Source organism: Oryx dammah, unplaced genomic scaffold, assembly GCF_014754425.2.
Source record: "Oryx dammah isolate SB20612 unplaced genomic scaffold, SCBI_Odam_1.1 HiC_scaffold_3, whole genome shotgun sequence".
Lineage (NCBI taxonomy): Eukaryota > Metazoa > Chordata > Mammalia > Artiodactyla > Bovidae > Oryx > Oryx dammah.
The window spans coordinates 98,136,139-98,208,227 of NW_024070187.1; the positions used below are offsets into that span (position 1 = coordinate 98,136,139).

The 72,089-nt window shown below is 44.3% G+C and overlaps 1 protein-coding gene and 1 non-coding gene across 2 annotated transcripts; both read right to left on the reverse strand.

Moving 5' to 3' along the window:
• Positions 1-14,196: 14,196 nt before the first annotated feature.
• On the reverse strand, positions 14,197-19,190 carry NKX6-1 (NK6 homeobox 1). The gene is made up of 3 exons (XM_040237258.1): positions 18,527-19,190; positions 16,609-16,781; positions 14,197-14,463 (listed from the first exon to the last, which is right to left on the reverse strand). Exons 1-3 carry the CDS (start codon positions 19,188-19,190, stop codon positions 14,197-14,199), a joined length of 1,104 nt encoding a protein of 367 aa, XP_040093192.1.
• Positions 19,191-49,222: 30,032 nt separating this feature from the next.
• On the reverse strand, positions 49,223-49,295 carry TRNAA-CGC. Its single transcript has one exon. It is a non-coding gene; the product is annotated as a tRNA-Ala (tRNA).
• Between the last annotated feature and the right edge of the window lie 22,794 nt (positions 49,296-72,089).

Sequence of the window (72,089 nt, forward strand, 5' to 3'; positions counted from 1 at the left end):
TGGGTTCTAGAACATACTTGGTGGAAGCTGCCAGGAAGAGGGGAGAGGCAGTCTGAAGGGGGAAGAAGGGCAGAGGAAGAATCGGGATTGTGTGTATGAAAGACAAGAGAGAGAAATTTGTGTACACACGTGCGCGCACACTTCTCTACGTTTATCATTTAAGAGCGGTTTTTGTATTGCGGTGACCTTTCCGGCATCTTTGTGATCACCAAGTAAGGAGAGAAGATGGGAAACTACTAAGCTAGTAGAGGGAAGATGCAAGCTAGCCTAGTAGTATGCCTGGATGGTCCGTGCGGAGGAGCCCGGGGAAGAGAGCCTGTCCTCGTCTAGGAACTGCGCAACGTGGTGTCCACAGCCCAGGCCTTGCAAACTCCGAGACCCCGAGAGGCCCGGGAGAGGCTTCTTTCTTTGAGCGGGTGGTGGCGGCGAAGGCGCGGTGCGCATGTTAGCCTTGGACCACCGGGATCTGGGTGACAAAGCTCCAGGCGCCACCCTCGGTATGGAGGGCGCGGGGGTTCTCACTCGGCCTGCAGGGGGCGCGCTCGGCCTCCACGGGGCCCAGCCTGGGGTCAGGATCCCCGGCGCCCGAGTCGCCCGCCCCTCCTGCAGGGGGCGCGCTGGGCCTCCGAGGTTCAGCCTTCCGGCTCCAGTTCAGTTCAGTTCAGTTCAGTTCAGTTGCTTAGTCATGTCCGACTCTTTGCGACCCCACGGCCTTCAGCACGCCAGGCCTCCCCGTCCCTCAAACTCACGTCCATTGAGTCAGTGATGCCATCCAACTATCTCATCCTCTGTCGTCCCCTTCTCCTCCCGCCTTCAGTCTTTCCCAGAATCTCGGCCTCCAAGCTCTGCTTTAAAAAAAAAAAAAAAAAACCCTCGTGGAGAAGCAGAAAGAGCAGAGCGTGTCTGACTCTGGACGGGGTATCCTGTCAGTTCTGGGCTCGGCGGTACCGAGGGGTACCAGGGGAAGATAGTACCGGCGGTGCCTCCCGCGGGGCTTCTGCGTCCTCTCCTTGCAGCGGGAAGCTGCCCTGCGAGAAGGAGCCCGACGGGCCGCGCACACGTAGCGACGGCATGTGTCGCTCCCGAAGGCTGCTCTCTAAGGCCTTTGCCTAGCCGTTAGGGACCGAGGCCGCGGGGTCCTCTGTGGGCCCAGGGTCCGGGAAGGGCATCCTGAATCCCAAACACACTTCTCTGGGCTGAGCCAAAAAAAAAACGCAAAGCCAAAACGAGAGCGGGAAACGCGGTCCCGGCCACTTCCGAACTCTTGTCGAATTTCCCGGGCCTCGTCAGCCCCTGAAAGTAGAGAACAGAGATGTGGTGGCGAGAGACTGATTGACGGGTGGAGGTGAGTTCCCTGCGGTCCGGTGACTGGATTGGAGCTCAGTCCTTACCATGGGAAGATCGCGGAGAAGGCAGCACGAAAAGAGGGGGTCTGAAAGGGGCAGCTGGACGACCCTTTCCGGCTCTAGGAGAATATGGAATGATCTAAGCACCTGTGCCTCTGAGGGTACCAGTGCGCCTCCTGGGAGGATGGGGTGTGTGGTGCAGGGTCCGTAGAGGCACCGCCCTCTGGGCTTAAAGTGGTCAGTAAGAGAAGTGAGCAAACCCATCCAGTGGACTCTCCTTGCCTCCATTCCCACATCATCCAGGCAGCCAGTGCCACCATGAAACCCTCCTAACAGACATGCTCTTGCCCCCTTGTTCCCCTTTGCAGACATAAATTCCAGGGCCCGGAGTGTGCAGGTTAGAGGAGCGGGAGAGGACAGATCTCGAGCCTGTAGGCAAGATTTCCCTGCGGGGAGCCTCTTCCAGATCAAATAAAATGCGGCTGGCAAATACCTTTTTAAAAACCCGTCTACACATTTTACCAGGGCGAATTCCGATTTGGCTCCTTCAAACCTTTGTGATTCAAAGGGAACCTCAGCACCCCCGCCCCAAACTCCGCATCTTTTTCTTCCAGGTCCTTTTTGAACCGGAAGGATTTTTCAGAGCTCCTCTGGCCTTCAAACTCTGTGCGGTGTTCCCTCTCTCCTGACCTGAACAGAAAGTTCTAGGAGGCCCAGGCCAGGCACAGCCTCTCAGGCTTTGGGGAGATTATTTCAGCGCCTGCCTGTTGTAGGTGGGACACAAAAATTATTCCAGACTTTTCCCTTAAGAACACTTGGCCAGTCTGGGAAATCTTCCTAAGCCAGCACTCTTCCCCTTTTTCCCTCGGGAAGCTGAGTTCCCTCACTCTGCTCTTATACACTCCCTGATCTTTAAAGAGAACCTCTTGGGTGCCAATTCAGGGAAGAGATTAAAAGAAAAGGGAGTTTTTCGGCCCAGCAAAATAGGATCCAGTAAAAGGGAGAGGCCAGACTTAAGTTGTGGACTGAGACCCTGAGACCAGACACTGTTCCCTGGGTAAGGGTCTCCCTGATTTCCAGGGAGTAAAGGTAGCACACAAAAGACTTTTCTAGGTGTCCCTGGCAGCCAGGGGACAGTGCGTGGATGTTGCAGCAGCAGTTTACTGCGTAAACCAGCAGTATGTTGGGTTGGCCATTCAATAAGTGCCTTCTGCTTTCGTGAGATGTAACAGAAAAATCCAAATGAATTTTTCAGCCAGCCTAATAGAAAAGGTACTGGAGAAAAGTTGTTGAATGATGAAGCCATCACAAGTGGAAGAATTCATATCCCTTTGGAAGGGTGAGGACAGGGAACTGTGTGGGAAGTGGGGGGGAAGATATTGCTAGTTTCATAATTTCATTTAAGAGACCTGAGGTCTGGACTTATTCTTCCTCCTCCTTGGATTCTAGATCCTCCAGAACAAAATTTTAAAAACTTGCCTTGGAAATAGAAGTGGCCATTGGCTGTTGCCTTTCAATACAGAGGGTAATGATGGAGGGGATGGACAGGGAGACCAGGAGCCCCTAAGTTCCCTGTTCTAGGGGAAAGAAAGGGAGTGGATGAAAGAAAGCAGCTTAATTGTAACATTGACCAACAGGTCAAGAAGAAGTTGACTCCAAACCCACCACCAGCAGCTACTTGTAACAAGATCTCCTGCAGGCTTCTCAGAGCTCTCACAGTCTCTAAGGATCAGTTCACCACACAGAGGTCTCTGAAGATGCAAAGGTGTCCACAGTGCATCCAGGCTTTTCAGGTACAGAGACCACCATGAGACAGACATGGAGGGTGGCCAAGGGAAACACTTTGTAGTCTTAGTGAGAAACAGAATCCTCTAATAGCAGGAAACCCCAGGTAAAATGTACAGGAGTTAGATGTATTCATTTATATCTTCTCAAGTTTTTGTCCCTAGGAAAATATTGCTGGAAATCTAAGTTTGATATTGCAGACTACTGGATGGCATCAGTGACTGAGACATGAATCTCAATTGCAGCATGCTAAGTGGCTTCAGTTATGTCCGACTCTGTGCGACCTTAGGGACTGTAGCCAGCCAGGCTCCTCTGTCCATGGAATTTTCCAGGCAAGGATACTGGAGTGGGTTGCCATTTCCTCCTCCAAGAGTATTTTAAATGGCCAGTAAAGTGAAAGCGTTAGTCACTCAGTTGTGTCCAACTCTTTGCAGCCCCATAGACTGTAGCCCACCAGGCTTCTCTGTCCGTGGAATTCTCCAGGCAAGAATATCAGAGTGGGTAACCATTCCCATCTCCAGGGGATCTTCCTGGGGATCGAACCTGAGTCTCCTGCATTCCAGGTGGATTCTTTATCATCTGAGCCAGCAGGGAGGCCCAATAAGTCCTCCTTTGTTTGTTTTATGCATAATTATAACCCATGTGCCTTGAAAAATGACATACATCACTACGAACGATGATTATGCTGAAGATTTTATTTTAAAGTTATTTACAAGTAACTATGTGAGCTGATAAATGAATTTATTATAATAACCTTATTTGATCTTCCATTTTGTAAAAAAAAAAAAAAAAACTTTACATTGAACTCACCCATTTGCTATTTAAGCTGTTCATGCCTAATTGTACAGCAATTTGTCAGATGTTTACATGTATACACAGAGGTAAGTAAGACTCCTCCTAGCTTGGAAATCAGTTCTTTGCCTCCAGGCTGGGAGATGAGATAGGGTTGCCATAAAGGTCTGTCATTTTCTTTAGGACCTTCAAGAAAATGCAAAGTTCCTTGTGACTTCAGCTTCATTGGTGTGTGTGTGTGTGCATTCAAAAATTACTCCTTGAATACCTCCTATGGACCAGGCACTGTGTAGTGTCCTAGGAATCCAACAGTAAACATGGGCCAAGTGTGCCCGTGCCCTGGAAGTTTGTTCTGCATCTTAGTTTTCCAAGAGGTGGTACAATTGCAGCTCTGTCCAAACTGTTACCCACTCTGGCCTATGAGGCAAAGTCTTATTAGTTCACATGCTTGGTGAAATAACACAGCCCTATTCTATACAGAGAGCTTCCCTGGTGGCTCAGTGCTAAAGATTCTGTCTGCCAATGCAGGAGCCTCAGGTTCGATCCCTGGGTCAGGAAGATCACCTGGAGGAGGAAGTGGCAACCTGCTCCAGTATTCTCACCTAGGAAATCCTATCGACAGAGGAGCCTCGTGGGCTATAGTCAATGGGGTTGCAAAAGAGTCAGACATGACTGAGCTGAGCGACTAAACAACAACATACTATAAAGATGGAGAAGAAGAGAAGAAAGAGGAGTGGAAGAAGAGGGAGAGGTGGAATGGGGAGGAGGGAGAGGAAGGAGAAGGGAGAAAGAGGGAGAGAGACACGCAGGCAGGCAGACTGTTCGCTAGAAACCATCATGACCCTTTTATGCAAACTGTGGGTCCCTGGCTGCCAGTCACCTTGAAAGTGAAAGTGAAGTAGCTCAGTTGTGTCTGTCTCTTTGAGACCCCACGGATTATAGCTTGCTAGGCTCCTCTGTCCATGGAGTTCTCCAGGCAAGAATACTGGAGTGGGTTGCCATTTCCTTCTCCAGGGGATCTTCCGACCCAGGGATTGAATCCAGGTCTCCCACATTGTAGGCAGATGCTTTAGCATCTGAGCCACCAGGGAAGCCAGTCACCTTACGTGTACAGAAAGCAAGGTCTCTTGAAGTCATCCATTTCTGCCTTACTCTCTGTGGCAGGAAGGTTAATGACAACACACGGATTTCATATATGCCTTCACAGTCCCTCGTCTCTCTGTAACAGTCTTTATCAGAATACCTCGGCTGGCACTGGGGTGGCTTCTTACACCAAAGGCCATGAAGGCCAACTCTTCAACTGTATTTGCAGTTTGCACAGTTACCCTGCATGGACTTTTCTGCTTCCGCGGTGATGCAAAGGATGTGCAAGTGTAGAGTAGAAAGGCAGAGAAGAGGAACCATCTGCCCATCAACACTGATTGGCAGTCATTGCCCAGGCTCACTCTGGAAGAAGCATCGTCTACAAGAGCGTTCCTCTCAATCAAGAGCCAGTTCTCCTGGCTTCGGGGACCTGCCTTTATTTTTCTAGGAGCTTGCTGTCTCCCTCTGTCCTTCATCCAAAGGAGCCAATGGCAGTTTCAGTGCCTGTCCCTTACTGCCTCTCTCTCTCCTGCTTTCTTGCCACCTTGACTCTCCTGGAAACAAGTTCTGTCCCCAATTCTCAAAGAAAAGACAAGGGGGACAGTCCTAAACCCTCAATCCTAACTCAAAACTCAGAGTCCCTTCTCTTCTTTGTACCTTTTTTTCATTTCCCTGAGCTTTTCTCCCCCTAGAGTTAAGCTTTTCCTGCCTTTAACCAGCCAGAGTAAAGATGGCAGTGTGTCTGTAGCCAAGTCCTATAGTTAAGCAAATAAAACTGCCTATGAAGCCAGATCCTAGTTCTTTCCAAGTCTTAGACTCCTTCATGAGAAACAACAGTATGACGGAATTAGCCAAACTATACACATCCACGTTATGAGATACAGTCATCACCTCTTACATTTATTTATGTGCACTTTATATTTTTAAGCTTCCCTGGTGGCTCAGATGGTAAAGAGTCTGCCTGCAGTGCGGGAGACCTGGGTTCGATCCCTGGGTCAGGAAGATCCCCTGGAGAAGGAAATGGCAACCCACTCCAGTATTCTTGCCTGGAAAATCGCATAGATGGAAGAGCCTGGCGGGCTACAGTACATGGGGTTGCAAAGAGTCAGACACGACTGAGCGACTTCACTTTATATTTTTAAAGCCCTTTTACTTTTGAGTTTCAGAGCAACTTTGTAAGGCAGTAATTTTTGTTGTGGTGGTTTAGTCACTAAGTCGTGTCTGACTCTTTTGCAACCCCAGGGGTTGTAGCCCGCCAGGTTTTTCTGTCTATGGAATTTTCCAGGCAAGAATACTGAGTGGGTTGTAATTTCCTTCTCTGGTAATTATTATTAAGAAAACTTTATAGATGAGGAAACAGAAGTGTACCAAAGGTAAATGACTTTTCTAGGATCAAGTTACCAGCAAGAAATGAAAACCAGAACTAGGGTTCAAGTCTTTTGATGCTAATGAAGTTACCCAGTGATTCTTCCACATCACAAGGGGTCATTTTCTAATGAGTTCAAGTAGTCATAAGAGATGCCTTCCTCCAGAGTCTTTACCTTCAAAACACCGTTCTTTATCTAGAGAACAGAAATAGTTCTGTTATGTACTACATTAGTTATCTGTGCTTGGACTTCCCAGGTGGCGCTAGTGGTAAAGAACTCTCTTGCCAACGCAGGAGAGCTAAGAGACTTGGGTTCGGTCCCTTGGTTGGAAAGATCCCCTGGAGGAGGGCATGGCAACACACTTCAGTATTCTTCCCTGGAGAATCTCCATGGACAGAGGAGCCTGATGGGCTACAGTCCATGGGTCACAAAAGAGTCGGACATAACTGAAGCAACTTAGCAGGCATGCACATGTAACAAATTACCCCCGGATGTAATGACTTCATAAACCTTGGTTACCTCATACCGTTGTTGTAGCTCAGAAATCATGGCACTTAGAAGGGTGACTCTGCCTCAATGCACTTCATGAGGTCGCAGTCACATGCTGGCCAGGGCTGCAGTCACATGAAGGCTTGAGTGGGGGTAGGGGACCTGATTCCAGAGTTCACTTAGCATTCCTTGAAAATTAGGACTCATGATTGACAGAGGCCTCAGCTACTCACCAGAAGGCCCACCCCATGGGGCTGCTTGAGTGTCCTCATTGCATGGCAGCTGAGTGATCAGGAGAAAAAACAAGGGGGATGCTGCAGAGCCTTTTATGACCCAACCGCGCAGCATCACTTCTGCCTCACTGTGTTCATCAGAGTCTCTCAGTATAGCCGCTCTCGGGGAGAGAAGCATTATGCTCCATGCTTTTTTTAAAAAAGTAATTGTATTTAGTTAGTTCATTTGGCTGTGCTGTGTCTTCATTGCCACACGGCTTTTCTCTAGTTGCAGTGAGCAGGGGCTACTCTCTAGTTATGGTGAGCAGGCTTCTCATTGAAGTGGCTTCTCGTGCTGCAGAGCGTGGGCCCTAGGACGCACAGGCTTCAGTGGTTGCGGTGCAAGGGCTCAGCAGCTGTGGCTCCCGGGCTCTAGAGCACAGGCTCAATAATTGTGGCACATGGACTTAGTTGCTCCTTGGCATGTGGGATCTTCCCAAACCAGGGATCAAACCTGTGTCTCCTGCATTGGCAGGCAGATTCTTATCCATTGGACCACCAGGGAAGTCCTAGGCTCCCTCTTTTAAAAGAAAGAATATCAAGGAATTTGGAGAAATATTTGAAAACCACTTTAGGTTCTTTCCAGTGTAAATATCCCTTGTTCCCACTTCTACTTTAACTTTTCATACCCTTTCCTCCATTGAAGAGTTATCCTGTGCAAGACAGTAGAGGCTTCCCAGGTGGCACCAGTGGTTCTACCCAGTGGCAACGCAGGAGACGAAAGAGACTGGGGTTTGATCCCTGGGTCGGGAAGAACCCCTGGAGAAGGAAATGGCAACCCACTCCAGTCTTCTGGCCTGGAGAATCCCAGGGATAGAGGAGCCTGGCGGGCTACGGTCCATGGGGTCACAAAGAATCGGAAAAGACTGAAGCAACTTAGTACAAGAGAGCAGGGCCTGAGCTAGAAGTGACTTGAGACTGGGCCTTTCAAGACCATCCAGAGCTTACTCGGCCAGGCACTGTTCTAAGAACTTCACATAGGTTAACTCACTTAATTTTCCCAGTAACATTACGAAATAGGCACAATTATCATCTCCATTTCAGAGATGAGAAGACTGAATTTTCAGCACCCTTACTTTTCTCTGGTCTGTATAAGCAAATTGGTCCCAAACAACATACTGACTGTTGATAGATTTTTCAGAAGGCATGCACCTTCAGAATTTTCTTTGGAAATAAAACTGTATTATAGAAGTATGCTGATTTTTTTTCTCAACTGAATATCTCTGCTCTCTTGTAATAACTGAGTATATAAGATAATTATATCTCAATATTTCCTTTGGCTTCACCAAGGTAGACATAGGCAGTAACATTAGGAAGGTCGTAGGGCCCCTCTACAAAAATAATACACATTCATTAAACTCTTTCTTTCTCTATAATGAGGAAGGAATTCACCTTTGAATAGATCTTCACCCAAACTAGCCCTTATTATTCAAAGCAGACTAAAATAGAAATCCTAGATGAGGCTTCTATTTCAGAATTCCTGCCAGGCAACAAAGAAACAGTATGCTCCACTTTTTTCCAAGTGTGATATTCAATGGAAATATCTGGTCTGGGCCAGAAAATAAATGATGCATATCTAGATATTCATCTTTGAGGTGAATAATCTGTTGGATCAAAGAATAAGGCTGGAGAGTGAACTGAAGCTTTCAGATAAACCTTCCAGTTTATGGAACTACCCCAAGCCAATCTCTGGAATGCTCTGCTGTGCTTAGTCGTGTCTCTTTGCAACCCCACGGACTGTAGCCAGCCAGGCTCCTCTGTCCATGGAATTGTCCAGGCAAGCATACTGGAGTGGGCTGCCATGTTAATGCTGAAGACTGAACTTTAGGAAAACAGCCCAGCCCTTTTATCATCCTACTCACACCATCACCCTACTCTCCAGTCAAGCTTTTCATTAGTAGATTTGAGGAATATATTATTGTGATTTCCACAGACCTTGAAAAAGGCTACATTAGAGAGACTGTTTCTCTGTGAAGCTGGAGTCTAAATGCTGCAGAACAAAATATACAGTTTCTTGTCAAAAAACGGAAGGGTAGAGAGGAACCGACTTTTCTTAAGTTACACTGGAGAAGGCAGAAGAATATTTTTTGCATTTGTGTGTGTGTGTGTGTGTGTGTGTGGTGGAAAGGAGAAAATTTAGAGAAATCTGCTCAGATTAACCTAAAATAGAGTTTACAGATGAAATCTGCTGCTTCCTCTGTTGTTATTATGTGAGTCTATTGTCAGGGATTGACAAAAAAGTCAGTCTCTTTTCAGCTATTCAGTGCTAGGAGTTCCCAAGCGGAATTTCACCTCTCCTGTGTGTGTGTGTTTGAGTGTGAGTGTGAGTGCTGATGACCAGCTTAATGGACAAGACAGTGGAGATCTACCCTAGCTGGGCTAATAACACACTCATGTTCAAGACATCAGGCTCTAAAAGTTTTCAAAGGCACTCTCAGGCCTGTTGCCTAATACCGTATTTCTAAGAAGAGCCAGCCTCCAGGCCAGATTGCTTGCACACTGAGTGGTGAGGGGCACACATCTTTCCAGGGAAGAATGAACCAGTTTTGGCTCCTCCCAAGTAGAGAAAGGGAAAGTGGATTACGGTACTCACGTGCTTGGGAAGCTGCTCAATAGACCACAACTTCTGGGAAAGAAGGTGTAGAGCTTTACAGAATCCTCTGAATGTGAGCCAAAGAAAGGTAAAATCAATTAGAACTGAGCCTGGAATTTGCGGACTGAGAAAGTAACCGAGTAGGAGCTTCAAATTATGAACGTAGCTGGGACATCTGAGAGGCAGGAACAAGGCCCTTCGCTTCCAGGCTGAGTGCCCTCACCCAACCTCACTGGGTTTCCCTTTATAGGAAAAGACATTCATGTATAAAACAAAAATGAGAAAGCAGTTTTACCTTCCTTTAACCACACACACACACAGAGCCTTCATTTTTCTCATTTTGTTTTCCATGTTGACACTTTGTTACCTATAAGCATTTTTAAAAGCAGAGGTGGAGTGAAGGATAGGGGAGATGGGTGAAGGTGATCAAAAGGTAGAAAGCATCTGGGCATGTAATGTACAGTCCATTGAGCATGGTTAACAATACTGTAGTGTATACGTGAAAGTCACTAACAGAGTAGATCTTAAAAGTTTTCATCATAAGGAAAAAAAAATGTGCGGTGATGGATATTAACTAGATGTATCATGGTGATCATTTTACAATATATACATATGTCAAAACTTTATGTTATACACCTTAGACTTACACAATGTTATTTGTCAATTTTATCTTAATAAACTTAAGGAAAATTTTTTTTAATAAAAGCAGAGGTGTATTGGGCCACTTGCTGTTACTTTTTGTTTTTAAATCATGACCCCTTTAGCTGTCATGACTGATTGGCAGGCTTAATCAGACACTTATTGCTGGTTAAGGTCCTAAAATTTTTGAGCCATGATGAAAAATAATTCTTACTCTCCCTTGCTTAAGCTGTGGAGTGTTTCCTCAGCTTTCGAACCATGCTAGCTCTTAGGAGAAACATTCCTGTTGTGCATACACGGAACTAAACCAAACCAACCATGATAAAGGAGGCCTAAGTAAGGTACCCCCCACCCTCTCCTCCCTCACTCCCAGTTTTATGATGCCAGTTGCAACTGGTGGCCAGCTGGAATCCTGGGTGGAAGTAAATTAACTGGAAACGCCAGTCACTGGTGCAGTCCCCTGGGATAAAGGAACGAATGCCAGTGCAACATGGCCCCAGAGCGTACCTCTGGCTGCTGCCTGCACAACTCAGGGCTCATCAGTGCTCAAACTGGCAAGAACAACACTCTGTCTGCCCTCTGTATATCTGCCTGTAGGATGGGGGCCAGGCCACTAGCTTTGACACTTCTCGGATGCTTTAAACACAAAGAGCTCAGAAAGAATGCTTCCTGAAGAAACTAGAAGAGGTGTCTCTCCACCTACCTAACTGGGAATAAATGCTATAGACCTAGAAGCTTCCCTGGTGGTTCAGACAGTAAAGAATCTGCCTGCAGTGCAGGAGACCTGGGTTCAATCCCTGGGTTGGGAAGGTCCCCTGAAGAAGGGCATGGCAACCCACTCCAGTATTCTTGCCTGGAGAATTCCATGGACAGAGGAGCCTGGCGGGCTACAGTCTGTGGGATAGCAAAGAGTCGGTCACGACTAATCATAGCACATTTACTTCTTGGGAAATGCTTCAGTCTTGGTTCCAAGTTTTCTATAAGTGATACTACTCTCTATTACTACTACTACTACTGGCATAATAGTTTTTATTATTTTATTTCCGAAAGAGCATTTCTAATTATCTGGTGGATTGTTCCTTTCTTAGGAAGCAGGAATAAATAAAAAGTTGCTTGGCTTTTCAAGACAGAAGAGGGATGGAAGAAGATAAAAGTAAGTAAATTAAGTAGATAAGAGACTTTCATTTGGTGCAAAATAAAAAATAATAATGTGGTGCTTTAGGATAACAGACTTGCTCCACCACTAGATTCTTTCAGAAAGAGAAAGATGAGAGACAGAGGGAAGGAAAGAAGGAAGTGAGGAAGGGAAAAGATTGATCTTATTGTTTACATCTAGGATTTAAATTCAAAACCTCTTTTGAAATAGCTACCTCTCTGTAGGACACACACCTTAGTCTTGCAAAAGTGAAAGTGAAAGTCGCTCAGTCCCCTCTCTCTGCCACCGCATAGACTATACAGTCCATTGAAATTCTCCAGGCCAGAATACTGGAATGGCTAGCTTTTCCCTTCTCCAGGGGATCTTCCCAACCCAGAGATCAAACCCGGGTCTCTCGCACTGCAGGCAGATTCTTTACCAGCTGAGCCACAAAAGAAGTCTCTCGAAGAGAACAGAAATTTAGAAGTTTAAAACTTATTGGAAACTTCATGGACCAACTAGAGAAAAGAAGTAGGGCAGATTTGTATCCTTCCTTTCTGTTAAACCATGCTTTGAGGAACGTAGCCTGCAATAAGTTACTTCGAGCAATTTTATTCCCAGTTTTTACGGTTTTTTTATTTTTATGTCATGTGGGTCTGAACAAAACAGACCCACATTTTTTTTACCTAACACGCGCCTGAAGAATCTACTGAATTCTATTGATTTTTCTCCCTTTGAACACAAGCTCATTAACCTGAAACACTAAGGGGATAACTATATTTCACTGAGCCTATAACTGAGTGTCTGAAAACAGAAAGATCCCAAGACAGTAATACAGCTCTCTCCTTGGGATTCCCAATTTTTATTTTTTCACAATTTCAGCTGCAGAAGCTGTGGTATTGCTTCCTTAATCCTAGAGAATCCTAGAGAAGAAGCTTTCTTGAAATATAGCCTTCTTTATTGTAATGTTTAGCAAAATCAGGGGTCCCAGTTTTCCACCAACTTCTGTATTCTTACAACCTACTGGGGAGAAAATGTTAGCATCAAACAGCAGCATTGCCCCAACAGCCAGCTCCACTGCCTCCTCTCAGCGAAGGACGCTAAGGCTGAACTGAGAAGCTATCTTGGATATATGGAAATGAGGTCTCCCCAAAACCTCCAGGGACTTTCTCGCAAAGGAAAAAGCAATCAGGAAAAAATCAGACAGCACAGACAAGACAGCAGAGGCAGCCTGTTGGACAAGTCTCTCCAAGAAGCCCGTTGAATGGGGCTGCATTTATCTTTCCAATCTAGGAGAATGAGAGATGTGACCTCCCCCCTTCCAAAATAATAATAATAATGTAACAATTATTTTACCCAAGAAACCAAGATAAAATGCTTGTGGTCTTGACTTTTATTTGAGATCTCAGATGAGATCAAATGGTCTATATAAACCCTTTGATTCAAGGCAACAGACTTCTTCAAACTGTTTTTTAATTTGATTTATCCTTTGAAACAGAAAGTGCATTACATTTAACTGGTCTTGCAAAGGGGGTTTTCTTCTCTTTACAAACCGAATTCCTTATATAAATTAATAAAAGTTAAAGATGCTAATATATCACCGTTATTAGCTTTAAAAAAGAAAACAATTTACATAGTCTATAGTATTCTTATGATACAAAACACTTCAAATTCAATTACAGCAACTAAATGGAGTTTTCTGTTTCTGACCCAGAGCGGTTGTAACAATTCCCACCATCTACTTTAACACGCATTTTTATCCGAAAGGAGTTAAATTAAATACAAGCTATCGTAGCCCCATCCCTCCCCAACACTTTCTTTAAATCACTAATAAATAGCAACAAACGACTGTGCAATTTCAGAGGGGGACAGAGAGGCTGGTTGGGGGCCTTCCCTGGTTCCACGTCTTCTATTTCAAGTCCTGGACGGGGGAAACCGGCTCGGGGCCAGGGGTCGTCGGGGAAGAGCCAGAGAAGATGTAGGGGGAAAAGAGACTGAACAAATCCAGACCCGAGAGGGGCGCGAGAGGGGAGGGAGAGTGAGAACATTCCTGTCTACGCTTCTCCAATTAATTTAAAAATAAAAGGGGAACCATGTGGTTTGAATTGCTCTTAAAAGCGGGAGGGGAGCCGGGAGAAGGAGATCCATCTTTTTATACCAAATTTCAAAAAGAAAGCATCTTACATTTTAAATATTCACAATAAAGTAACTTCTAGTCAGTGTGACTCACGATTTATTTACAAAGAGCCTTCAACAGGTTACTTTAGTCGGCACAGCAGTTTGCGGGGGAGACTTGTCCCTCTTCCCATCGGTGGCTCCGAGGTCCCCCGCGCGGTGAGTGTCGGAGGGTCCAGACCGGGTCTCCGCGCTCGCCGCCCCGGCCGGTCTCCAGGCAAAACTGGGGTGGGGTGGGCTGGGGAGGGGGGCGGGGGCGGCGTGAGGAGGGGGAGGGGGGAACACAGAGAGGGAGACGCGGCTGGGACACCAGGCGGGGGCCGGAGGGTGGCCCCGCTGCAGCATCAGTTCGGTGCAATTCGTGGTCTTGTCTGCCACGTCTCGTCATCCTCCGAAGTCTCTGTCCCCTGTCCCTGCTCCACTCGTAAGTTACAAAAATAGATATATACATCTTAGAAAAGAGCGCGGGGCCCCGGCGGGCGGGGGACGCCAGGCCGGCGGGCGCGCGGGCGGCGGGCGCTCAGGACGAGCCCTCGGTCTCGGACGCGTGCAGCAGGAGCCCGCCGCCGCCGCCGCCACTGCCGCTCGACTTGTGCTTCTTCAGCAGCTGCGTGATTTTCTCGTCGTCCGAGTTGGGGTCCAGGGGCTTGTTGTAGTCGTCGTCCTCCTCCTCGTTCTCCGAGGCCCCTTTCAGCCGCTCGGTCTCCGAGTCCTGCTTCTTCTTGGCCGTGGCCATCTCGGCTGCGTGCTTCTTCCTCCACTTGGTCCGGCGGTTCTGGAACCAGACCTGGGAGACCGAGAAAGCGGAGAAGAGGGGAGATTCGAGGGGAGGCGGGGTGGTGGAAGGAATTTCCGCGGAGCAGAGGAGCCAGGCCGTGGGCCCCTGCTCCTGCGGGCCGCCTCCCCTCCCCCCAACGGCGAGACGCGCTCCCCCGCGGCCCTCCCGCGTCCGGGCGGTCAAAGTCGGTCTCCATAGCCCGGGTCTCGTCCGCGGATCCGGCACCAACAAACTGCCTGCCGTTGCCATAGTGATAGCAACACAAGAGTATTGAGGTTGTCACTGAGCGATTTCTCAGAAGAGGAAAAAAAAAAAAAAAAAACCTTGGAAACTTAAACTGAGTTTCCCTAAAAGACTTCGCTTGCCTACTTTCTAGTTGGAAGTAGAAAACTTTTCCCCTCTGTAAAACTGCCTCCTAATGATTGCAATTCTATTCGTTTTTTTACTTTCTCAGATTCAGGTATTTCAAACAATCTGAAGCGTACTTGCTTTTTAGTGAGATTTGTGGGGAAAGACACAGCATTTACGCTAATAACCTCTGTTTTTTTCACTTTTGGATATTTGTTTGTTTCACTTATTTCCGGTCTGAAGACACACAAAAATGGTGGGTAAACACGCTCTACCCATGTATACTTGTATGATGTAATGTCAAATAAAAAAACTGATAAAACACAAACCTCAAGTCAGTGATAATAACCAACATAAGTGCCTGAAAATATTTAATAGCTTAGTTGAAATCATCATAGTAGTTTGTGTGTCTCTGTCTCTCTTGTTTAATGTTTTTCATAAAACCAAAGACCAAGGCAAAAATCTTCATGAGTTATTTTTTTAAAGTGAAATTTTGCCAATTACATTATTTCCCACTATCAGCATGCCTGGTCTTTCCAATATTATTTTAATATTGATTCTCCCTAAGACATTCATTTATACAACTATTTAAAGCCTATTCATGATTTTTGACATTGTGTTTGATACACATATTTTAAACCTAAAGCACCAGCCATAAGTAACCAATTTCCCAAATATATTGAAGCATCCTCTCTTTATGTTTCTCATCCATTTTCTCATCTGTTATGTATTTATCTAGAGAATCAGAATTGTTAAGAAAGTGATTTTTAGTTTCTTTATGCAGCTATAATAATTCATTTCTAGCCACGTAGACATATTTATGGTGACAAATGAAGACCTCCAGACTACTGTGGTAAACTTTGCACCAACCACTGCAAAAAATAATCTTAACAGTGATGGTACTCTAATGGTCACATACAGAATCACTCCTGAAATGCACTGATATAGGTATCTATCTATCTATATATACACATAGAGAGCACGATATAGCAAACTGAAGAACAAAAGGGACTACTGGAAATACAGGAAACCACTAGATTTACGGGACACAGCTGTTTCCATCCCTTTATTTTTCAGGAAAAGAGAGCTCCAATTTGATTCCCTGGAAATATACTGTACAACTCAATTATAAGCTAAGTGACATTTTAATTATAAATTGTCATAAACAGTAAAACCTTACATCTATTGATAAACTTCTGTTTCATAATACAGCCATAATCTTGTTAATTCACTTGGAAAATTACTACTCCAAAGTGACTGCCTTCAGACTCAGTTAAAAGCAGGTGCATCCACGTTAAGGGGTCAAATCTTGTGATTTATTGGGTTTTTTTAACCTGTAAGTTAATACAGTAGCACTATAATGCTGATCTACATTAGGAAATTCTGTAACTAGTGGAGCCTGAATTGACAAGCAAAAGCTTGAATATGCTTACAAATAGAACAAATAGAAGCTATCTAACTGGCCTCATGTATTCTCAGGGCTGATATTTCAGTAATGTTTTTATTCTCTAATAATGGAGAGTTCCCCCAGCACATGCTGCTATCTAGATTAACCTAATTTCAAAGGCGGGGGCTTGATTCCTTTTGTTCATCAGCAGTTTGCCCGCCTGTGAGACCCAGAGCCTTTGTAACTTACTCCCCCCACCCACCAACCTCCTTCGCTGATCTCAGCTCTCCCCAGGCTCTGCAGACAAGCAACCCTGGGCGGGTGGCTATTTGTTAGTTTGGTGTGTGTGTGTGTGTGTAGGTACACATGCATGGCGTACACAGGGGCGCTATTCCTCGAGGTTTGCAAGGTCCACTCACCTTGACCTGACTCTCCGTCATCCCCAAAGAATAGGCCAAGCGAGCCCTCTCGGGCCCCGCCAAGTATTTCGTTTGTTCGAAAGTCTTCTCCAGGGCAAAGATCTGCTGGCCCGAGAACGTGGGTCTCGTGTGTTTCCTCTTCCCGTCTTTGTCCAACAAGATGGATCCTTGATCTAGGAGAACGGATTTTTTAAAAGGGAAGGGAAGAAGCAGTCAGTTATGCGCGGCTCCATTGAGAAGAAACGAACTCCAGAAACCACGTTGCGGTGGGAACCGAGAGCGTGCTCCTCTGCAGCACTGAGAAATGCTGGGGGGCACTTACGGCCCCACGGCTCTTCCCCCCCCCTTTGCTTTTTTTACACCCACCTGTTTCTTGTTGTTTTTTGTCTTTTAAGCGGGTGTGTTTGGAACTGCATTAAGTAACCTTTGGCCCAACAACGACGACCAACTGAGAGCTCATCGCTCAAGTTTGCCGAGGCTGTATCGCTGGGGCCCTGGAAACGGAGTGCGGGGCTGGGGGCTGGTGGGCAAGTCCCCTTCGTCGCCCGCCTAGTCTAGTTGGAGGCGCTTGGTCTCTGGGCCTTTGCTTGGGGACGACTAATTTTGTTCCTCGAACGCTTTCCTAACCTGTGCCCGCGCCACAAAGGGCGCCTTGTTTTAGAAACACAAGCGAGCTAAGTCGCCCCCCAACCCTAACGCCGCTGCGGCCGAGGGGGAGGGGGCGTCGCCTTTGTTGGAGGTCCCTACGTGGCCGTCCGAACACGTACAAAAGCGTCTCCCCGACACCCTCACCCGCCCCCGCCCCTCCCAGCCACCCCAGTCCCGAGGCTCCCCAAGGGAGCCTCCACTTGGCTCCCCCAACTTCCCTCAGTTACTGCCGCTCAGCCACAGAGCTGAGAAGTGAGATCCGGAGACGTGAGAAACTTCGGGGACTCGGTCAAAAGCAAAGAACTGAGCGAGAAAAGGAGCGGGCACTGGGCCCTCAATGCCACCCGGGAGGATGGGAGCTGCGTCGGCGAGCTGGCCGACTACCCAGAAGATTAGAGTTATCCTGGGCTAACTCAGGTGGTTTCCAGCAAGATCTTTGACGGATGCTGCCTTTCCCCGCATCCTTGGCCCGCCACCTGGTTCATCCTCCGGTTCTTTCTCCTATTAGGATGTTGAGAGCCACGACGCCCCTCAATATGTCCAGGCCCAAGACGTCCCGGCCCTTGGGGCCGAGGCAGGTGGAAAAAACCAGGGCCCAGCGGTGAGGAGCGGCCCGAAGTGGCGCTCGCCCTCGTGCACCGACTGCGGACCCGTCTTCAGTGGGCTCCCTGGGCTGCGTGCACTCGCAGGAGGAAGGGGGGGGGGGCGGTGAAGACGATCAGGTGAGGTGGGGACACCCTAGACCAAGTCGCACATGCAATCACAGGCGCTCGGCTCAGGGATGAGAAGGGCTCGTCGATGCCGTTCCCCCACCAGGAGGCCAGTGAGGCTGCGAAGATCGAATGGGACTTTGGCCTGGGACACCGGAAAGCTGGAGTGCGGGCGGGGATGCAGTAGCCTCTCTTGCCCTCCGCACCTCTTTAACCCAGGAGGGGCCTACGGTTCCGGGCCGGGTTGTTCCGGGAGCAGCTGGGGCCTCGCGTGAAACACACGTCCCGCATACCGCGGGGTGTTTCACGGAGACGCATGCACACGCGCTCTGCTCCGCGTGCCCGGGACTTGGGAAGACGGGCCGCCTGGACACACCATGGAGCTCAGGAAAGCGAGAATCCCTCCCCGAACGCCCTGGCCCATCCTAAATCGTGTGATTCTGGCGCTGCCAAACTGCTCGGCGGGCAAGAGGGTGGACCCGGCCGCCTGCACACCAGAGGCCGTGACCTGAGAGCGGGCAGAACCAGCACAAGTGGGCGCAGCAGGCGACTGTACTCACGAGGGGTGCAGGCCAGGCGGGCGTCCCTCCAGGGTGGGCTCTGCATCACTCCCGGCCAGAAGATAGGCGTCCGTCCGGGCAGCTCGGCGAGCGGCTTCGGGTACCGACCCACGGCGGCCACCGCCGCGGCGCTGGGGCTGAAGTAGAGCCCGGGCGGCGGCGGCGGCGGGCTCAGGCTGCTGAAACGGGGCAGGCCGGCCAGGAGCCCCGCGGGCGACGAGGCGGCGGCGGCCGCCGCTGCGGCTGCGGCCGCAGCAGCCGAAGCGGAGGTGGACGAGGAAGAGGAGGATGAGGAGGACCCGGAGGGCGAGGCGGAGGGCAGGGCGGCCCCTGAGGCCACCGGCATGGAGGGCCGGCTCAGGATGTCGTTGATGCCGTGCGGGGTGGCGGCCGAGAGCTGCTGCGGGGGGCTGCCCAGGGCCGAGAGCCCCCCCGCGGCTGGGGGCTTCAGGCTGCCCGGGTTGTGAGCGCCCAAAGGCGGGGAGGGCGACGACGAGGAGGACGAGGAGGACGAGGAGGAGGGGGGGCCGGCGGGCAGCGGGGGGTAGGCGGCGGGGTACAGTGGGGTCTTCATTTCTGCCATGCTGTGCAGGGCGGCCAGGGGCGGGCTGCTGAGCAGGAACGCGCTCTGCCGGGGGCCCTCCATCGCCCCCACCGCTAACATCCCACGACCAGGCCGGAGCCCGCGGCCACGCAGCTAGGGCGCCGGCCCCTGCCCCTTGGCGGGGCTCGGGAGAGCGAGAAGCGCCGCGGGCGCGAGCAAGGAGGCGCTCGGCGGCGCACCCGGGGGCGACGTGCCAACGGGGCCAGGAATGCCGCCGCCGAGAATTGCTCTCGGAACTGCGCAGCAGAAATGTCCAAACACACCAGTGGAGAGGCGGTGGCTGGCCGAGACCAGCGAGCAGCGTCCGGGTGGTTTGGGCTGTCCTTTCCCTGCTAGAGTCCTGGATTCAATCTCAGGCTCCTCGTTTCTTCCTCACTTTTTCCTCGCCGCTCAAAGAGCGCAACTTCTCATCTTCTCCCTCTTGGAAATAAGCAAAACCAAAAACCCCGTCCGGACCCAGAGAGCTCGTAACAAAGTTAAGAATCACCGAATCTTTGATGTGGGGAGAGTTGGGGTGGGGGGCCGGCTCGTTTTCTTCGGGGAGGTTCAAAGAATGCCGGATTCCGCTCGACGAGCTCCAGTCTTACTTGGATGCCCTGCTCTTTCGGCCACGAGGTTGATTCGCACTCGGCGCGCGGCGCAGGGAGAGAGCGCATCCAACCCCCGGGAGGGTTTGCCTCTGGGCGGGCTTCCTCCGCCTGCTTTGCCCGAGGCTTCGGCGCCAGAAAGGGCAGTGCCACCGATCTCCGCGGCTCCCAGACTCGGCGCGCCGACCCGTCTTCCCCTGTACGCCACGGGGTACTAGAGTTGCAATATTGAAAAGAAAAAGAAAAAGTGGGGAGGAAAAACACAGAAAAGCAAAGACTAAGTGAAAAGTCTGACGCCTTCAGTTATGGCTCCACTCGTCTGTCCACTTCTGCAAAGGGGCCTGGCGACCCCGGCCCCACCCCGCCCCCAGCGCCCTTCTTCCTCTCACTCTCCGCCTTTGCCTCTTCTGTCTCGCATTTTCTTAGCGACTCCACAGGGTTCGCTTTTCTAAGTCCTGTCCTCCGGCCAAGCTGACCCCCTCTCCGAGGCTGTTCCACTACCTCTCTCTCCTCTCCTTGCTCCCTCCGGGCCTGACAGTTCAGATGAAGCTCTCAAAGGTAATAAAACATTTGCATCACTCCCTACCCCTCTTTAGCTGGGGGACGAGAGGGAGGGGGAGATGGGGGGTCCAAAATGAGAACTTTGAAGGACGTCACTCCGAGGCAGCCGGGAAGGGCGGGCCCGAGGAGCGGGGAGGCTGGGGTGCAAGCCGGGGGCGTAACCACCGTCTCCAATAGAGCTCTGCCTGGGGCCTCGCGTCGCCTCCGGGTCACGCCCACTCGGAAGCGCCAGGCCTTCCGATTGGCTGAAGGGGGCGAGCCGTAGGACCGCGCCCGCCTGGTTCCCGCCCCCTCCCACTTCTATCCCGCCGGTGGGCGGGGCCAGGGGCGGGGCCTGGCGAATGGTGCGGTTCGGCCTCTGGGCCAGTGGACGCCTCAATTAATTGTGTTAAATAAAATGGGAAAGGGGAGGGGGGGAGCAGAGACGAAGAGGGTATTACTTTTTAAAGAGAAGAATAATGAAAACCCAGCCCTTTTATGGAAGAGCAGTTCATATTCTTCCCTCGCCTCCCCCTCGCCTGCTCTCGTCACCCTACCCCCCCCTTCCCCCACGAGCTCACGACGCCTCACCTCGAACAGAGTCTGGTCTCTTGTAAAATGGAGCTAATGGAGCAGGCAGCCGGTGCAGCCCTGGCCTAGCTCCTTCTTTTGAAGGGATTAATTAAAGGCCATCTGGGCTCTCCCAGGATTGTGTAAATTAATTTGTTGCTCCTTAAGCCTTGGAGATGTCCTTAATCCCCTTGTAGGCCGAAGGATCGCCCTATTCCATCTTTGCCACCGCCTCGCTTTCCTTCTCTGTTTATTCTCTTTCACTTTTCTTTTTATTCCTGCGTCTCCCCCCACCTCCACAAACACAAGATGTTATCATTTATAGGTTTACTCCATTCTCAGGGAACGGAATCCACTTACTGGGAGCATTTGTTTCTCATGTGATGTTTCAACCTGAGAGCAGTGAACTTTTTAAACTTTTCTCCCCTGTGATCATTATTTGTTTTGAGTTTTACGGAGTCAGAATCATCAAAATTGAGGTGGAGTCTTTAGATACAAAATACCTGGTACACATACACACACACCTTCACAACCATCTTGAAAACTCTTACCCCTCTCTCAACCCCAGAATGTTTCTGGGAGATGGAGACTTCCCAGCTTCTGCGCTGGGTTTAGGTGTTGGACGGCGGTTTCTCTTATTCCCTCTCAATTTCTTCCATAGCTGGAGATCTTTAAATTTCCAGGAGCGTTGAGCTGTGTACACAGGGAAGGAAGACCTCTGCACAATTTTGAAATTTCAGGGTATTAAAGTAGCACACCATCGAGGGATAAGCACTACAGTAGTTTGGACGAGATCATTAAGTCCAAACTTAATCAGCAGAAAATTGAAATAAATAAGGAATACAATTCGAGCGGCACCACCCATGGACCGAGTTTGGCTGTGAGAGCCAAAAGCTCTTATTTGCATCCCAGCACGGAAAGCCAGAGGGCTTATTCCACTTAGATAACCTAGGGTTTCCGCTGCACTGATCTTTTAAAGGTAGCAACTTGAGCTTGAGTTTGAGAGGTTTTTGTTTATCTTTTGCCACTTTTGTTATTCACTTCTGATATAAAAATAACGTTCCCTCTCGATTATTTTTCATTAATTTCAAGACTGGGCTAAACCCATCACTACACAGACCATAGACTCTGACTAAGGGGAGGGTAAGGTCCTTCTTCAATGTGAATTATGCTGAGTAGAACAAGAAGCCAGATGATGAGGGGCCGTCTGTATTTCCCCGTGAGGATGTTTGCTGGGCTGTGGGTATAAACTCCAGCGCCCTGTCCTTGGGCCACTAGAGGAACTCCAGTAGGAGGAAGGCGCGTGTAGCCCGACCCTGGCCCGAGAGTTGGGGTCCTCTGCTTCTCGATTCGTTAAAAACGAAACTTTATCTCGCCTCGGGAGTCTCCAGGACAGCGGTGACACACAACCCCTTGCCTGAACCCCGCACCTGGGCCCGGAGCGACCTCCTCACCTCCCCCGCACACCTCACACCACATTCTCAAGGACTAGGTAGGAAAAGAGAGGGAAGGAAGCCAGTGATCCCCAAATACTCCAATTTCAAAAAGCGACTTCGCTTTATTTAATGTAAATAGCCTGACCTGGGAAAGCATTGAACATTTTCCTACTGTAAATCTAGTATCTGATTTGGGGTAGGTGCGGAAGAAATAGAACAAAATCAGAAAGACCGACCAACCCGGCGAACCACTGATTCAACTCCACCCAATTCTGGGTTAATTGCCATCGGTAAATAATTGCAAAGCTTGGGTGCAGATTGGAAGTCTCAGTCGTTTGTTTGTATTTATCATTCACATTGCGGAATTAAAACAGCAGTGTTGTTCTTAATTGTGACAATAAAAACATCGGGGGTCTATGTACCTAGATCCCGGGGGGTGAGCCCTGGGTGCCCTAATCCCGCGTGGGACAATGAAATTCAGAGGCTCACGGCGAGGCGCGGCCGAAGGAAGGCCGGTCGGTGTCTCCTGCCTGGTGCTGTTATCATGATCGATCTGCTCCGTCTTTCTCCAGCTGGGAGCCTGGAGAGCGAGGGGCGTCCTCGAAGGGGGTGGGCTGTTGGGAGAGATGACCCTGCCCCTGCAGAGCGAAAACCACCTTCCGGACGGCGTCCTGGAGGAGCAGATCCCGACTCAGATGCGGGAGGCGGGTTTTTGGTTAGGGCCATCTTACACGCCGCATACACACGCCCTAAAGAATCAGGACTTCTCTCCCTCAGGGAACCCCCGCCGCCAAGACCCGCGAGCTGTTCTGCCCACGACCTAAGAGAGCCCGGCATTTCTAAGCAACCCTTGGGAATGGAACGTGTCACACGTGCTCACGATCCCCTTTGCCCCCCGCGTCTCTGCACTCTCTCTCTCTATATATATATAATACATATATATATAATATATATATATATAATATATATGCATGTATGTATGTATGTATACTTAGGGGGAGGACTGTGTTGGAAAGCGATTGATTTACATTTTAATTGAAAAATAAATGAAAGTGGTTTGGCAAATTCGGAGGTTGCAAAGAGAGCTAAAGGGTAGAGGTGGAGAAGGCGACGCCCCCCTTCCCAGCCCTTGGACTTCCTTTAAGCCTGCAGACCAGGGCCTCCGTTTTCAAGTTACTGTTTTCAGTCGGTTCCTACTATTATGCAGCCTGCGCCACGCACTTGACCATCCCACCCTCTGTCTTAACCCTGGACTCCGACGCCTAGCGAGTTGTGCTACTTCTGTTTTAAATGGAAGGGGCAGAGCCTAAATTCAGAGTAATTCACAGAGGAATGCAAATGAAATCTCAGCTAAGTGTACTTAAATTCAGCAGTCTGTCGGGGATGAATGATAACTATTCTTCCCCAAATATATTAACGTCAAACAAAGGTCGGGATACTCAAGTGTAGCCACAGGAAGCCAATTTTAAATTCGGAGAAGGAGAGAGGAGGGGGAGGAAGGGAATTTTGTGTGTTTCAGGCCAAAACCCACTCCAAAGGGTGTTTGCCTGAATTGTCCCGATGACTTCTTTAGTAACTCCACTTGGGCCGACGAATGGGGCTCATTTGGGCTGAACCCAGAGGCCGGTTGGGTTTACAGTTCCTGTTAAAAAGAGGGGTGGAGTGGAGCCGGCGGCTAAGTAGAAACTCAAGGGAGAAAGAAGGAAGTCCACGGTCTTGGAATCACCCAGTCTCTGAGAAGGAGAGCTCGGCTGTGTGCATCTCTTTGCATGCCCTAAAGGCGGTTTTACGGAAACTGGATCCTTGGCCGCTTCTGCTGACCAGGAATTAAGGAGACTACTTGGAAAGGGTTGGGGTACAGACAGGCCTACAAATGCGGGGTGGGGAAGAGCCCTGGGGGAATCCTGCTGTCGGCCTTGCTCTCCCCGCTGAGACCAACACAAAATGAGAGAGGGAACCGATCCGCTGTAGACAGCATCGTGGAATCTACTACCAAAAAGGTTTGGAATTTCGTGCCGGCCTCCATCATGCCAGCCTCCACCTCCCTGCTCCCATGAGGGATCTTCAATGAGACAACACAGCACCCCTGCGCACACCTACAGAAGCTCTCCTGGGGGACATGTGCACTCGGAAGGGAGGGTTGTGAAAAGTCCCAGAAGATGGAGAATTCTAAGTCTAAACGTCTGCAATATCAAAACTGGATTCAGGAGTGAGAGGAAATGCAAGAAAACACCAATGACCTGCTAGAGGGAAAACTAGTCTTGAACTTCAGCGAAGCACACATAACTTTAGCAAACATATCTGCATGTATAACACCCAAGCCCGGCATGCCCCCGAGTATTTTCTACAAAGACCCATTCGTTTCCAGGGAAGGTACCTGCTTTGACGTACATTCTGGAAACCAAGATCCAATGTGGATTCCTCCATGTGCTTGAAGGAATGTCTGTGAATGTCTACAATTTCCTTAAAAAATAAAATGCTGGTTCAGTTTCACCACCAGGTTAAACAGTATCTAACGTGAACGGCCGGTGAAAAAATTTACACCTGTATAAATGACATCCATGGAGCATAATGTAAATAATTTTAAAGGCGCCCGTGAACTAGTTCCTCTTTCAGTCCCCCTAAAAGGTGTTGCTTCTGACTTGGGTGTGCTTGCGTGTGACAGCATTGGTCCTTTCAGCCGACTCACCGCGTGCAACTCCTTCTTCTTCCCTGAAAAAAAGTTGTCTTATTTGCGTCACTGTCTCGCTTACAGTGCCTGGGTCCTTTAGGCCGTTTTAAAGAAACCCTGAGCAGTTGCCGCCCTCTTGTGGAAGAAACGTAGCAGTTCATTCGGTCTGGAAAAGACAAGCCTGCCTGGTTGTGTTAAAAGTAGAAATTTAATTTCTCAAACTGGTTTGCCTTTGTATAGATCCTTGATTAATATGTGCTTAATTTTTATCTGAAATGCCAAATCCATAAAATGAAGTGTAAGCCTGGCAATTCTTGCTTTAATTCAGATAGCAAAAGCCTTCTAAAATGAACATTTCCATTTTAATCTTTCTTTCTCCCCTTCCCTTCTTTGCGTTCCGTCATTTGACTCAGTCTGGATAAAACAAATTTCAATTTTTATTGGAATTATCATTTTTACTTTTCTTCCCTAATTATCAAAATAATACTATGCTTAATTCAGAATATTTGGAAAGTAGAAAGAATTATAAAAACAAAGAGCCATCCATAATCCCATCTTCAGGGGACAAACACTTCCAATATTTTGACATATTTGCTTGCTGTCTTTTCTCCAACCTTAATCCTATGTTTTGCTGTAATTGTCGAGGTCTCATTGAATATATACTAGTGTATCCTGAAACTTATTTTATAACCTGCTTCATCCACTTATTGAATCAGGTACAGATCAGCACCGAAATCTCCCAGACTTTGTCTCCTATGAAGTGAGAAGAGCCCTGTACACTGTCAGGGACCTGGGTCCAGCTTACTCCCACAAACCATGATCCTGTGGGGAGGCTAAGTGCTCAATGCCAAGATCCCTGCCCTGATTCTTCCATGAATCCCTTCAGGTTCTCAGACACTTTACCACTAGTTCTCAGAATGTTCTGACATATAATATTAATAATAGCTAACACTGAATGTTTACTGTTCTGAGTACTTCACAGTAGTAATTCAACAACAATTCTGCATCTCTGAATTAATACGCTAGCTATCCCTATTATAAGAATGATGAAATTAAAGCACAGAGAAGTTAGGTAACTTACTTAAGATTAAACAGTAATTGGGGAAGCTGGAATTTAAACCCCACGTGGTCGGCTCCATAGTCCATACTTTAATTAAATAAAACTGCTCCTCTGAAAACTGGAGGAAGGTATGAGAAAGCAATCTGAATGTTATAAATTTTTATGATATCTTTATGCATTTGTTTATTTCTTTGGCTGCATTGGGTCTTAGTTTCAGTACGAGGGATCTTCAGTGTTTCGTGTGAGATCTTTCATTGCTCCACACGAATTCTCTGCAATTCTTCACTTGCAGCGCGTGAGCTTGGGAGCTGGTCACAAGGGCTCGCTAGTTGTACGTGGCTTAGTTGCTCCACAGCGTGAGGGATCTTAGTTCCCTGAACAGGGATCGAACCTGAGTTCCCTGCATTGCAAGGTGGATTTCGACCCACTGGACCACCAGGGAAGTCCCTGAATATTATAAATTGGTAAAAAGAATAGCAAGAAGAGATAAGAAAGCCTTCCTCAGTGATCAATGCAAAGAAATAGAGGAAAACAACAGAATGGGAAACACTAGAGATCTCTTCAAGAAAATTAGAGATACCAAGGGAACATTTCATGCAATGATGGCCTCAATAAAGGACAGAATGGTATGGACCTAACAGAAGCAGAAGATATTAAGAAGAGGTGGCAAGAATACACAGAAGAACTGTACAAAGAAGAGCTTCACGACCCAGATAATCACGATGGTGTGATCACTCATCTAGAGCCAGACATCCTGGAATGCGAAGTCAAGTGGGCCTTAGAGAGCATCACTCCGAACAAAGCTAGTGGAGGTGATGGAATTCCAGTGGAGCTATTTCAAATCCTGCAAGATGATGCTGTGAAAGTGCTGCACTCAATATGCCAGCAAATTTGGAAAACTCAGCAGTTACCACAGGACAGGAAAAGGTCAGTTTTCATTCCAATCCCAAAGAAAGGTAATGCCAAACAATGCTCAAACTACCGCACAACTGTCCCCATCTCACACGCTAGTAAAGTAATACTCAAAATTCTCCAAGCCAGGCTTCAGCAGTACGTGAACCGTGAACTTCCAGATGTTCAAACTAGTTTTAGAAAAGGCAGGGGAACCAGAGATCAAATTGCCAACATCCTCTGGATCATGGAAAAAGCAAGAGAGTTCCAGAAAAACATCTATTTCTGCTTTATTGACTATGCCAAAGCCTTTGACTGTGTGGATCACAATCAACTGTGGAAAATTCTGAGAGAGATGGGAATACCAGACCACCTGACCTGCCTCTTGAGAAACATGTATGCAGGTTAGGAAGCAAAAGTTAGAACTGGACATGAAACAACACTGGTTCCAAATAGGAAAAGGAGTACGTCAAGGCTGTATAATGTTACCCTACTTATTTAACTTCTATGCAGAGCACATCATGAGAAACGCTGGGCTGGAAGAAGCACAAGCTGGAATCAAGATTGCTGGGAGAAATATCAATAACCTCAGATATGCAGATGACACCACCCTTATGGCAGAAAGTGAAGAGGAACTAAAAAGCCTCTTGATGAAAGTGCAAGAGGAGAGTGAAAGAGTTGGCTTAAAGCTCAACATTCAGAAAATGAAGATCATGGCATCTGGTCCCATCACTTTATTGCAAATAGATAGGGAAACAGTGGAAACAGTGAGAGACTTTTATTTTGGGGGGCTCCAAAATCACTGCATATGGTGATTGCAGCCATGAAATTAAAAGACGCTTACTCCTTGAAAGGAAAGTTATGACCAACCTAGATAGCATATTGAAAAGCAGAGATGTTACCTTGCCAACAAAGGTCCATCTGGTCGAGGCTATGGTTTTTCCAGTGGTCATGTATTGATGTGAGAGTTGGACTGTGAAGAAAGCTGAGCTCCGAAGAATTGATGCTTTTGAACTGTGGTGTTGGAGAAGACTCTTGAGAGTCCCTTGGACTGCAAGGAGATCCAACCAGTCCATCCTAAAGATCAGTCCTGGTTGTTCATTGGAAGGACTGATGCTGAAGCTGAAACTCCTGTACTTTAGCCACCTGATGCGAAGAGCTGACTCATTGGAAAAGACGCTGATGCTGAGAGGGATTGGGGGCAGGAGGAGAAGGGGACGACTGAGGATGAGATGGCTGGATGACATCACTGACTCGATGGATGTGAATTTGAGTGAACTCTGGGAGTTGGTGATGGACAGGGAGGCCTGGTGTGCTTCGATTCATGGGATCGCAGAGAGTCGGACACAGCTGAGTGACTGAACTGAACTGAACTGAAGTAAATGTTAGGTGAATCTTTGCATATCCCACTACAGAAAAAAAATCTCATAATTCAAAATCTCTTTGACGAGAAAAATATTGAAAAGGATAATGGAGCTTATTGAATTCTTTGAAAAGTTATTCAAATAAAAATTTAATTCCTGAAAATAATATTAGGCCTTGGTTTATGTGCAAGACACATATTTAAGTTCAAATATACTTTTAATTTTGGTTACTTTTTTTAAATGATTAACCTTGTTTTGGGGACAACTTTTAGGAATCTTAATTACTTTTTAAATTAAAATTTAATATTAACAAATACATAACTTAGCTTCACATTTTTACCCTAATCCAGGGTAGTGGTTAATCATAGATTCGCTTCACAGATGGTCTAGATTATAGCTCTAAATGGCTATTCACAGGCCAGATAGCTTTCTAAACAAACCTGTCAACCTGGCCATTTTAGCTGCAAAATTGCCAAGGATGTGGGTTATCCTGTTGGCCGCCGAGAAAGTCTCCAGTTACTTGGTATAATGATGGAATAACAGTGGTACTCAAGCCTGGGTGGTGCTCGTGGTAAAGAACCTGCCTGATAATACAGAAGACGTAAGAGATGCAAGTTCGATCCGTGGGTGGGAAAGATCCACTGGAGAAGGAAATGGCAACCCACTCTAGTATTCTTGCCTGGACAATCCCATGGACAGAAGAGCCTGGCAGGCTACAATCCATGGGGTCACAAAGAGTTGGTCCAGACTGAAATGACTTAGCAAGCATGCAAGCTGTTTTACAATCCACAGGGGTAGTTATCAACCCACCAGAAGTGATGCCCTGTCTATTAGAACAAACTCTCTGTTTATCAGCCTGGACTTTAGCAACCCTATGTGATTCATGCTCTATTTCCTCTATCTGTGATCTTGGGTAGGCTAATTACTCTTTATTTAGAACTAACACTTTGTCATGCTAACAAATGACTCTCTAGACTTGTGTGTTTTGCCTTTCATAGGTTGGCTGGTAGAGGCAATCTTGTAGTGGTGATAGGTCTCTATGTATATAGGAGTAAAGTCTACTTAAATGAAGTAGGCATTCTTGATCTTAATCATCAATGAAAGAGCAGGTCCTTGGGAAGGAGAGACATACTTGAAGGCAGGCCTTAAGTAATTAGAGAAGAGATGTTTACCTCACTCAGACTGTCCTTTGTTTGGGTTTGGGTTTTGATTTCGAGCTGCCCAAGGTGCTTTTAAGATAGAGGTTAAATATAAGACTATCACATGGAAGCAAAACTTGATCTAGGAACAGGACTCCCCAGTGGTCCAGTGGCTAAGACTCGAAGCTCCCAGTGCAGAGTGTGATCCCTGTTCGGGGAGCTAGATCCCACATGCCACGACTAAGAGTTCACATGTCACAACTAAAGATCCCACTCGCCACAACTAAGGCCTTTCACAGCCAAATGAATAAATAAAAATAAATATAAGACAAAAACCTTGATCTAGGAAGAAGAAAATCCTGCAGGGAACCCCAAATTATATAATACTTTGTATAATGGCTTCCCTGATGACTCAGCCATAAAAAATATACCTGCCAATGCAGGAGACTCGGGTTCAATCCCTGAGTCAGGAAGATCCCCTGGAGGAGGAAACGGCAACCCACTCCAGTATTCTTGCCTGGGAAATCCCATGAGCAGAGGATCCTGGAGGGCTACAGTCCATGGTCACAAAGAGCTGGACATGACTTAACAACAGGCTTGTATAAACTAGTTTACCTAGTTTCATGATACTTATTTTTTCACTTTACTTTTCCCTGTGCTTTGTTTAAATGTTCTATCATGGCTTAGGAATTGCTGCTACAAAGTATGGATTCACTGTCCGTATTTGGACAAAATATTTTTTAATTAATTAATTTTTTAAATGTATGGCTGTTCTGGATCTTCACTGCTACACGTGGGCCTTCTCCAGTTGTGTCAAGCGGGGGTTACGCACTAGTTGCGCGCACTGGCTCAGTACTTGTGTTGTACAGGCTTAGTTGCTCTGTGGCATATGGGATCTTCCAGGACCATGGATTGAATCTGTGACCCTTGCATCGGCAGGTGGATTCTTTATCACTGAGCCACCAGGGAAGCCCTGGACAAAATATTAAAGGGAGATCTATGAGCCTTCTAGGCTGGGTAGGTTGGCTATCTGGCTATTTCTCCCTTCCTCCACAGAAGTATTGCCTTCCTTGGAAAGGAGAGCACTAGCGTACTATCAGATGTAGTGATTTGTGTTTTTCATGCAAATAGAAAGTTCTCTGATAGGGTTAAGGGACTACAGCAAATAGGGATAACAAGGGCCACATTGGTTTAAAACAGTGGTTCTCAACCCTGTTAGAATTAGTGCTCCCTTTCTAGAACAAATACTTGATAATGGCTCTTTTACTACCCTGAAATGATATTCATATCTAGCTACACATATAATTTCCCCAAAAATCAATATACAGCCTGAACTATAACATAAAGGAAAAATAAATGGAAAATAATTTATAATAATGTAACATGCAATTCAATATGTATATGAGTGGAGACCACACTGAAGACAAGAAATAACGAGACATAAATATATATTTATAAACGTCTAATCACAGTAAAGTCAGTCCCTACTGCAAATACAAGCTGAAGAAGGCATTTCAAATATTATTGGAGACATTAGCATTTGTGTGTTGATTTTCAGAAATGGTAAATAACTCTTAAATGAGATAAAGATTTTTCCTTTAGTTTACATGGACATTACTTTCCTAGATAATTCAGTGTTTATTGAAACCATATAAAAATGCTTTGTGTTTATATAAAAGGAAAGAAAAGTGAAGTCAGTCATGTCTGAGTCTTTGCGACTCCATGGACTCTAGCTCACCAGGCTCCTCCGTCCATGGGATTTTCCAAGCAAGAATACTGGATTGGGTTGCCATTGCCTGCTCCAGCAGATTTTCCCGATGCATGGATCAAACTTGGGTCTCCCACATTGCAAGCAGATACTTTACTGTCAAGAGTTAATTCTGTGCTCAATAATAAGAATTTTCATCTACATAAGTATCCATTGGGAGATCCAAATTTTTACTTTTTACACAAATGCATTATAGGAGATCTACCCTCCTATATAAGTTATTTAACTTATATGCAGAGTACAGCATGAGAAACGCTGGGCTGGAAGAAGCACAAGCTGGAATCAAGATTGCCTGGAGAAATATCAATAACCTTAGATACGCAGATGACACCACCCTTATGGCAGAAAGTGAAGGAGAACTAAAGAGCTTCTTGATAAAAGTGAAAGAGGAGAGTGAAAAAGTTGGCTTAAAGCTCAACATTGAGAAAACTAAGATCATGGCATCCGGTCCCATCACTTCATGGCAAATAGATGGGGAAACAGTGGCTGACTTTATTTTGGGGGGCTCCAAAATCACTGCAGATGGTGATTGCAGCCATGAAATTAAAAGACACTTACTCCTTGGGAGGAAAGTTATGACCAACCTAGATAGCATATTCAAAAGCAGAGACATTACTTTTTCAACAAAGGTCCGTCTAGTCAAGGCTATGGTTTTTCCAGTAGTCATGTATGGATGTGAGAGTTGGACTATAAAGAAAGCTGAGTGCTGAAGAATTGGTTCTTTTGAACTATGGTGTTGGAGAAGACTCTTGAGAGTCCCTTGGACAGCAGGGAGATCCAACCAGTCCATCCTAAAGGAGACCAGTCCTGGGTGTTGATTGGAAGGACTGATGCTAAAGCTGAAACTCCAATACTTTGGCCACCTGATGTGAAGAACTGACTCATTTGAAAAGACCCTGATGCTGGGAAAGATTGAAGGCAGGAGGAGAAGGGTGTGACAGAGGATGAGATGGTTGGATGGCATCACTGACTCAATGGACATGAGTTTGGGTAAACTCTGGGAGTGGGTGATAGACAGGGAGGCCTGGTGTGCTGTGATTCATGGGGTTGCAAAGAGTCAGACATGATTGTGCGACTGAACTGAACTGAACTGAGCCTCTCTGGGCTCTGCCTGTTTGACAGTATTGTCCATAAATCAACCTGACAAAGCAAAAGGTACCCATAGATTTGACAAACGTCCCCATTGAGAACCACTATTTTATAACTTTAGACAGTTTAGAAAATGTTTTCATGTATATTAAGTTTGCAAAGCATTTTTACATATAGCATCTCGTTAATCCTCCTCAAAGCCCTTGAGAAGGACATTATCACTGTCATTTTAACAATGAAGTAACTGAGGAACCTAAAGGAGATGTGAAAGGCCAAGGCCATTCCCCACAGCACATCCTTATCCTCTCCATGACTCGTCAGTCTGGAGCACATAGAGAGATGGAATAAATGATATACTTCTGTATTTAACGCAGAAAACTCCATCGCATGTAGCCTGGTTATCTAGACCTGAGCTATACAATCTAGTGACTGTGGGCCACATGTGGCTATTTAAATTAATTTAAAATAAAGCTAAAATTAAAATATAGTTCCTTAGTCACACAGCCACATTTCAAATGTTCAAAAGTCATGCCTGGCTAGTGGTTACCATATTGGACAGCATGAGTATAGAGGTTTCTCACCACTACTGATAGTAAGATTAGGCAACACTGAGAGGTCATTTCAATTGTATGTGTGTGTGTGTGTGCACGTGTGTGCACGCTCATTCTGGAAGTAACACATATCACTTCTGCACCCATTTCTTTGGCCAGCCTGGTCACAAAGTGTGGTGTGCTTAGTCCAGACATGTTCTTTGAAACTTTAGTTTCCATATAACTGTATTGGCTAATTTGACCTCTAGTACACTGCATGGCCTACTTAGCATCTCCAGTGAACACACTCAGTCTTTCAGTTTCCCAAATTCAAAATCCTAACAAAAACTCCTATATCCTGTTTTTTCTTATATGGGTCTTCCAGCATTATCCAAAGTAGCAACAGCTTACTTCTGACTCGGAGACTTAAACAGAGAAGCACCTAGGGCAGTGCTTACTGAACAGGTGGTGGTGCTTAGTCACTCAGTAGTGTCCAACTCTTGTGACCCCATGGACTGTAGCCTGCCAGGCTTCTCTGTCCATGGGATTCCCCAAACAAGAATGCTGGAATGAGTTGCCGCTTCCTTCTCCAGGGGATCTTCCCAACCCAGGTATCGAAGCTGGGTCTCCTATATTGCAGGCAGATTCTTTACTGACTGAGCTTATTATTTCAATTTATTCTTAAACCTTCCATTGCCTTCGTATGGCCCATTCTTTCCTCTAAGCTGCTAAAAGTCTTAAACACGACATACACACACATACACACAATGCTCAGCTTTCTGTACCTTGGTTTATGCCATTCTCTGCCTAGAGTATTCTACTTCATGATTGAACTTACTTGCTTACATCTTGAGAACATAACCAATGTATCTTTGCATTCCCAGTATCCAGCATAGTACCTGGCACGTAATCAGTATCTAATACCTTCCAATCCACACTATTTTGCATGTATTTTCCTTTGGGTCGCTATCTTATAGAAATGACTGATGAAAATATGTGTGCTGCCACATAAAAATGCAGTAACCACAATTAATCTTGAACTTCAGATTATAAATTAGGCAAATGAAAGTATTTGGCATCTACAAACTCCTGTTTTTGTGCCAGTTATATCGTGGAGGTTTTGTGGATACAGAAGGCACAGCTCTTGCCCATGGGAGTTTCTTTGTCCTTGGAGAATGAAGTTCAATATATGATATGTCTAGAGATAATTAGGCAGTGTTCAGTAGAGCTTGTGACTGGAAAGCATAAACTAAATGTTGCAGGAATTCAGAATTGTGCAGTGTTACTGAACAGGGTGCTTGGAAGAAAAAGCTTTGTGACAGAAAGTGGATCACTTATTTTTGTTGTTGTTCAGTCGCTAAGTTGTGTCCGACTCTTTATGACCCCATGGACTGCTGCACGAAAGTCTTCCCTGTCTTCACTATCTCCTGGAGTTTGCTTACATTGATGCCCATTGAGTTGGTGATGCCATCCAACCATCTCATCCTCTACCGCCCCCTTCTCCTCCTGCCCCCAATCCCTCCCAGCATCAGAGTCTTTTCCAATGAGTTGGTTCTTCACATCAAGTGGCCAAAGTATTGGAGCTTCCCCGACACCAGTATTCTTGCCTAGAGAATTCCATGGACAGAAGAACCTCGTGGTCTACAGTCCGTGGGGTTGCAAAGAGTCAGACACGACTGAGTGACTAAAACACACAGGTCGCTTACAGTGTGTCTTAAATGAAAGCAAGATTTGCATAAAGAAAATGAGAGAGAATTCTGGTTCTAGAGAAGAGCATTATAAGCAGAAGGAGAGCGTGTAGTCAGGGAATCAAGGCAGAAGTGAATGTGATGTTGGCCAAGGAGGAGACGACGTGAAAGTACATTTTAGCATTTACCAAGCGCTTTTTCTGTCTCTTGACGTAGCTAGAGAGGGGAGGAAAGGGTGTTGCTTCCCAGAGGTGGGAACTATGGGTTCTGCCCTAAAATATGAACTTTCCTCAAGTTTCTCCGTAATTGTGCCAAATATTTGGATTCTTTCTATCACAGTTTACCTACTATTCCCTGAATCCACTTTTGCAGTACTTGACTGCCCACTCCTCAATCAGATGGGGAAAAACCAAAAACTAGAATGGAGGCCACCTGATGTGAAGAGCCGACTCATTGGAAAAGACCCTGATGCTGGGAAAGATTAAGGGCAGGAGAAGGGGGCGACAGAGGATGAGATGGTTGGATGGCATCACTGACTCAATGGACTTGAGTTCGGGCAAACTCCGGAAGATGGTGAAGGACAGGGAAGGCTGGTGTACTGCAGTTCATGGGGTTACAAAGAGTCAGCCACGACTGAGCAACTGAACAACACAAGAATGGAGGCAAATAACAACAGGCTCAGGCCAAGGATGGAACGAAAACACCTCACCCAGCCCCACGGAAGAGTTAACACACATGGAGAAAATGCACTGAAATTGCCGATGTAGGACAATAAACCCCTCAAAGGTAAGAACAGAGAGATTCAGAGTTTCCCAAGCCACATTCGAGAATCCCACCTCCAGATTCTAAGCCAAGATAAATGGAATTGTTCACAGCTAAGGAACAAGCATCATGTCTTATAATCATCACTGTTCTCATGTTTGGGGCCCTCTCCTGGAGTAGGGTTAGCCTGGATTCAAATTAGGAGATCCAGAATAGTATGGCTTTAGGCCATCAGGTTGGTTAACCCTGTTGTTGCTGTTCAGTTGCTCAGCTGTATCCAACTTTGCGACCTCATGAACGGCAGCACACAGGCTTCCCGTGTCCTTCACTATCTCCCTGAGTTTGCTCAGATTCATGTCTATTTAATCCTGGCAGACCTAATTTTTCTCATCTTTAACATATTGATGGGTGAAGGAGAGCACTGATTTAGGTCATTTCTATGGTGTTTTTTGATGCTCATATCCTGTGAGCCTAAGAGCTGACCAACAGCAAGGTGTATGCAAAAGGCCGACCTAGAGGCAGACACAAACCAGACTCTGTGGGAAGAACTAAGAAACTAGCAAGGAAGCCCAACACCCTGAAGGAAGGTACAAATGAACACATTGTTCACCAGCTGCCATGGTTAAATTTCCAGAGGACTGACTTTCCAGGAGGTTGCTACCTCCTGACTGTACACAGTTTCTGTACTGGGAGACTGTGGCATGCTTTTGACCACAGCTCATTTAGGCACTCAATTTTAATTTGACATAGTTTACGTTAGGTTGATTTATTACAGCCAGGTCGTTCTGCACAGCACTCATTTCCTTAGCATTCTAAGGCTCATAACAAGGGGTGGTTCATTCCATAAGTACGCTCAACAGAATTCCTTCACAATTACTTATTATTTAAAAGGATCATGTTACAGGCAACATATTCCAAAGACTTACTATTATTAGAAGGAGAGCATCTCTGCCTATCTGCAATTTGGATTATGAAGAGATATACAGGCGGATGCCAAGGTATTTAAAATATTTTGAGAAAAATTTCAAAACATGTTCCTACATTTTGAATGCAAATCAAGTTTAGAAATAGAAGCAATGTGTGATGCCAGAGTTTTAAAAATAACTTGTATTTCTAAAATTTCTGGAATACAATGATTAGGAAAAGGGCTTTATTATAAGGAATCAGAAGCCTAAGTTCTAACACTGAGTCTTATCCTTAAAAAAATAAGAGACTGAAGCATATAGCTATTCAAACATTTTTATGCTAACATTCATAGCAGCATAATTTATAGCAACCAAAAAGTAGAAGAAACTCAAATATTCATCAATTAACAAATGGACACATAAAACAGACTATATTAACATCTATATGTGTATGCACATGCAGCCAGTCTCTCAGTCACGTCTCTCTCTTTGTGACCCCATAGACTGTAGCCCACCAGACTCCTCCGTCCATGGGGTTCTCCAGCTAGAATAATGGAGTGGGTTGCCATACCCATCTCCAGGGGATCTTCCCAACCCAGGGATCGAACTCGTGTCTCCTGCTGCTGCTGCTGCTAAGTCGCTTCAGTCGTGTCCGACTCTGTGCGACCCCATAGACGGCAGCCCACCAGGCTCCACCATCCCTGGGATTCTCCAGGCAAGAACACTGGACTGGGTTGCCATTTCCTTCTCCAATGCATGAAAGTGAAACGTGAAAGTCAATTCACTCAGTTGTGTCCAACTCTTCGTGACCCCATGGACTGCAGCCTACCAGGCTCCTCCATCCATGGGATTTTCCAGGCAAGAGTACTGGAGTGAGGTGCCATTGCCTTCTCCGATGTCTCATGCATTGGCAGGCGGATTCTTTAACGCTGTCACCTAGGAAAACCAAATATTCATCAATTAATGAATGGACACATAAAACATAATATATCTAAATAATGGAATATTATTCAACAATAAAAAGGAATGAAATACTGCTTCATGCTGCAATATGGATGAACCTTGAAAACATTTTGCTGAGCAAAGAGATTAGTCACAAAAGACTTCACATACTGTTTGATTTATCAAAATAGGTAAATCCATAGAGACAGAAGATAGATTAGAGGCCCCTTGGGGCTGGGATGGCGGTGAGGAAAACAGGAACAGGAATGGCTATTAATGATTACCAGAGGTTCTTTGGGGGATATTGAAATGTTCTAAAATTATTATTGTGGTTATGGTTGCACCACTCTGTGAATATACTAAAAAAAATAAGACTGAGCTGGCAGTGTTTTATAATTTTGTTTATTTATTTTTGGCTGTGCTGGGTCTCCGCTGCTCCTTGCACCACTCTCACTCCGGTGTGCGGGCTTTCCATTGTGGAGGCTTCTCTTGTTGCAGAGCACGGGCTTTAGAGCACGCTGACCTCAGTAGTTGCAGGCTGTGGGCTCTAGAGCACGGCCCCAATATTTGGTGAAAGGGCTTCATTGATCCTAGGTATGTGGGATCTTCCTGGATCCGGGATCAAACCCCTGTCTCCTGCACTGGCAGGCAGATTCTGTACTACTGAGCCACCAGGGAAGCCCCTGAACCATACACTTTAAAAGAGTGAACGTTATGGCATATGAAGCACATCTCAATAGTACTATTTCAAAATAAGAAAGGTCTTCCCTGGTGGTTCAGTGGCTAGGACGCCATGCTTCCAGTGCAAGGGGCCTGGGCTCAATAGCAACCCACTTCAGTACTCTTGCCTGGAGAATCCCGTGGACAGAGAAGCCTGGTGGACTACAGTCCATGGGATCACAAAGAGTTGGACACGAATGAGCGACTTCACTTCACTTCAGGGCACTAGATCCCACATGGGGCAACTAAGTGTTCAAATGCCAAAACTAAAGATCCTGCTTGCCACAACGACGATCAAGGATCCCACGTGCTACAACTAAGACCTGGAGCAGCCAAAAGAAATAAATGAAGGTGTTTTTTTTTTTTTAATAAATAAAATAAGAGAGAGGCTATGAAGAAGTGCCCAGAGGATAGACAAAAGCACTCCATAGAGAGCAAAATGCTCCTACTGTTGTCTTCACTGAAGATCATCTTCTGGGAGAGGAAGTGACACATTCCAGTATCTAAAGAAATGGATACCGATGGACTAAGGGCATGAGAATGATTGCCCTATAAATGGAAAATTTAAATAAGGCAAAATGAAAATAGCATAATTGCAATTTACTTATTTTTCCCATCCAGGTTTCTTTTATATTTCGTATTATAAACAGATGTAATTGGTTTGTGTCTGTGCACGCTTAGTCAAGCAGTTGTGTCCGACTCATTGCACCCCATGGACTGTAGCCCACCAGGCCCCTCTGTCCATGGGGATTCTCCAGGCAAAAATACTGGAGTTGGTTACCATGCCCATTATCAGTTCAGTGCAGTCACTCAGTCGCGTCCAGCTCTTTGAGACCCCATGCAGCACGCCAGGCCTCCCTGTCCATCGCCAACTCCCGGAGTTCACTCAGATTCACGTCCATCGAGTCAGTAATGCCATCCAGCCATCTCATCCTCTGTCGTCCCTTTCTCCTCTTGCCCCCAATCCCTCCCACCATCAGAGTCTTTTCCAATGAGTCTTTTTCGCATGAGGTGGCCAAAGTACTGGAGCTTCAGCTTCAGCATCATTCCCTCCAAAGAAATCCCAGGGCTGATCTCCTTCAGAATGGACTGGTTGGATCTCCTTGCAGTCCAAGGGACTCTCAGGAGTCTTCTCCAACACCACAGTTCAAAAGCATCAATTCTTTGGCGCTCAGCCTTCTTCACAGTCCAACTCTCACATCAATACATGACCACGGGAAAAACCATAGCCTTGACTAGACGGACCTTTGTTGACAAAGTAATGTCTCTGCTTTTGAATATGCTATCTAGGTTGGTCATAACTTTTCTTCCAAGGAGTAAGTGTCTTTTAATTTCATGGCTGCAGTCACCATCTGCAGTGATTTTGGAGCCCAAAAATATAAAGTCTGACACTGTTTTCACTGTTTCCCCATCTATTTCCCATGAAGTGATGGGACCAGATGCCATGATCTTTGTTTTCTGAATGTTGAGCTTTAAGCCAACTTTTTCACTCTCCTCTTGCACTTTCATCAAGAGGCTTTTTAGTTCCTCTTCACTTTCTGCCATAAGGGTGGTGTCATCTGCATATCTGAGGTTATTGATATTTCTCCCGGCAATCTTGATTCCAGCTTGTGTTTCTTCCAGCCCAGCGTTTCTCATGCTGTACTCTGCATAGAAGTTAAATAAGCAGGGTGACAATATACAGCCTTGACATACTCCTTTTCCTATTTGGAACCAGTCTGTTGTTCCATGTCCAGTTCTAACTGTTGCTTCCTGACCTGCATACAGGTTTCTCAAGAGGCAGTTCAGGTGGTCTGGTATTCCCATCTCTTGAAGAATTTTCCACAGTTGATTGTGATCCACACAGTCAAAGGCTTTGGCATAGTCAATAAAGCAGAAATAGATTTTTTTCTGGAACTCTCTTGCTTTTTCCATGATCCAGAGGATGTTGGCAATTTGATCTCTGGTTCCTCTGCCTCTTCTAAAACCAGCTTGAACATCTGGAAGTTCATGGTTCACGTACTGCTGAAGCCTGGCTTGGAGAATTTTGAGCATTACTTTACTAGCATGTGAGATGAGTGCAATTGTGCAGTAGTTTGAGCATTCTTTGGCATTGCCTTTCTTTGGGATTGGAATGAAAACTGACCTTTTCCAGTTCTGTGGCCACTGCTGAGTTTTCCAAATTTGCTGGCATATTGAGTGCAGCACTTTCACAGCATCATCTTTCAGGATTGAAAAAGCTCCACTGGAATTCCATCACCTCCACTAGCTTTGTTCGTAGTGATGCTTTCTAAGGGTCACTTGACTTCATATTCCAGGATGTCTGGCTCTAGGTGAGTGATCACACCATCGTGATTATCTTGGTTATGAAGATCTTTCTTGTATAGTTCTTCTGTGTATTAGAAAACTAATAGAGTTTTGCCAAGAAAATGCACTGGTCATAGCAAACACCCTCTTCCAACAACACAAGAGAAGACTCTACACATGGACATCACCAGATGGTCAACATCAAAATCAGATTGATTATATTCTTTGCAGCCAAAGATGGAGAAGCTCTATACAGTCAACAAAAACAAGACCCGGAACAGACTGTGGCTCAGATCATGAACTCCTTATTGCCAAATTCAGACTTAAATTGAAGAAAGTAGGGGAACCTGCTAGACCATTCAGTTATGACCTAAATCAAATCCCTTATGATTATACAGTGGAAGTGAGAAATAGATTTAAGGGACTAGATCTGATAGATAGAGTTCCTGATGAACTATGGACGGAGGTTCATGACATTGTACAGGAGACAGGGATCAAGACCATCCCCATGGAAAAGAAATGCAAAAAAGCAAAATGGCTGTCTGAGGAGGCCTTACAAATAGCTGTGGAAAAAAGAGAGGCGAAGAGCAAAGGAGAAAAGGAAAGATACAAGTATCTGAACGCAGAGTTCCAAAGAATAGCAAGAAGAGATAAGAAAGCCTTTCTTAGTGGTCAATGCAAAGAAATAGAGGAAAACAATAGAATGGGAAAGAATAGAGATCTCTTCAAGAAAATTAGAGATACCAAGGGAACATTTCATGCAAAGATGGGCTCGACAAAGGACAGAAATGGTATGGACCTAACAGAAGCAGAAGATATTAAGAGGTGGCAAGAATACACAGAATGCCCATTATAAATAGATGTAATTGGCTTGTAGGAACAAAAAATATGATTTCAGATAAGTTTTTTTTGGCATCACCATGGCATGCAGGATCTTAGTTTCCCCATCAGGTATCAAACCCACATCCCCTGCAGAAGAAGTACAGAGTCTTATCCACTGGACCGCCAGGGACTTCCCTCAGATACTTTGTATTGTTTCAAAATCATGAAGCCCATAAATCATTCTCTATCTGTCCTAGGGACAAAGAAAAGATAAGCAGAAGATTCAAACCAAGAAACACTGATGCCCTACTGGGTGTTAATTCTACCTCTTAATCAAGATCTGATTACCAAACAGGAAGAGAGAGCATAAAAGTGGTATGAAGATTTAAATTTCTTCATCTCAACATAATTCATGCTGTAAATGTGCTCATTATGACATTCACTAGAGCAAGAAAACTGAGATGTTGTTACAAGATTCTGTATACTGAATCCCTGCCAATTATGATGAATAAGCTGAGTCCATGTGCTTGTTCTATAAATCTCCAAAATGTCAAGGTACTGCAATTCAGCTTCCTCAAAAATATACTCTATCCAAAGAAGAGTAAAAGGTAATTAAAAATACTTAATAGCTTACTCATACCCAGTCCTATATTTGTCCAATACAGACTCTGGTTTGCTGGTGATATAACTAGAAGACATTAACTTGGGCCAAGAAAATGCATCAGATGGATATGTGGAAATGGAAATTTTATTGTAGGATTACAAAAACATAAGCCAATGATACACTAAACTATAATAAACTTTATCATTAAAATTCTCATCAGGAATGCTGGGCACTGTATCTCATCTCCCTGAAGGATTAGGTATTTTGCAAAAGACTGCTTGAATACCATGTTCATTCTTTTATAGATAGATATACGTCATATGCTGTTCTAAACAGCAAGTGGATGCATTTTCCTTGATTCATTACTTCTATACATCAAGGACATGGAGCAAGGAGCAAAACTCCAGTTATCTGTTCTGTTCTGTTTAGATCTCTACATCAACACTGAAAATGCCACTCATGCAAAATATCAGGTAAGAAGCTTAAACCCCTCAATGGTCAAAAATGGTAGTTTGTTTTATATAGCATTATGGTGCATTATAAATTCAGTTCAGTTCAGTTCAGTTCATTTCAGTCGCTCAGTCATGTGTGTTTCTTTGCAACCCCATGGAATGCAGCACGCCAGGCTTCCCTGTCCATCACCAACTCCTGGAGCTTGCTCAAACTCATGTCCATCGAGTCAGTGATGCCATCCAACCATCTCAGCCTCTGTCGTCCCCTTCTCCTCCTGCCTTCAATCTTTCCCAGCATCAGGGTCTTTTCGAAGGAGTCAGTTCTTCACAGTATCAATGATTCCTCTTTACAAACAGTCTTTGGTGGCGCTAGTGATAAAGAATCTGCCTGCCAGTGCAGGAGACATAAGAGGTGCAGGTTCCATCTCTGGGTAGGGAAGATCCCCTGAAGGAGGGCAGGCAACCCACTCCAGTGTTCTTGCCCAGAGAATCCCATGGACAGAAGAGTCTGGCAGGCTATGGTTCATAGGGTCGCACAACTGAAATGACTTAGCATGCACTTTGGTTGAAACTATAAGTCCTGGACTTCCTTGGTGGTCCAATGGTCAAGAATCCGCCTGCCCATGCAGGGGACACGGGTTTGATCTCTACTCCTGGAAGAGTCCACATGCTGCAGGGCAATTAAGCCCCTGTGCCACAACTACTCAGCCTGGGCACTGCAACTACTGAAGCCTGCTCACCCTCGAGCCCATGCTCCGCAACTAGAGAAACAGGCCACATGCAGCAAGAAAACCAAATAGAAATACATTTTTAAAAACTGTAAGCCCTAGGAAAGACTGAGAAGCATGCCTTAGCAATCATGAAAGTTCAGGTGTAAAAATTCAGCAGATCCTCACCTAAGAGCAAGTTTTGATGGCGGGAGGTGGGTGTGGGACTGTATGATTTCCTGTACATCCTGTAGCAAGGCGGCTTCATGAAAGATGGAGTGAGAGAAAATGGAGTGGCTGTTACAAGTTTTGACTTCAGAAGAATCGCCGTGGAGAACATACTCATAGAAATTTCAGGTGCCACCTCAGCCTAGGGAGTCAGGAAAGTGAAAGAAAGTGAAGTCGCTCAGTCATGTCTGACTCTCTGTGATCCCATGGACCATAGCCTACCAGGCTCCTTCGTCCATGGGATTTTCCAAGCAAGAGTACTGGAGTGGGTTGCCATTTCCTTCTCCAAGGGAGTCAGGAGGCAGACACAAAGAACTAGAAATATGAAGCCTTTGTAAAATGTCCCAAAGTTAATAACTTATGGGTACCTGTTTTTTATTTTCTCCCGAAGTTCAGTGGTTCTGTGTACTTACATTTAGGAAGCAAGAACGGGTTCCACCTGGGAGACTTCCTACCACTCTCGAGCAGGTCTTGTGGACAGTGGGCATATTACTTGGCTTGTGTGGCCATTTGCCCAGGTGTCTGGGTACCTGGAGGAAGCAGGTGGGCAGTTCAGGAAGCTACAAGGCCTGCAGCTTCCACACAAAGGGCCTCCAATTTAGATCTTGAAAGTTACCTCCAGGAAAGAATACGCATACAATCAAAGACCAGTAAACAAGTCTCCAAACTTAAAAAAAAAAAAATCAAAGATGCATACACTGATGAATGGAAAGAAAAAAACCTTTCAATTTTAAAAAGACGGGGGAAAGGGGAAGTATGGATAAATAGGGAGATTGGGATTGATATATGCACACTATTATATATAAAACAGATAATCAATAAGGACCTACTGTGTAGCATAGGGAACGCTACTCAGTACTCTGAAATGACTTACATGGGAATAGAATCTTTAAAAGAGTGGATGTAGGTATAGGTATAGCCAATTTACTTTGCTACACAGCAGAAACTAACATAACACTGTAAATCAATTATACTCCAATAAAACTTGATTAAGGGCCTTAAAAAAGACCTTTCCATTTTAATCCTGTGCCCCATTACCCAATCACATAGTCTTTATAGGATGTATGTTAATTTATTTTTTATCTGGCTGCACTGGGTCTTAGTTGTGGCATGTGGGATCTAGTTCCCTGACCAGGGATTGAACCTAGGCCCCCTGCATTGGGAGCACAGAGTCTTAACCACCAGGGAAGTCCCCAGGATTTATATAAATATTTTAATAAATCTCATAATTACCCTGTGAATATTAATAATGTATATGTTAAAGTGCTTAATGATTAAATAGACCAGAATTTTTGTTATCCTATTTTGCAATTTATGTATCTTTTATTATTCCATGAACTTCAAAAAATGGAAGTAGTTTGGGTTCCTCTCCACCTTTTTTTTTTGAAATTCACTCAGTCATGTCTGATTCTTTGCAACCCCATGGACTATACAGTCCATAGAATTCTCTAGGCCAAAAGACTGGAGTGGGTATCCTTTCCCTTCCCCAGGGGATCTTCCCAACACAGGTACGCAACCCAGGTCTCCTGCATTATAGGTGGATTCTTTACCAGCTGAGCCACAAGGAAAGCTCAAGAATACTGGAGAGGCTCTAATTCTATGAAATTGCTTGGGTGGTGGCAGCTGCTAAGATGAAGAGCAAGTAGAATTAATTTCTGGGGCCAGTAGTAATGGGAAAGGGAGAACAAAGAACATTCATAGTCTGAACAGGAATCCTTGGACTCTTCAGTAGAAAAGGTCCTTATGAGGGTTTCTGGTGTTATTATTTAAAACTATGTCATGGGACTTCCCTGGTGGCCCAATGGTTCAGAATCTGCCTTGCAAAGCAAGGGGCGTGAGTTCAATTCCTGGTGGAGGAAAAGATCCCACATGCCTCAGAGAAACTAAGCCCGTGTGCTGCAACCACTGAGCCCAAAAGCTCTGGAGTCTGAGTGCTGCAGCTGGAAAGTCCATGTGCAACAATGAACACACACGACGCAATGCAGATCCCGAGTGCTGCAGCTAAGACCTGCAGTGCAGGACGCCCAGATTTGATCCCTGGGTCAGGAGGATCCCCTGCAGAAGGGAAGGGCTACCCACAGCAGTATTCTTGGGGAAAATTCCATGGACAGAGGAGCTACAGTCCATGGCAGGCTACAGTCCACTGGCAGGCTACGGTCCATGAGTTCACAAAGGGTCAGACACGACTGAGTGACTAACGCACAAAAAAATAAATACTACATCACAAATCTACTTCTGCTTGAGTCATCCTAGTATTTAAAAAAAAAAAAAAACTAAGTTTTTTTTTTTTCTCCTTTGGTAAGTCCAGATAATCAGAACATCAATTTCCCCCTTGACTCTAGGACCTAGAGTATAGTCTTAATCTCAGATCAGCTGGATGATGAGAGGTATAACAAAAACCATTAAGTCGACTCTTAAAGGAGCCAATCTGTAACTTGGTTCTTACATGTAAAAATACTGACAACACAAGGCAGAGACAAACTGATAAGTGTCATGCCAGTCACCTGGTCAGCAAGAACTAAGGGCCGGAGTTCATGGAGAAGAGAGCGTCTGGTCAGAGAGAAAGCTGCAAGTGAGGCAGAATCTAATCTAAGCTGGACCTTTTCGCCTTTGCTTGTGTGTTTGTGTATTCTCCCCTGGACTGGATATATTACTGTGCATTATTATAGAAAGCGTGGTTGAATAAGATTTGTCCAAATGGATGAGAATAGGTAGAAAGTAGGTCTTTCTTTGGGATTGAAGGAGGCAAGACTAGATATAAAGAAACGTAATGTGGATGGACTAAGAGCCTGTCCTACAGATGAAAGTAGTGAGAAAGAAATAAACAAATATTGTATATTTCATATACAAATGAAATCTAGAAAAATGGTTCCAATGAACCTATTTGCAGGACAAGAACAGAAACCCAGATGGAGAGAACAAACACGTGGACAAGATGAGGAGGGAGGGTGGGGACGAATTGGGAGAGTAGCTTGGCATATATACACCACCATGTGTAAGCTAGATGGCTAGTGGGAAGCCGCTGTGTAGTGCAGGGAGCTCAGCTCAGTGCTCTGGGATGGCCTGGAGGGGTGGGATGGGAGAGGGTGGGAGGCTCAGGAAGGAGGGGACATATGTATACCTATAGCTGATTCACTTCATTGTACAGCAGAAACTAACACAACATTGTAAAGCAACTATCCTCCAATAAAATAAAAAATAAGAAACAGATATTTAGGGTAGGAGAGGAGAGTGGATAAAGAAACTTCTATCAGGTAAACAGGTAATATCCCTTGGATGGAAAGATTCAGGAAAGACTTGGCAATGTGAAAAGAAAGAAAATCCATGAAAGTTCCCAAGATGAACTTGTGAATGGATCAAGAAGATGTGTATAAAGTAGTATCAATAGTCAGTCATAGGGCGAAGCTACCCTATGGGCTGCGTGAACTTTTCCCGATGGACAGCTCCGTTCCAGTGGCTCCTCCAGCATCACTCCTCCCCCAGTGGAACCAGGGAAGTGATCTATTTGTAGATGGTGAGCAATGTCACAGATGCTGTGAAAGCAAAGAGGGTGGTCTTTGAATTCTTTTCCTGATTGATGCATTACTTGGTTCCTATATTTTTAAAGTGGAAACGTGGGCTTGCAAGAGGGCTTGCCTTCTCTGTGCCAACCTGGCCATATCTAGGCTTTGCATAACCCACTGAGGGCTCAGTAAGTATGATCATTTTTAGCTGCACTTCTTCTAAGAGGTATTTTGTAAGTAGCTTATGGGTATGGCCATCTCTTCCACCGGGTAAAATACAGTTCCTGTTCTCACTTTGTTTATGTCAGTCTAGTTTAAAAAGTAAAGCTGTGACCTAAACTCAGGACAGCTGACAAAGGAGTTACATTTTAGCCTATTACTCAGGGAAAATACCTGTTGATTCCTCCTAGAGATATTATTACCCTTACAGCAGAAAGCAAAGAGGAACTAAAGAGCCTCTTGATGAACATGAAAGAGGAGAATGAAAAAGCTGGCTTAAAACTCAACATTCAAAAAACTAAGATCATGACATCTGGTCCCATCACTTCATGGCAAATAGGTGGGGAAAGATGGACACAGTGACAGATTTTATTTTCTTTGGTTGTAAGGTCACTGTGGATGATGACTATAGCCATGAAATTAAAAGATGCTTGCTCCTTGGAAGAAAAGCTACGACAAACCTATACAGCATACTAAAAAGCAGAGGCGTCACCTTGCTGACAAAGGTCCATATAGTCAAAGCTATACTGGTTTTTCCAGTAGTCATATATAGATGTGACAGTTGGACCATAAAGAAGGCTAAGTGCCAAAGAATTGATGCTTTCCAACTGTGATGCTGGAGAAACCTCTTGAGCATCCCTTGGACTGCAAGGAGATCAAACCAGTCAATCCTGAAGGAAATCAACCCTGAGTATTCATTGGAAGGACTGGTGCTGAAGCTCCAATACTTGGGCCACCTGATGCCAAGAACTAACTCATTGGAAAAGACCCTGATGCTGGGAAAGATTGAAGGCAGGAGGAGAAGGGGACGACAGAGGATGAGATGGTTGGATGGTGTCACTGGCTCCATGGACATGAGTTTGAGCAAACTCTGGGAGACAGTGAAGGACAGGGGCCTGGCATGCTGCAGTTCATGGGGTCATAAAGATTCAGACATGACTTAGCAACTGAACAACAACAAAAGAGATTATTATAGTGGTGAATCAAGATAGAAATTCCTAATATCCTCTCTGACACATAAACAAGATTCAGTTAATGGGAAAGAAGTTGAAACGTAAAACAACAGTGCTATGTCAGACTTGCGTTGTCTTCACCTCCAGACTTAATTAACATGTCTCATAAGTTACCTGTTTTAGGCCCTGAATCATTCACCTGCAGGAGAGTGCCCCTGGGTGGTATATTTGCACACTGCATAACGCAGATGGATAGAATTTTTTTAGTGGAAGAGGAACAGATTTACCCCCTTCTGTGTGACTCATAAAACCCCATCTGAGCTGTAAGTTTCCATCTCAGACTTTTGTATCCTGACCTTTGCATATGAGGCCTGACTAGCCAAGCAGCAGACGCCAATGGACGTTCCTTTCTGCAAACAGAAGAAGCTAAAATTGGGAATTCCCTGATGGACCAGTGGTTAGGTTTCCAAGCTCTCACTGCCAGAGTGATAGAGTTTGATCCCCCATTGGGAAAGTAGGATCCCACAAGTCATGTGGTACAGCCAAAAAAAGAAGAAACTCCAATTATATAAAAGGACATATTTTCCTGTCAATTGATTCAAATGCAGAAAAAATACAGTCACTCTAATGACTACAGAGGCCAAGTCACAAATTTAATTAAATTCTGAGTGAAACGGATCATTATTCAGGCATAAAATCCAAACAGCCAAGACCAGTCCCACCTCTTCCATCAATAAGTAGAGAACCATCACTGGAAATTTTACCCGGGGCTTTTGCTAACATTCCCGAGCAGAGAGTGATGTGAGTTACATTTTCAGCTTTGACTATTGTTTTTTTTTTTTTTTTTTAATTTATTTATTTATTTTTAATTTTTTACTTTACAATTCTGTATTGGTTTTGGCATAGATTGACATGAATCCACCACAGGTGTTACAATTAGTTGAAATATGGTATGCTTCCGCAAAGTTATATTTTATAACTAGTATTTTCCCTTAACAAAGACAAGATGTGGTTCATCTCATGTAACTCAGTTTAATGTTAGGTTTAGAATAAATGAGTTCTCCAAATGGAATTTTAAGTAAGAGTAAAAGCAATGGCCGGGATGTGACGGGGGCGGGGGGTGGGGGGTTGGTGCAGAAAGCCCAAGGAGATTCCTGCACCGATGGAATGAAATTTAATAAAGGCGAGTGTACACAACACACAGAAAAAGAAAAGCAACCAACACAAAAACAGACCAGCATGGCTCAGGAAGGTCCGGGCAGGCCCCGTGCAGCCCTGCAGACACGAATTGGCCAGCTAACTCTGCGGCTCAGCTTGTGCACACAGAGCGGTGGCCCTCGAGTAGTGGAAAGGCAGTCCGTCAGATTCATCTCCCCCCATCTCTGAGTGGGAGGGGAGACCACTCTGAAATCCTCCTTTGAATTTTCCCTCAAGTCCAAACTTTCAGCTTTAGAAGCTGTGACATTTTACAGTACAACTCAGGACACATACAAATACCCATAGAGATGATGTCTTCTAATATTTTCTATTCTATCCTATCCCATTTCATTCTATTAATTCATTTACCTGACTATGCCAGGTCTTGGCTGCAGCACGGAGGCCCTTCTACCTTCACTGCACCATGTAGGATCTTTAGTTTGAGCACATGGGATCCAGTTCCTCGACCGGGGATCGAACCCGGGCCCCCTGCGTTGCGAGCACAGAGTCTTAGCCACTGGTCCACCAGGGAGGTTGACTGTCCCATTCTTTTAAAATTCTAATGAAGACATCTTTTAATGGGTTTAATTGTGTCCCTTCCCCCAACCCAATTTTATGTATTGAAGTCCCTATAACTCAGAGGATAACCATATTTGGAGGTAGTGTCTTTACAGAGGTAATCAAGTGAAAATAAGTTCATTATGGTAAGCTCTAACTTGTAATATGACTGGTGTCCTTATAAAAGGGGGAAATTTGGACACAGTGACATGCACAGAGGGAAGGTGGGCCAAGGAGGAAGGACGGTAACAGAGTCTACCTCACAGTCTCAGACGGAAGCAACTCTGCCAATGCTTTGATGTGGGGCTTCTAGCCTCTAGAACTGAGAAACAGTTTCTATAGCTTAAGCCACCCAGTCTATGGTACTTGGATATATGGCAGCCCCAGCAAATTAATCAGTTTCAGTTCAGTTGTTCAGTTGTGTCCAACTTTTTGTGACCCCATGGACTGTAGCACACCAGGCTGCTCTGTCCATCACCAGCTCCCAGAGCTTCTCAAACTCATGTCAATTGAATCAGTGATGCCATCCAACCATGTCATCCTCTGTCGTCCCCTTCTCCTGCCCTCAGTCTTTCCCAGCATCAGGGTCTTTTCCAATGAGTCAGTTCTTCACATCAGGTGGCCAAATTTACTAGAGCTTCAGCTTCAGCATCAGTCCTTCCAATGAATATTCAGGACTGATTTCCTTTAGGATTGATTGGTTTGATCTCGTTGCAGTTAAAGGGACTCTCAAGAGTCTTCTCCAATACCACGGTTCAAAAGCAAATTAATACAATACAATAAATTGATTTCTTGACTCATTAACGAATTTTGAAGAGTGGTTTAGGGAAAATAAATTTGGTCCCACTGCCCTCTCCAGCATCTTCTGTCCATCTTGAATACTTGCAGTGGCAGGGAACTCACTGTCTCCCAGGGCATTTTTATCTCTGGGTGTCTCTGGCAGAGCTAAAATATGATCCCATACCTTTTGTTCTACACCTCAATGGCTATCCTTTGGAATCATAGAGAAAAATTGAAGTCTTCCTCATCATGACAGTTTTCCAGCCAGACATTTGTTCTGGGGCTGTCGTATTTGTCCTATCTCCTACAAACTCTCTGCTTTCTCCCATGTTAGTTTCCTTCAGTCAGTCCCTTGAACATCCTTGTCTTTGCTTTGCTGCTGACCTGTCCTGCAAAGTGCGATTGTCTGCCTTTCTCCCCAGCTGGCTAAACCCAGCCTGTTCCAAAGACCCAGGTCATCCTCACCTTTACAAACACTTTTTTGATCTTAACAATGCAGAGCAATCGCTTCCTTCTCAAAACATGTAACACATTGTGCTAAAGAGTACTGAAGACTGGCCAGTATTTGTTAGTACTTAGGGTAATTTACCCTTGGGTATGGAAAGCTTGATGAAGTGGCTAGTTTAAGTACCAGATCCCAGTGGACATGCCTGAGTTAGCATCTTTGCAGCTACTTTCTAACCTCTTTCCTTTGTTAAATCAATTTTTCCCAAAGTCTTTTCTAGCCAGCCTCCTCTTGAGGTAAGTAGAAGCTCTGAATCAATAGGCCAGTAAAGAATCCACAGATTTAGGAGAAATCTCTGGTTGCACAATGGTTAGGACTGTGCTTTCACTGACATGGCCTCAGGTTCGATCCTCAGTGGGGGGATTAAGATCGTAAAAGTACATCGTGAAGCCAAAAAAAAAAAAAAAAAACCACCAAAATAAATAAAAATAAAATTAATTAAAATGAAATAATAAAAAGAATCTACAAGGTCTTGTAAATCTGAAAGCAGACTGCTGACAATTTTGTAGTTCCTTAAAAGCTTCTCTTCCCATCTATTTTGTCCTTCCCCCATCTATCCCCTCTTTTTTTAAAGATTTTTTTTGATGTGGACCATTCTTAAAGTCGTTATTGAATTTGTCACAATATTGCTTCCATTTTATATTTTGGTTTCTTGGCCGAAATCTTAGCTCCCTGACCAGGGATGGAAGCCACACCCCCTGCAATGGAAGGCGAAGTCTTAACCACTGGACCACCAGGGCAGTCCCTTCCCTTCTCTATCTTTATTCCTCACGCTGCCTCATGTGATCTTGCCACTTTTGTAGCTGTAAACACCCAGAAACTTTCGTGATTCTCTCACAGACTCCTCTAGCCCAGATCTCTTTTGCTGGTGTTCGTTCAGTCACCAAGTCACGTCTGATTCTTTGCGACCTCATGGACCCCAGGTTTCCCTGTCCCTCACCATCTCCGAGAGTTTGCCCAAGTTCATGTCCATTGAATCAGTGATGCCATCCAATCATCTAATCCTCTGTTGCCCTCTTCTTCTGCCCACAATCTTTCCAAGCATCAGGGTCTTTTTCAATGAGGCAGCTGTTCGCATCAAGTGGCCAAAGTATTGGAGCTTCAGCTTCAGCATCAGTCCTTCCCAAGTGTATTCAGGGTTGATTTCCTTTAGGATTGACTGGTTTGATCTCCTTGCAGTCCAAGAACTCTCTAGAGTCTTCTCCAACACCACAGTTTGAAAGCATCAGTTCTTCAGCACTCTGCTTTTTCTTTATTGTCCAGCTCTCATATCTGTACACGACAACTGGAAAGACCAGATCTCTTATATGAGCTATAACTCACCCATCCAATAACGGATCTCACAGACTCCTCAAGCCCTCCAAGGCAGGAACCTGTATTTCCCTTCTCAAGGAATGACCTCACACATTTGCCCAAACTAGAAACATGGATATCACTGTAACTCCTCCCCCACAGCCCATCAGGCACAGCTCCTGTGGATTCCACGTTCTTAATATTTCTCAGATTGACCTTTTTCATTTTAAACCCTGGCCACTGCCTACATTCCACCTCGCAGCCTGTCTCACCTAGTTGACTCTATCAGCTTCAGAAGGTCTCCTGGTTTTCACCTCTCTCCGCGTGATTCATATTTCCTCTGCAGTTTGAGTGATCTTTTCTGAATATCAATTAATTATACCATTTTTGTACCAGTCAGTGCCCAGCCAAGGAAACCAGCTACACCGAGAAGCAGATGTAATTTCATACCCCAAACTGATGACACAGGTGATGAAATAGCTTAGGAAAAAAAAAAAAGGATGGAGAGGCCACCCAGAGTTTAGCAACAGCAGAAGAAAGAGCTGCTGCCACCCAAAGTGGGAGGGATGAAGGGAAATAGGGTTCTTACTAGAGACCAGACTCTGGGGTCACCCAGCAGAGGCAGGCATTACATCAAGCCTGTATAGGGAGAAAAGAGGCCATGGGCAGATATAGCTGCAGCTGGAGATGCTACCTGATGCGGAATGAATCACGGAGAGGCACGCTGAGTTTCTCCCTTCCCATTGCCACACAGTCCCCCCAACAGTGCCTCCCTTTGACTAAACCAGCCAGAAGTCAGCAAATACTGGGGTCTGGGACACAGCCTGCAGGGATCAGACAGGACAGTGCAAGGGAACGGCCGTGAGAGGAAGCAAGGCAGTCAAGCACCTGACCTCCCTTCGAGAAACTATTTTTTTTTTCATTTGTCTACACCAGGTCTTAGCTGCTGCATGTGGGATCTTCCTTTCGGGCATGTGGGATCTAGTTCCCCGACCAGGGATCGAACCCAGGCCCCTGTGTTGGAAACTTGGAATCTTAGCCACTGGACCACCAGGCAAGTCCCTAGAAACTTGACAGTGTTTCTCCCTTAAATCCTCAGCACAAAGTGCAACTCTCAGCCATGGAGGATGAGGTCGTGTTCTCTTGCTGTTGATCCTGCTTTGTCTCCCTACGGTCGCCCTGCAGCAGGCCCACCAACCTTGCCCTATCCTCACACTCAACTCAGTGCTCCCAGCTGTCTACCCACAGCCTTCTGCACGTGCTACTCACACCACTAAGCTCCTCACACCACTAAGCTCCTCGTTGGAATGGGATCCCACTCCTTCCTCCCCTTCTCAGGCCCAGCTCCTGCTCCAACATCAGAGCACCCCCCTCACACCCTCTCTGTCTGGCTTGGTGCCCTTTTTGTGTTCCATGCCACCCTGTGCTCAGCTCGTATAGTACTGGGTTGGTCAAAAAGTTCATTCAGGGTTTTCTGTAACATGGAAAAACTTGAACAAACTTTTGACGGACCCAATATTATCCTTTGGTTACTGAAAGTGTCAGCTTTCTGGTCTTCCTCACTGGAATATAACCTCTTTAAAAGTAAGGACAATACCTTAGTCTCTCCTTCTTCTCAATGCAAAGAATGTTGCTGTTTAATCACTAAGCCCTGTCTAACTCTTTTGTGACCCCATGGACTGTAACCTGCCAGGCTCCTCTGTCCATGGGATTTCCCAGGCAAGAATATTGCAGTGGGTTGCCATTTCCTTCTCCAAATGCAAAGTATAATGCCTAATATAAGTAGTAAATGCTTGGTGAATAAACAAATAAATTTGGTCTTCAGAGAAGTTATACTTCACCCAGGATGGCCTGGCCAGTTCTACTAAAAAGTTATGACTTCATTTTTCAACCACAAGGTTTGTTTTTAAAATGCTGTTCAGGTATTTTTAATACCGAGAAAGATTTCCTTTCTGGAGACCAGGGAATCCCTGCCAAATACTTTCAGAATATGACTTTAAAACTGAAAAATCACCTAAGAAAGCTAAAAAGTCTTCAAAATTATTTAAGGATACCTTTTTTATTTAACATATAATATTTTATTTAACAAATAATAGTTTCGTTACAAATCATAGTAGAGTAGTAGTTCTCAAAGAGAAACACTTTTACTTGAAAGAGCAGTTGATAAACAAACAGACATGGGTGTCTGGCAGGCATTTTCTCAAATATCAACAAAATTTAAGTGCTCACTGCAAGGAAAACAATGGACAGTATTTGTCACCGATGATAAAATGTTAAGGCTTCAAGCAAAACTTTTGAAAGCTGCAAGGAAAACAATGGACAGTATTTGCCACCATGAGCTTGACCACTTCTCAGTACTTAAAATCGTTTCTGATGACATCGGCGGTTAGAAGAAGTATTCCTTTTCAGAACAAATTACCACAAACTTAGTGGCTTAAAACAGCACAGTTTTTTTTTTTAATTTATTATTTTTTATTAAAGTATAATTGCTTTACAATATTGTATTAGTTTCTGCTGTACAAGAAGTGAATCGGTTACACGCATATATATATCCCCTCCCTCCTGGGCCTCCCTCCCACCTCCCCCATCCCACCCTCTAGGTCATCACAGAGCACCAAACTGAGCTCCATATACTAAACAGCAGGTTCTCACTAGCTGTCTGTTCTTACACATGGTAGTGTATTTATGTTAATCCAATCTCCCAATTCGTTCCACCGTCCCCTTCCCCTCCTGCATCCACATGTAAACAACACAATTTTTTTTAAATCTCATAGTCCTGTTAGCTAGAGGCTTAATACAGGTCTCAACAGGCTAAAACCAACAGCTGTCAGCAGGGCAGCCTGAAGGCTGTAGGGGAGACTGTTTCCCTGCTTTTTCTAGCTTCCAGAAGCTGTTCAATTTCCTGGGTTCTTGGCTTCTTCCTCCAGGTTCAAAATCAGCAACATAGGGTCTCTGATCTCTGCTCTGTCATCGTGTCTTGCCTCTGACCCTCTGTCTCAGTGAAAATGAGAGTCCCTGTCCAGCTCTTTGTGACCCCATGGACTATACAGTCCATGGAATTCTCCAGACCAGAATACTAGAGTGAGTAGCCTTCCCCTTCTCCAGGGGATCTTCCCAACCCAGGGATCGAATCCAGGTCTCCCTCATTGCAAGCAGATTCTTTACCAGCTGAGCCACACTGCACCCATCTGAATGGTCCCAACTAATTTCTCTGTTAAGCTAAGCCGATGTGCAAACTTTCTCTCAGTTTAGCTCAGTCTCTCAGTCGTGTCCGACTCTTTGCAACCCCATGAACTGCAGCATGCCAGGCCTCCCTGTCCATCGCCAACTCTTGGAGTCTACTCAAACTCAAGTCCATTGAGTCGATGATGCCATTCAACCATATCATTCTCTGATGTCCCCTTCTCCTCCCACCTTCAATCTTTCCCAGCATCAGGGTCTTTTCAAATAAGTCAGCTCTTCGCATCAGGTGGCCAAAGTATGGGAGTTTCAGCTTCAACATCAGTCCTTCCAATGAATATTCAGGTCTGATTTTCTTTAGAATGGACTGGTTGGATCTCCTTGCAGTCCAAGGGACTCTCAAGAGTCTTCACCAACACCACAGTTCAAAAGCACCGATTCTTTGGCACTCAGCTTTCTTTATAGTCCAACTCTCACATCTATACATGATTACTGGAAAAACCATAGCCTTGACTAGATGGACCTTAGTCGGCAAAGTAATGTCTCTGCTTTTGAATATGCTATCTAGGTTGGTCATAACTTTCCTTCCAAGGACTAAGTGTCTTTTAATTTCATGGCTGCAATCACCATCTGCAGTGATTTTGGAGCCCCAAAAAATAGTCTAACACTGTTTCCACTGTTTCCCCATCTATTTTTCCATGAAGTGATGGGACCAGATGCCATGATCTTTGTTTTCTGAATGTTGAGCTTTAAGCCGACTTTTTCACTCTCCTCTTGCACTTTCATCAAGAGGCTCTTTAGTTCTTCTTCACTTTCTGCCATAAGGGTGGTGTCATCAGCATATCTGAGGTTATTGATATTTCTCCTGGCAATCTTGATTCCAGCTTGTGTTTCTTCCAGCCCAGCATTTCTCATGATGTACCCTGCATATAAGTTAAATAAGCAGGGTGACAATATACAGCCTTGACGTACTCCTTTTCCTATTTGGAACCAGTCTGTTGTTCCATGCCCAGTTCTAACTCTTGCTTCCTGACCTGCATACACGTTTCTCAAGAGGCAGGTCAGGTGGTCTGGTATTCCCATCTCTTGAAGAATTTTCCACAGTTGATTGTGATCCACACAGTCAAAGGCTTTGGCATAGTCAATAAAGCAGAAATAGATGTTTTTCTGGAACTCTCTTGCTTTTTCCATGATCCAACAGATGTTGGCAATTTGATCTCTGGTTCCTCTGCTTTTTCTAAAACCGACTTGAACATTTGGAAGTTCATGGTTCATGTATTGCTGAAGCCTGGCTTGGAGAATTTTGAGCATTACTTTACTAGCATGTGAGATGAGTGCAATTGTGTGGTAGTTTGAACATTCTTTGGCATTGCCTTTCTTTGGGATTGGAATGAAAACTGACCTTTTCCAATCCTGTGGCCACTGCTGAGTTTTCCAAATTTGCTGGCATATTGAGTGCAGCACTTTCACAGCATCATCTTTTGAAATAGCTCAACTGGAATTCCATCACCTCCACTAGCTTTGTTCGTAGTGATGCTTCCTAAGGCCCACTTTACTTCACATTCCAGGATGTCTGGCTGTATGTGACTGATCACACCATTGTGATTGTCTGGGTCCTGAAGATCTTTTTTGTATAGTTCTTCTGTGTGTTCTTCCCTTCCAGTCAAGTATCTGTGTAAACCCAGATGTTCTTCCTTTGGTTCAGCCAAACACCAGTGCAGCACAGCAGGCTGAATGTAGAAGCAGCTATGAGAATCCAGCTGTCTTCTACAAAGTCAGATGTCAAAGCAGTTCACAAAAATGTAGAACAGTGCCTTTCTTCTCACTAATTTTTCTTAAAAGTATGGATTTTTCCATAAAAATATACTATGCACATTAACAGGTAATAGGTGTATTACTGTTACTTTAAAAAAGATTAATAAGTTAAAATGTTTTTCAGCCTACTATCTAATGTGATACATTTTGATAGGCATAACTCACATAAACAAAAGCTTTTTGAGGTCCTCAATAACTTTTAAGAATGTAGAGAAGTCCTGAGAGAAAAATGTCTGAAAACTGATGCACTAGAGTAACAGTTCTTCCAGTGACACAGATGAATATGGGATCTTTAGATAGGTACTCTGCTTGTTGGAGAGTTTGCCCATCCCTCAGCCAGTGCATATATCTAGAAGAAACTATAATTCAAAAAGATACATGCATCCCAAAGTTTATAACAGCACTGTTTATAATAACCGAGATAAGAAAGCAATCTAAGTGTCCATCAACAGATGAGTGGATAAAGAAGATAGGGTTATATATGTATATAACCATCATATATATATATATATATATATATATATATATATATATATATGGAATGAAATTCTGGAATGCTACAATGGAATATTCAGTTCAGTTCAGTCGCTCAGTCGTGTCCGACTCTTTGCGACCCCATGAATCGCAGGACACCAGGCCTCCCTGTCCATCACCAACTCCCGGAGTTTACTCAGATTCACGTCCATCGAGTCAGTGGTGCCATCCAGTCATCTCATCTCTGTCGTCCCTTTCTCCTCCTGCCCCCAATCCTTCCCAGCATCAGAATCTTTTCCAATGAGTCAACTCTTCGCATGAGGTGGCCAAAGTACTGAACTTTCAGCTTTAGCATCATTCCTTCCAAAGAAATCCCAGGGCTGATCTCCTTCAGAATGGACTGGTTGGATCTCCTTGCAGTCCAAGGGACTCTCAGGAGTCTTCTCCAACACCACAGTTCAAAAGCATCAATTCTTTGGCGCTCAGCCTTCTTCACAGTCCAACTCTCACATCCATACATGACCACAGGAAAAACCATAGCCTTGACTAGACGGACCTTAGTCGGCAAAGTAATATTTCTGCTTTAGAATATGCTATCTAGGTTGGTCATTACTTTTCTTCCAAGGAGTAAGCATCTTTTAATTTCATGGCATACTACTCAGCCATAAAAAGAATGTAATAATGCTGTTTGTAGTGACATGGATGGATTTGGAGGGCATTATGTTCAGTGAAATAAGTCATAAAGAGAAAGACAAGTACCATATGATATCATTTATGTAAGGAATCTGAAATACAACACAAATGACCTTATCTACAGAACAGGAGGAGACTCACGGACATAGAGAAAAGACTTGTGGTTGCCAAGGGGGAAAGAGGGAGGGATAGGGAGTTTCAGATTAGCAGGTGCAAACTATTATATGTAAGATAGATAATCAACGAGGTCCTACTGTATTACGCAGGGAAACGATATGCAATATCCTGTGATAAACCATAATGGAAAAGAATATGAAAAAATATATATATATAAAACAATACTGAAGCACTTTGCCGTACACCAGAAATTAACACAACGTTGAATCAATTATACTTTAGTAAGATAAAAAAATTATAAGCCCCAGTTTTAAATGGCAATCATGTATGCAAGAATCATGCCCATCAGCCACAGATCCAGGTATACTTTTAATTGAGTACCCAGTCATGTGCCAGGGAATCTGACATGTACTTTCACATTTCTCACCTGTTAAATGGAAGATCAATCACAACAGGCATTGTTAAACAGGTCACCTAGGAAGAATCTGTGGAATTTCCTCTCATTCTGGAGGCTTCCAAATATAGACTAGTTTCTTATTCTTCTGTACAATGAAGGGTGCTTAGTAATCGTCATTGTTACTGTTGTTGTTGCAGGCATGTCAGAAAAAGTGTTCATGATAAACTAAATGATGTCTCAACAATACGACTGAAAAGCCTGCGTTTGTCTCCCCATCATTATAACATCATAGATCAGTAGAGTGAAACTATCGAGCTGTAATACAGACAATCTTTTAGTAGGATTTTGCATTTTTCGATAGGTTTTGTTAATGTCATATTTGTAAACCCAAAGTGACTTTATGAAGACCCTATAGTATTTTACTCATGTATTCTCACAGATGAGGAGGTAGAATTCAGTTCCATGACCTTTGTAGCAAATACTGGGCTCCTTTGTTATTGTCTCTGTCATCAGAGACCATACACAGCCTTGGGACACTTCTTAACCTCTCATAGACCCCAGGTTCCTCGTCTCCCTCTTGTGTTTAGGAATGCCCATCCATGATCACGGTTTGTGAGGCTCAAATGCAACAATGAAGCATATGGAGTAGCTCTTGATAAACTGTAAGCTGTTTGACACAAGTGATGAAGCCAAGAAGGAATTTGATAAGATGACTTTATTTCTCCTTCCCATTTTCATCAGTCCTAACCAGGTTTCAGGTGAATGAGGAGCAACTGTTTTGAACGTGCTCATTTTGAGATGCCACTTTACATCCAAAATATCAAGGAGGCAGGCAAACATAAGAGTCTGAAATTCAATGGGAGAGGCCTGGCCTGGATATAAATTTGAGAGCATCTGTATTTATATGACATTTAGAGCTCAGCTGAGACTGAATAAATATTATCCAGATAATAGGCATGAATAGAGGAGAGTTTCAAGGACTGAGACTGGAGTCTTTAAAATCGAGATTCTGAGGAAGAACCAGCAAGAAAGACTGAGAAGGGGTGACCAGTGACGCACACAGAAAATCTGCAGAGTGTTGTGATCTGAAAGAGAAGTCAAAGTGTGTATTAGGGAGCCCAGAGTGGTCAAGCCTGCCAGGTTAGGTGGGGAGTAAGAATTGGCTCTTGGATTTAGCAAAAGGAAAGTCAGTTAATGATCTTGACAAAAATGGGGTTATGGTGGCCAAAAAATGCCCCAGTGAAGCGAATTCAAGAAAGAATTCTTGAAGAACTGGAGACAGCAAGTATAGACTTTGGAAGAGTTTTGCTGTAAAGGGAAACAGAAAAGCAGAGGAAGAAAGAGAAAATGGGGTTGAGAAGTTTTGTGTTCTGGGAATGTTTTGGTTTTTTATGGAGATGTTTATAAGATGTTTGCAGATACTCACTGTATCTGTATCTCTTTATATGCAAAGATACAAAGAGCCAAGGCAGGACATGGGTTAGTTTCGCTCATTTCTCTTTTCAAGAACCTGGTTAGCAACTGTACAAAAAAGAAAGGGAAAAAACCCAAGCCTTACAAAGAAACTGATGCACTGTCCCCAAATTCACAGCCAAGAAGCAGATTTTAATTGGCTTCAGACTTTGCACAGAAATGAACCCAAATGGATTCAACTTTACTGAACTATGTATCGTTTATTTTGTTACTGAAATAAGAGTATCGGGCAACTGGAAATCAATGAATTGATTTAAATATTATGCAAAAGATGGAGCTATTACTATGGGCACATTTTTATGATTTAAAAATCACATTTCAGCATTTCCTTATGTCAGGGGCTATGACAGGGCAGCATTGATTAACACATTCAGACCCAATCATCAAGAAAAAGACTTGGAACTGCAAATTTCTCTTGTAAAAGATGTCTTCTTAGGTCCACACTAAGTTCAAAGTTATTAAATAATGACAGTTGGGTTTGGGAGTTTGAGGGCCTGTGATTTGTTTTTAACTTTTTACTATGAAAAAATTTTATAATATGGAAAAGTACAGAGAATGGAGAATGACCCTCCTCACCATATACTCAGGACCCAGCTTCTAAATTTTCAACTCATGGCTAAGCTTATTTCATTTATGGCCTCACTCATCTCTCTCTCCCCCCAAACACTTAGACCGTTTTGAAGCAAATTCCAGCTATCATATCATTACATTGATAATTATTTCACCGTGCATGTCTAAAAGAGGAGAAGGACTCCTAAAAAAATCCACATAACTATATTATCGTTTTCATATCTAAAAATTAGTTTCTTAATTCTATCAAATATTCTTCAGGGTTCATATTTCCTCACGCTAAGTCACTTCAGTCATGTCCAACTCTTTGTGACCCCATAGACTTTATGCAGCCAGGCTCCCCTGTCCATGGGATTCTCCAGACAAGAATACTGGAGTGGGTTGCCCTGTCCTCCTCCAGGGGATCATCCCTAACCAAGGGTTCTCCCTTGTCTCTTGCATCTCCTGCGTTGGCAGGCAAGTTCTTCGCCACTAGCGCCACCTGGGAAGCCCTCAATGTCCCATAAATGTCTTTTTACATGTAGCTTGTTTGAATCAAGATCCCAATGAGGTCTACAATTGGACACATCATTTCTGAAAGGGATCAATAGATATTTTTAAGGCAGTTTTGCAAATTACCAGAAACTCTTTTGTATTATGGTGTACAGTATAAAGTCAGTCTTAATTGAAATGGAAACAGTGTGTTTTTAAATACAGTTCTATAAGGTGTAAATGTTAGTGTTAGTCACCTAGTCATGTCTGACTCTTTGCGAAACCATGGACTGTAGCCCACCAGGCTCCTCTCTCCGTGGAATTCTCCAAGCAAGAATATTGGGGTGGGTAGCCATTCCTTTCTCCAGGGGATCTTCCCCATCCAGGGATCAAACACTGTCTCCTGCGTTGCCAGATTTCTTTACTGTCTGAGCCACCAGGGAAGCCCATAAGGTGTAATGACTCTTCCAAATACCAAAAACATTTTCTCAAACAAAAAGTAGGAACAGAGTTTGTGTCTGCCAATTGCACACACATTCACAATTGATATGAAAGTTTTCCATTGAAAATACAAAATCTTAACTGAAATTCCCTGGTGGCTCAGAGGGTAAAAGCGTCTGCCTACAATGCGGGAGACCCGGGTTTGATCCCTGGGTCGGGAAGATCCCCTGGAGAAGGAAATCACAACCCACTCCAGTACTCTTGCCTGGAAAATCCCATGGATGGAGGAACCTGGTGGGCTGCAGTCCATGGGGTCACAAAGAGTCGGATACGACTGAGCGACTTCACTTCACTTCAATGGTTGATTTGGCTTTGTGCAGTGAAATATAGCCCATCTATTCTTCCAACTTAACATAGCCAGCTTTAACATTCTTCAGCTCAGATCAGTCCTTAGAAACGAGTACTCTCTTACCCTTCAAAAAGAACCAAACAAACCGAAAACAATAGTAATAATTAAGTGTTAGGGAAAAAATTTTTTTTTACTGCATTGCAAATCTTGTGGGATTTTAGTTCCCTTACCAAGGATAGAAACTGCACCCCCTATCTTCAAAGTGCAAAGTCTTAACCACCAGGGAGGTACCAGAAATTTTTTCATATATAAATTATGACTGATTTGGGGGTATTTGGCTGGAGTACAATATGGACCATGTGACTATAAGATAGTAAAAGTTAAGCAAATAAATATCTCAAATTATACTAACTTTATGCTTTCAGTGTCCCCATGATAGAGTATGAGAACCCAAAGGAACCTTGGAGCTCCAGCCCTGTTCAGGAAGAGATGGGGCAACTGAGGCTGAATGACTGGCCTGGGGTCAAAGAGCAGGATACCTGGGTCCCCTGACTACCAGCAGATCCTTTGCCCTGCTGCTGTGTCACTGTATGTCCTAAATCACCAGGTTATTTCTGATTCAAAGTAATTTCTTTTGTGTTAAGAGTCTTCTTTCACAACTGATTATTAGAACAAGACTCAAGAGAACTGCATTTCAATTGTCATTTGTCTTTACTTTCTATAGTCATTTCAGAGAATGTTGGCAATCATTTTAAATGGTTTGGTTTTGTTTCGCTATTTAATATGAACTTTATTTAACTATTCTGCTAAGTCACTTCAGTCGTGTCCGACTCTGTGTGACCCCAGAGACGGCAGCCCACCAGGCTCCGCCATCCCTGGGATTCTCCAGGCAAGAACACTGGAGTCGGTTGCCATTTCCTTCTCCAATGCGTGAAAGTGAAAAGTGAAAGTGAAGTCACTCAGTCGTGTCCGACCCTCAGCGACCCCATGGACCGCAGCCTTCCAGGCTCCTCATAATCCTTCTCAATTTCTATGAAATCCTTTTCTCCAAGATGGAATAGGATCCTAGTGTAGTTTTCAAAGCTTGGGAAATATTTATTCTCTACAAATTACACTAATGTTTATCTTTTAAAACAGTCTGCTATCATATTTATAGTTGCACAAAAGGACAGCTTCATACTTATCAACTTTAACTTACAGCAAAGATTCATTATCAACCAACTACAAAAAAAACTTTAAGGAACATCACATACTCTGTTATAATAGCTCCCCCTAGTGAACGTTCCCACTATTATTTTCTGAACACCCTTTTGAATTGGATTGACTGCATGCATGCATGCTCAGTTGCTAAATCGTGTCTGAGTATTTTCGACCCCACAGATTGTAGCCAATCAGGCTCCCCTGGACATAGGATTTTCCCTTTAGGGCTAATTTAATGGTTATTATACAATTTCTTAGACATTTTCTTTCTATCATACTTAAAAAAAAAGTTACATCACCAAATGATCTTTTCAGCTCCACATACACCCCCCAAAATTAAACTTAACAGCAGAATAGTTTCCAACTAGAAAAGAATTGTTTTTTTTTTTCATTTAACTTGCAACAGGAAAAATGAAAAAGAACAAAGAATCCAACAAATACGATTGATAATAACAACTTGTGATTTATTGAGGATTCTCTATGTGCTATGGATTTTGCTCAGCACTTGCATGGGTTATTTAATGTAATTCTTATATCATTTCATACTGTTAATACTATTACTCTTTCATTTTATAGATGAAGAAACTAATTCTTCAACCAAAGGACATGTAACCAGCACATGACAGCTGAAATTTTAATTTAGGTGGTCTTATTCCACGGTCCATATTGTTGTTGTTGTTCAGTCACTAAGTCATGTCCAACTCTTTTGTGACCCCATGGACTGTAGCCCACCAGGCTCCTCTGTTCATGGAATTTCCCAGGCAAGAATACTGGAGTGGGTTGCCATTTTCTCTTCCAGGGGATCTTTGAATTGGGTTGACTGCATGCATGCATGCTCAGTTGCTAAATCGTGTTTGAGTCTTTTTGACCCCACAGATTGTAGCCAGTCAGGCTCCTCTGGACATAGCATTTTCCCTTTAGGGCTAACTGAACTCAGGTTCAATCAGGGATTGAACCCGAGTCTTCTACACTGGCAGGTGGATTCTTTACCACTGACATGTATCAAGCCACTATTTTATTCTGTTGACGCAGCTGTAGAATAACGCATGTGCCAAATCTGGTTTTGCTCCTAACAGCAAACATGTTCACCAGATTACTTCATTATTATCCATTCTATTTGTTCATATCGCAGAAGGCTGAAGGTCTTCCTACCCCAGCGTTGTACTTCCCCTCTTTCTGCATACTCACCTGAGTCTGTAACTGCTGCTTAGATAGGAAGTTGTATTAATTAACTCCAGGACTGGGGCAGAATAGATACAAGTTGCTCCTGAAACAGCTTGTTATGTCAGAAAGTAAGGAAGTTCTCCAAATTTGAAAAAAAAAAAAAAGGCAATAGAATAATAGCATATCACAAGGACACAGGTGCTAGCTTGAGACTTCTCCTGGCAAAACCTGGGACAATTTGATCACCAAAATGATTCATTTTACAGACTTTCCTAGTGGTCCAGTGGTTAAGACTCTCCGCTTCCAATGCAGGGGTTGCAGGTTCAATTCCTAGTGAGGGAACTAAGATCCCACTCACTGTGAGGCATGGTCAAATAAATAAATTTTTAAAAAATGATTCATTTTAAACCATTGAAGAATTAAGGATTCATGAATTCATACTATTAGGTTGGTGCAAAAATAATTATGGTTTTGGACCCTGAGTTTTAAATCATTATAACTAAGGCCAAACACATCTTTATTAATTAAAACAGGAACAATTTCAATCAACACTTTTTTGCAAATGAGAAATAAGTTTGTTTATTCCTATAGCATAAAAATCCATGCTTCAAGATTTGGGGAACTCTTGAAAAGCATTTTCTGCATCCTGCTGGTTGTGGAAGTATTTTCCCTGCAAAAGTTGTCTAGATGCTTGAAGAAGTGGTAGTCAGTTGGTGAGAGGTCAGGTGGATATGGCGGATGAGGCAAAACCTTATAGCCCAATTCATTCAACTTTTGAAGCATTGGTTGTGTAACATGTGGTTGGGCATTGTCGTGGAGAAGAATTGGGCCCTTTCTGTTGATCAATGCTGGCTGCAAGCACTGAAGTTTCTGGTGCATCTCATCAATTTGCTGAGCATACTTCTCAGATGTAATGGATTCGCTGGGATTCAGAAAGCTGTAGTGGATCAGACCGGCAGCAGACCACCAAACAGTGACCATGACTCTTTTTTTGGTGCAAATTTGGCTTTAGGAAGTGCCTTGGAGTTTCTTCTCCGTCCAACCACTGAGCTGGTTGTTGTAGAAAATCCACTTTCCATTGCACATCACTATCTGATTGAGAAAAGGTTTGTTGTTTTGTAGAATAAGACAAGACAACATTTCAAAATGACAATTTTTTTTGATTTGCAGTCAGCTCATGAGACACCCACTTATTGAGCATTTTTACCTTTCCAGTTTGCTTCAAATGCCAAACAACCTTAGAATGGTCAATGCTGATTTCTTGGGCAACCTCATAGAGGTTGTAGGAAGATCAGCTTCGATGATCCTCTCAGCTGGTCATTGTCAGTTTCCAATGGTCGGCCACTGGGCTCCTCATCTTCAAGGCTCTAGTCTCCCTTTGCAAAACTTCCTGAATCCCCACAGCACTGTATGATTGTTAGCAGTTCCTGGGCCAAATGCATTGTTGCTGTTGCGAGATGTCTCCGCGGATTTATGACCAAGTTTGAACTAGAATAAGAAAATTGCTTGAGTTTGCTTTTCGTCTAACATCATTTTTATAGTCTAAAATACACATAAAATAAACAGCAAGTAATAACTCATTAGCAAAAGACATAAAGCAAGAAATGTGCATCCAAATGATGTATAACATAACCACATTTAAGAATGTATTCAAATATCAAATGGCAAATTTCAACAATGCAAAGCCAAAATTACTTTTGCACCAACCTAATAAAATGGATAAATATAGATAGGCAGGCAGACAGATGAGAAGAAGGGAGGGCTCCAGCTGACAGGAGAATTTTGAGGACAGACTGATAAATGTGGAGGGAGGGCAGGAGTTAAAAATGAGCATTTTGCCACCATCCTAGTAAGACTGAACAAGGCAAGAAATAGCAATAGATTTCAAATGTAAAGAGAAATTTTGATGAAGAATAGGATATTTGCATGATTTTAAAATGTCTTCTCACCTATTCTTTATTAGTTGAAAAGAAGGGGGAAAATAGTAATTATTCAATGAAGAAATAAGATAACATCTTGATGCGGTAGCCAAACATACGTCACTAATGCAAGAAATGTTTACATACTGAGGTATGGGAAAGTCATTCTCGCTCATACATGATTTAACTTGCATTTTATGCAAACTAAAACCACTTGTTTGTGGCCTCGCAAACATTGTACATCTGCTTCTGTCATTAAAGGAAAGGGTACATCGATCAGTAGTAAAGGGTGTCCATGTTAAAAATAAAGATTAAAGGCCTCTCTTCCTGGGATGCCAGTCCTCCTGCAATGATGAGAGTCCCTGCCCAGGTATCAAACCCACACTGATTTGTTGTGGACATGCTGATCTGCTATTTTTTGGGTTTTGTATTTTCGAAATCTTGAAGGAATATATCCCTGACTTGTGGGGTGTTCTTTGTGATGACAAAATATAAAACTGTGCTGAAAACCATGCTTCCTAAGAGAGGTTGTCTTCCAGGCTATAGACCTCAGTTTGGCTCAAATAAAACTTCTATTCCAGTTGTGTGTGTGCTCAGTCCCTCAGTTGTGTCTGACTTTTTGAGACCCCCATGGACTGTAGCCCACCAGGCTGCTCTGTCCATGGGATTCTCCAGGCAAGAACACTGGAGTGGGTTGCCATGCCCTCCTCCAGGGGATCTTCCCAACCCAGGAATCAAACCCATGTCTCCTGCATCTCCTGAATTACAGGCAGATTCTTGGCCCATTGAGCCACCTGGGAAGACTGGAAGGTCAATATGTCAATGCCAAAAATGAAATCTCAATGGTTGATGATAAAAGCATCGTATCATTGAGGACTCGCTGAACCCGACGAGCACTACACTGTGGTTGTGTAAGACAATATCTCCTCTGTTAGGACATATACAGGGAAGTACACACCTAGGGGCAAAGGGTGATGATGCATGTAATTTATTCTTAAATAATCCAGGAAAAAGGGGTGGTTGGGTGTGTAAATTCATATTGTTTAATGGTTACATAGTTTCATTATTGCAAGATGAAAAGCATTCTCTAAATGGATGGTGGTGACTGGTAGCACAACAGTATGAGTATACTTAATGCCATTGAACAGTCCACTTATAAAGGGTTAAGGTGATAAATTTTGTTTTGTGCAATTTGCCACATTTATTTATTTATTTATTTGCTGTAGACCATTTTAAAAGTCTTTACTGAATTTGTTACAATATTGCCTCTGTTTTACATTTTGTTCTTTTGGCCTCAAGGTTTGTGGGAATTTAACTCCCTGACCAGGGATGGAACTCACACGCCCTTCCTTGGAAGGCAAAATCTTAACCACTGGACCTCCAGAGAAGTTTCTTTACAGCTATTTTTTAAAATCACATGTGTATGTAGAAAGCACAAATAATCAAAGCAAGTGGGGTAAAAAATTAACAATAGGTGAATTGGGGTGAAGGATATTTGGGTATTCTTCGTACTGTTTTTATTCTTGCATTTTTGGAAAGTTTGAAAATTTTCCAAATAAAGCTTTATATGTAAATAAAGTGATAGCAAGAAGTCTGGGGTACCTCATGGCTCCACCTGCCTCCTGGGGAGAGCCCCCTCTGTCAGCAGCAGAAGACGGGGCTGGGACTGAAAGGCTGTGGCTGAACCATGAAAAGACGCGGGATTCTTGGCCTCTGGAGGAGAAGAATTCAATCTGGGGCCAGAGACAGTCTTGATCGCTCAGAGCTTTTGTGTAATAAATTTTTATTAAAGTATAAAGGAGATAGAGAAAGCTTCAGATATAGACATCAGAAGGGGGCAGAAACAATACCTGCCTGCTTGTTTTTAGCTGGATGTTATATAGTTACTAGCAGTCTGCTAATTAAAGGAAGGAAATGTCTCAAAACTCAGAGAATGGTACCAGGCCCCTTACCCACAAGATGCATTTTGAGATAATCTTGGCACCAGGTGAGTCATCCTGGGCCATAAAACGATTGACATGAATCTTGAAGAAAGGCAGATTCCCATACAAATATATAGTCTCATTAACATAGATTAAGAGGACAATGTATGAGTATAACATACTGGTTTGTCACGTCAGTCCTGAGTCTTTAGGCTAACTGACTTGAAGAGAGTCTGGAGTAAATGCATAGTATATTAACATAGCTTAAGACAAACATTTCCATAAGAAAAATGCATTGGTTAACTCAAGGTCTGAGAAAAGTTAAGTTCAGGTGGAACCAGGTGTCTTTATGGCAACCCAGTATTTTAAGAGAAACCTCTTTTTAAATTTGTATAGAGAAGGGAAAAAAATATATATCACTAGTTTGTTTCCTCCTGCTGCTTAAGAAAGAGATAAAAAATGTCTGACACTTAAAGCCTATTTCCTCCATTTGGAGACCCCTGGCCTTCCTGCCTGTTACCCTCTCAGAACCTGCCACCTGGCCCCCATCCTGTGCCTCCAGCTGAACCTCTACATCTAAGACATGAGGCTTAGATAACTTTAATGAACTGACTGGCTCCCTGGGACCTGGATAAGTTCAGGGTGTGTAGTAAAGGGCACCAGACAAGCAACAGTGAATCCTGTCCATCGAAGTGGGGTTGTGGCTCCAGAGATGGGTGGTGTGGCCAAAGAGAATCCCAGTGTGTCTGGGGCATGAACACCTGAATTTGTCTACGTCATCTTCTACTTTTATGTGGTATATCCACCACTTCTCAGAACAGGGCCACCAATCAAGCAAGATATCTCTAGGGATACAGCCACAGAGGATTTGAAACCTTCCGCGTGTTATCTTTTCTCCTTAATGCTTATGATGCTTTGTGATATTCTAGGTACATGCGTTTGGTACATGCTTTGTGACGTTGTAGGAAAAGTAAAGGTGAGGGTGTTGGGGGAGGGAGAGAAGGGGAGTGAAGTGGAGGGGAGAGGAGAGGAGACATGGACAGTATTCTTTCTATCAGGAGTGAAACCCATACCAATGATGACATTTAGAAGTCTGCAGTGTAAAGACTTCCCTCATGGTCCAGTGATTAAGACTCCCCCTTCCAATGCAAGGGATGAGGGTTCAATCCCTGGAGGAGGAGCTGAGATCCCATATGCTTCTAGGCCAAGAAATAAAAAAACCACAAAACAGAAGCAATATTGTAACAAGTTCAATAAAGACTTTAAAAACGGTCCGCATCAAAAAAAAATCTTAGGACTTCCCTGGTGGTCCAGTGGTTAAGAATCTGTGTGCCAATACAGGGGACTCAGGTTCAATCCCTACTCCAGGAAGATTCCACATGCTGTGGGGCAATGAAGCCCCTGACCCACAGCTACTGAGCCCTCCCCCTGCAATTACTGAAGCCTGTGTGCCCGAGAGCCTGGGCTCCACACAAGAGAAGCCACCGCAATGAGACCCCTACCCAGTGAAACTAGAGAGTAGCCCCTATTCACTGCACTGGAGAAAGCCCAGGAATACCCAGGGCAGCCAAAGAAAAAAATCTGTAGTGCTGACTCACAACTAGAATACCTTTCATCTTGTAATATGCTTTGCAGTTTCCAAGTAATTCCAAACCTGTATTTTCTCTTCCAAAGAGCTCTGTAAGACAATGGGGTCAGGCAACATCACCCCCATTTCAAAGATGAGCAAACTGGTTCAAAGAAGGTGAATGACCAACTTATAGATATACTTAACATACTTATGATGTTTTAAACAAAATATAAGGAACATAATTTATTCCTGATGATTCTGAGCATTTTAAGGGCCAAATGCTCTAAAGGACTTATGCCATCACAACTGTTTACCTTGGAGGGTGCTGAGATGGGTCAAGCTTATTGCATCTTGGCTATAGGACACCCCCTCTTCCCTCCCCAGCAATCCTGACTGCCCAGTCCTGCTGGAGCAGATCGCTGCCACTGCAAATTCAAGGTCACCGGCCAGACTACCTGATCATCCCACAACTACCTATCATCTTAATCCTATCAACCACTGAAACCTTCCACCTCAGCCAATCCACCAAAACGGCTTCTGCCACAGTTTCCTGTACCCACCTGGCCAATAAATTCAATGAATGCTTTTCAGTCCTTGTATCCTTCTTTTCTAGTCCCTGGTGGCTCATCGGTAAAGAATCTGCCTGTAATGCAGGAGACACAGGTTTAATCCCTGATCCAGGAAGATCCCACATGGCTTGGAGCAACTGAGCCCTGTGTCACAATTGAGCCTGTGCTCCAGAGCCTGGGGGCTGCAAATGCTCTGCTCATGTGCTGCAATTCCCAAAGCCCACACACCCTAGAGTCCTTGTTTAGAAACAAGAGGGGCCACCGCAGTGAGAAGTCTGTGAGCTGCAATTAGAGAGTAGACCCCACAAGACACAACCAGAGAAAAGCCAGCCCAGCAAGAAAGATCCAGGGCAATCAATAAACAAGTAAATAAATAAAATGGAAATGATAGCAACTTCCACCTATGAGGAATCCAGTGTGGCATGTGTAGGTGAAAGGGCTTTGTAAACGGTTGCAATCTGAATTTTTACTGACAGCTATTGTTGCTCTTATTAGAACATTTTGATGGTAAAATGTTTAAAGTCATGTATTCCTTCTATTCGGAACACTTTTCTTAAAACTTACCCAACTTTCTCCTGTTAAAATTGAAGTCCACTCTTCTTAGTGAAAATAGATGCATCCATTCAGCATCACTCACAGAGCATCCTGCCAAAACCACAGATCCGATCATGCTGATGCTGGAAGGGAACATGCCAATTTGTCCAGCCTGCTCATTTCACAGGTGGGAAAACGAACATTCATGGTGAGGACCCATCAGCCAAGATGATACAGCTGGTAGGGGAGAGCCTGAACTGAAACCTAAGTCTGTGGACCCCAGGTCAAGTTCTACAACATTATACTATTTTAGAAAGAAGGAAAAAAAAGTTCTGTAATCAAGAATAATCAAGATACCTGGTCTCTCTGTTGTTTTATCAGATTGTGATAATCTTGTGTACCCCTAGGAATATAAATTATTCAAGATGTTGATTCATGTTATGAGAAAAAGGCTTCCAGAGCTAAATTTATAAAATAATAGATAATTTGATGTTAAGCTGGACTGTTTACAAAGACTTTCTCAAAGCTTTGTACCAATATCAGATTATCATCTAAGAGAAAGCAGAATTTCCCAAAAATGTTTGATCATATTTTGCTGTCTTAAGTCACTTCAGGTGTGTCCAACTCTATGCAACCGTATGGACTGTAGCTCGCCAGGCTCCTCTACCCATGGGACTCTCCAGGCAAGAATACTGGAGTGGGTTGCCATGCCCTCATCCAGGGGTTCCTCCCTTTATTTTAGTACACAGACTTCAGAACCAGATGACCTTTATTCAAACTATGTAACTGTATCATCTTGGAAAAATTACTTAACCATTCTGTGCCTCCATTCTGAATCTGAAATCCGTTCAAAGAGTTAAGAAACGTGAAGTATTTGGAACAATACTTGGCTCCTAGTAAACATGAGAAAAATGTCTGCTCTTGTCATATCTTTGTTGTTATATTATTGCTATTGTTATTCCAACGATTATTTTAGAGAACTGCACATTAGCATCTCTGTGATCTAGATCAAGTGTAGCTACTTGAGAAATTTCTTCAGGTCAGTGGTCACCCAATATGATGGATCTTTAAAGTCAAGTTCCCAGCCCTCCCACCTGAGATCCTGATGCAACTGATCTGTGATGGGGCCAAGGAATTTGCAACAATATTTTAAACACCTAAGATGATTCTAATACTCACTCAGGTTTGGGGTCCACTAATCATGCAGCCATGAAATTAAAAGACGCTTACTCCTTGGAAGAAAAGTTATGACCAACCTAGATAGCATATTCAAAAGCAGAGACATTACTTTGCCGACTAAAGTCCGTCTAGTCAAGGCTATGGTTTTTCCTG

Coding starts and splice junctions, on each gene's coding strand:
- NKX6-1 (XM_040237258.1), bottom strand. CDS start 19,190: ATGTTAGCGGTGGGGGCGATGGAGGGCCCCCGGCAGAGCGCGTTCCTG. Junction 16,782..18,526: donor CCGCCTGGCCTGCACCCCTC/GTGAGTACAGTC, acceptor CCGTTCTCCTAG/ATCAAGGATCCATCTTGTTG. Junction 14,464..16,608: donor TGACGGAGAGTCAGGTCAAG/GTGAGTGGACCT, acceptor TCGGTCTCCCAG/GTCTGGTTCCAGAACCGCCG.